Below are 72,089 nucleotides of genomic sequence, written 5' to 3'. Positions count from 1 at the left end.
AAGCCTCCAGTTTTACTTTTGGATAGTTTTAGTGGTTAGGAAGTTTTGTCTTAGAGAATGATCCAAAGTCCTTTCACTATCTTTGGCACTCTCCAGGTTATCAATGTCCTTCCTAAAGGATGCTGTTTAGAAATAAATTCAGTACTCCAAATATGATCAGAACAGGCTAGATTATAGAAGGACCTTCATTTCATTTTTCCTAGAAGATATGATTGCTAAGATATTGTCAGTCGTCATTGAAATGATGTTTTCCATCATGAAGATGAGAGAAGTGCTTCAGAGCTAGGGAAGGACAAATGCCTCGACTTCAAAAAACAAACAAACAAACAAGTAATTGTCAGAGTCTACAAACCATAGACCAGTGAGCTTGACATCTACTTCTAGCAAAATTCCAAGACACATTTTTAAGGGGATGGAAGGTAAGCACTTTGAGGAGAAAGCAGCAAGCACTAAAACTTCTTTAAGAATAGGCCATAATAGACTAACCTCCTTTCCTTTTTTCACAAGATAACTGGACAGATAGTTTAGAGGAATGATGTATACAAAGTACATTTAGATTTCAGGAAAGTTTTTGATCAAGTCTTTTACATGATCTTTGTGGACAAGATGGAAAGCTAAGGGCTAGATAATGGTGCGTTTTTGTGGATTAAGAATTGATCAAACTCAAACCCAAAATGTTTATTGGCTGCTGACAGCTTAGAGGAAGGTCTCTAGTGGAGACACCTGAAGTTCTGTGTTTGGCCCTGGGCTGTTCAAGTAAAGCTCAAGTCAATTAGTATTTATAAAGTGCTTACTTTGTGCCAGGCACTATGCTAAGTATTGGAAACACAAATACAAACATAAAGACAGCCCTGGCCCTGTGAGCTTACATTCTGAAGGAAGAAGATGAAACATAAAAAGAAGCTGAAAAACAGGAAGGTAAACACGAGGGAACGTGGTAGGAAAATAAGTCTGGAGAGTCAAGAGTAGAGACCAGGGAGAAATGAAAGGATGGAAATGGCTGGCTTGATTACTTTCTTTAAATTGGATGGTATGGCAAGAACTGACCAATCAGAGGAAAGAATCACTCAATATGAGTTTCAATGAAGGTAGCTGCTGGGGAAGGGATGAGTGGAACCATTCATGGCTTCTCAAACTATGGGTCATGACCCCTATGGGGTCATGAAAAATTTGGCAACAGTAAAAGGTTTCTGAAAGTGCAACGACCAAAAATTGATTATAAATCAAACGTAATCAATCTGGTGTTTCTTGGCAGTGCTTGCCCATGTTGCATCGCATAACTTCATTGCAGCCTTGGTTCTGAACATAACACACATGCACTTTGCTCTACACGAGCCTTCACAGCTCCAGGGAATGCTGCGAAAACTCAAAAAGGCTTTTGAGTGGAAAAAGTTTAAGAAGCCCTGAAATTGATATAAGACAGTCACAGAACATGAAATTCCCTCTGCTAATGCAGGTCATTTTGAAACTTTGAAACTTACAGTCTCAGAGAGTTGCCTTGGATGCTGAGAAATCAAATGATTTGCCCATGAATACACAGCCAGTATATTTCAGAGGCAACACCTGAACGCAGGTCTTTGTGGTTCCATGGCTCTCTATTCACAATGTATAGCTGTCTTCCTTTTTTTTCTAATTCCTGACTTGGATCAAATTATAAAGTCAGCTTGTAAAATTTGCAGATAACATGAAACTTAGAGGTGCAGTTAAAACATTGAATGACAGGATACAAAAGGTCTCAATAGGCTAGAATAACAGGCTAAATCTAAGATTAAATTTAAGAAGGAAAAATGTTCTACTTTGAATTTAAAAAAAAATCAACTTTACAAGTTCAAGATGGAGATTTGTGGCTAAGTAACAATTCCTATGAAAAATCTTTATTTTAGTAGTTTTAGTGGACTACATTCTCAACATGATTCAAGAATATGAGATGTCAGCCACGAATACATCTGCTATCTTAGACTGAATTAAGAGAGGCATAGGGTTTGAAATGAGAGAAGAGATAGTTCACGGTGCTCTCTCCTTAGGATCAATAGATGGAAGCTGCAAAGTGACAGATTTGGGCTTGCCAAAATGGAAAACTTCCCGAAATTGATGTTTCCATTGTTCAGTTGTGTCCACCTCTTCATGACCCCATTTGGAGTTTTCTTGGCAAAGATAATGGCATGGTTTGTCATTTACTTCTCCCATTCATTTTACAGATGAAGAAACTGAGGCAAACAGGGTTAAGTGATGTGCTCAGGGTCACATAGCTAGTAAATGTCTGAGGCTGGATTTGAATTCAGATTTTCCTGATTTCAGGGCTGTACTTTATCCAACGCGCCACCTAGGTGCCCTAAAAATTATAGCTTTATAAAAGTGGATTGGTATTCCTTAAGAGGTCTAAGTTCTCCCTAATTGAGGATCATTGAGTGCAGGCTGAATGACCTCTTGTTGTTAATGTTGTTAAAGGGGTTCTTTGTCAAGTGCATGTTGGGTTAGATAACTTTTGAGATCCTTTTCAGCCCATAGACTTGGAGTTCTGTATTTTTAAAGAAAAAAACCTATACTACCATATTAAAAAATGACATATCAATTTCATCTATTTATCAAGCAAATGCATAACTGTGTACATGGATACAAATGTATAATCGATGTGTTTGGTTATATAAAACTAAATAGACTTAGTACAATGAAAAATCAATGTGTCCAAAATAAAAAAAAAAGATAGGAACAGATTGAGGGAAAAATCCTTGCAGCAGATAGATTTTTTGTTTCTTTTTATTTTATTTTTCAATGAACAAGTATTTATTTTCTCTTCCTTCTACCTCTCAATTTAAAAGAAAAAAATGAAAAAGAAACTCTTGTAACAATATAAATAATCAAGAAAATCAAACTCCCACATTGCTCATGTCCAAGAAGTGTACGTCTCCTTTTATACCTTGGGTCCATCACTTTTCTATCAGAAGGTGCATAGTATGCTTCTTCATTGTTTGTCATTGCATTTATCAGAGTTCTTAATTTTTTAAGAGCTGTTTGTTTTTATAATGTTGTTGGTAAGGTATAAATTATTCTCCCAATTCTGCTGACTTCGTGCATAAGTTCATACAAGTCTTCCCAGGGTTCTCTGAACTCATGGCTTTCATCATTTCTTATGCTACAATAGTATTTCATTACCTTCACATACCATAATTTGTTCAGCCATTTCCCATTTACTTTCAGATTCTTTACCTGAAAGTATTCAGAAAGAATGCAGTAAATAGACCATAAAAAATGCTACCTTCTGAATCTGTAGGAGCTGATGTAAATCTACATTAATAATAGCCCATTCCCTGATAGATAGTCAAAGATTTTGAAAAAAATCTTTCACAGAAAGATAACTTTAAAATGTTTCAAAATTTCTGATGATCAATAACGTACTTTAAAACAACTTTGTTTTACCACTTTATATCTCTGAAATTGGCCAAAATAGTTAGAAATTATAGACAGATAAATAGGTAGAGGATAGAAAAGGCATTAATTAAGCACTTACTATGTGCCAAGTGCCGGGCTAAGCAGAGGATACCAAAAAAAAAAAAAAAAAAGAAAGTTAATCAGTTATCTCCTCAAGGAGTTTATATTCTAATGAGGGAAGATAATAATAAAGGGGTCCTGGAAACCTATTTGGGGGAGGAAGGCAAGAGGTTATTTCAAGGAAAAGGCATGTTGAAACTGTAAGAAATGGCAATATTGTGGGAGTCTCGGTAAGCTAAGGGAGAAGGTTCATCTATCAGAGCAGGGAGGGATCCAATGGAGTGAGGATGGTCAGCAGCAACTGGGGCTATGTCAAGGATATGTCAGGAAGTGATGAAATTCTATGTTGGCTTAATGGTGGTACAATAAGTACTTGATTATGCTGTTGGTAGACATTAATTGGGGTGCTCTTTTTGGAGAGAATCTGGCAATAGACAATAATAAATACAAGTTATTATACTTGTTGACCTAATTATCCCTGTACCAGGATTATATCCTAAGTTTGCTATTAAATGGAAGAAGAGACCTAGTTGTATAAAAATATTTATAGTTACTTTATTTTTAATAGCAAAAAACTAGAAGCAATCCATTTAATCAACAATGGGGGAGGTGCTGAATATACTGTGATTTTATTGTAATAGAAGATTGTGGCAGCATAAAAAAATGACAAATGTGAAGATATTAAAAAATATAAAAACTTGAAGTAAGTTATAAAGTGCAATGAAAGCCAAATTACAATAACAAAGGCATTTAATATGACTATAAAAACATTAGCAACAAAACCATACAGGTACAAAGATGGAAAAGAGATGAAAAACAGCATATATAATAGATATGGTTTTATTATTGTTCTTTTGTTAAAATGTATACCTTTTCTTTTACCAAAATGTAAATAATTCAAATTTCATCAGTTTGCAACATATTTGTTATTTTCTTGGCTTATTTGATTAATTAATTACAATATCAACAAAACAAACCATCAATAAATCAACCAATAAGTAGTGATTAAGTGTCTGCTATGTACAAGAAACTATTAGGTGCTGGGGAATAAAGACAAAACTCAAGCAGTCCCTTTCCTCAAGTAACTTATGATCTATTGAAGAAAATCACACACACCAACACACTTAGACCCACACCCATATCTACGTATATATACACAAATGTATGTGTGTACATATATTTTTATCTATATATGCAGAGAAAGAGAATGGGGGGGAGGGAGGCTTAGAGGAAGGCACTAGCAGCTGGGAATATTAGGAAAGGCTTCATGAGCAAAGTTTTAAAGGAAATAAGATATTCTAAGAGGCAAATGTGCAGTGCAAGTGCATTCTAGGCAATGGAGACAGCTATTATTACATTACATACATATGAGGAAATTGAAGATGGAACGTCATGTGTGGGGAATAACAGGGAGGTCAATTTGTCTGGACCGTAAAATGCAGGAAGGAGAGTAATGTGTAATAAGATTGAACAAGTAGGGTGGGGCCAAATAGTGAAAAAATTTAAAAGCTAAATAGTGAATCTTGTATATCATCATAAGAGCAACAGGGAATCACTGGAGTTTACTGAGTAGGGAATCACTTTATCAAATGTCTTTAGGAAAAGCATTTTGACAGCTTTGTAGAAGATCAACTGGGATGGTGAGAAATGTGAAGCAAGGGTACCATTTAGGAGGTGATAACTGTGTGAGTAGAGAGAAAGAAAAGATGCAAGAGATATTTCAAAAGTAGAAAAATTTGGTGATTAATGGGGTATGTGGGAAAAGGATGAGAGTCAGGTTAAGGCTAGTTTAAGAATCTAGGTAAATGGAAGGATAGTCCTGAACAGGAATAGGAAAGTTTGGAAGCAAGTTGGGACATGGTGGGTTTGAGATTGTCATCGTGTTAATTTGTCACCAGATTGACCATAAGGTGATACATTTTTTTGGAGAGAAGTATCATGTCACAGTATAGCATCCCTTGAAAACCATCCATCAAGTCTTAGGGGGTTACAATCTGCATCAGTGGAGGGAGTAACCTTTATAATGTAGTCATATCTCTTTGAAACCCTGAAGTGATTATGTTTATTTATAAATTAATTTTTAAAAACAATTCTCCTAAGTAGTATTATTTGTTTCACTTTGAAAAACTTACAAAGTTGACATAATGGAAACCTTGCTAACCATTAAGAGCTTTCAGAAAGTGGAATGGGCTGATTCATGAAGTTGTGACTTCTCTATTACTGGAACTTGCTGGAACAAAAGAAAGTCCATTTCTAAATCTGCACAGAGGTGAGAATGAAGAAAAAGTCAAAACTTCAAAATGCCCACTCCATATAAGGAATAGTGTAACAATGCTCAATATTTTCTCAGATATCAGTTCTAGGCTTTTAAAAAAAGAGATGTAACTTGTTGTAGCACCTTGTGCAAATTACTTAACTCCTCTGAGCCTCAGTATCCTCATCTGCAGAGGGGAGCAATGTAGTGTGGTGGAGAGTGCTATATTTGGATTCAAAGTTCCTGAATTAAAGTTCCTAATTAGTGAGTTACTACTTAGATAGCTAGACAGCATAATGGATAGGACATGGGGCTTGAAGTCAGGAAAATCTGAGTTAAAATTCAATCTCAGATACTTCTTAGCTGTGTGACCCTTGGCTAGTCACTTAACCTCTGTTTGCCAAAATTTCTTCATTTGTAAAATAGAGATTATAATGGCACCTACCTCCCAAGGTTTTTGTAAGGATCAAATGAAACAATAATTGCAAAGCACTTAGTATAGTGCCTGACACATAGTAAGTGCTATATAAATATTAGCTCTTTGCTATTATTGTCTGTACTTAACCTCTCTGAGCTCCAGTTTCCTCAATATAAAATGAGGGGATTAGAGTAGATAACCTCTAGAATCCCTTCCAGCTCTAAATTTTTGATTCTATGATGAGATGATCTGTAATATCACTTTTAGCTCTGATGTTCTACAATATATGATTTAAAATTCTAGATCTATATAACTCCAGATCAGAATTCAATGTAGCTCCTCAAAAAAGAGAAATTATTTTCTTTAAATAGGAAAATGACAGCTAGCAATACAACTTATAGCTATAAGTATACAGGAAAAAGCAACATATTCAAAATCAAGTAATAGAATAATGAAGGTTGTTACTTTATAAAGATAAATAAAAACTAGCAAATATTTCAAACATTTCATTTTATTAAGACACTTCTATGATGCTAGAAATTGAACCTCCTGGACACTCATACCGGAGCAATTTCCTTGGAAATTTCCTATTAGTTATTTTTTAGGCAATTGGGGTTAAGTGACTTGCCCAAGGTCATGCAGCTAGTAAGTGTCAAGTGTTTGCTCTGAGGCTGGATTTGAACTCAGGTCCTCCTGACTTCAGGGCCGGTGCTTTATCCACTGCTCTAAGAGCTGCCCTAACAGACTGATGACTGATGTACGAGTGATCATAGAACTTAACTTTTCTTTAAACTTTTTTTTGGGGGGGTGAGGCAATCGGGGTTAAGTGACTTGCCCAGGGTCACACAGCTAGTGTCAAGTGTCTGAGATCACATTTGAACTCGAGTCCTCCTGACTCCAGAGCCAGTGCTCTATCCATTGCGCCATCTAACTGCCCCTTCCTATTAGTTATTAACTGTTATAATCACAGTCTGTAAACACAATAAGCTTATTTCCATCATAAATCTCCTGGGTACAAGCCCTCAAGCCTTCTCCCCTAATGGAAATGTAGCTCATTTTTTTTTTCTATTGAATGTTTTAAAATTTTCATTCAGCCAAGAAATACTTCCTGCCATCATCACACATTGATATACTGTGGCATGATTTTAAATTAAATTGCTATTTCTTGTAGCCTATTGCTCAAAGTGACCAGCTTAAAAAGAATATATCATTGTCCCTGTCATCATCCACAGTTTGAATTTGACATCGCACTGTGAATTCATTTCCAAAGTGGTACTCTCAGAAAATTGTGTATTTCTTTAAACAGGCAAATAAAACTAATTTAGGTTTAAAGGATTTGAGTCTTAGGCAAAGATTCGTGGGAGAGGGTGTAGTGGGTGAAAGATGAAATGACTAAAGAAACAAAGGTTCAAGCTTCAGAGCATATCAATTTATTAAGTCATGCATGACAATTGCCCAACAAATTAGGGGCAGTAGCCTTCCTCAGCTTTGGCATTGTATCCTGCATACAAGGGGAGACAGATTTTTATACTTTAAAAATAATTAATCAAATAAGACCAATTAATTAAAAGGAAATAATACAACATTAGATAATTTGATTTCTAATTGGAGGAAAGATTAGGGACTTTCCAAGTTGGGAGGGGGAGAGCAAACAGGTGCAATTCCCTGAATTCAGAAAAAGGGGTACCCCACTCTTCCAAATGCCTGTAAACAATCAAAGGAACATGGAAACAATAACTCATTAATCAATACCGGGCCAATTTTCAGTTAAGACAAAAAGTCATACAGGTTGCTTGAGACGTATGTGAGTCTTATAATATATAATTGTGAGACATATAATTGCATCAGTCTTTGAATCTGACTGGGTTTCTGATCAGTATAACCTAGGTCCTTAGTTAAGGATTTCTAAACAGCAGGTAGAGGTGGTCCAGCTTGTCAGCCATGCAGAGTTAGGTTCAAACAATGGTATAAAGTTGAGTGAAGTTTTCTCACAAGACAGAAATTGGACTAGACCCATAACTGAATAGAAAGGAAACTGAATTAGCCCAGAATTGAGTCACAAGATAGAGTTAGTGTGGTTAGCTCAATTCCCATCAACACTTGCTGTTCTAACTCCATCAATTCCCTCAATTTCCTCCTTTTAATTCACGGGGGAGTGGGAAGCCCTGTCCTCTTATGGACCACTTATCTATAAAGCAAATCCATAAGGTTTTTCATATATTCATAACAAGAATTACATAAGTCAGGTTACATATCAAATCTATGTAGAGGGCTCAACACAAACTAATTTTGAGAAGAGAGATTTACATGTCTACACAGTAACCAAGAGAACTTAAACATAAACATAAATACCATGAAACACAAGACCAAAGCAATACAATAATGATTATTAATACTAACTAACATCAAGTCTCCTTGTATCCTAGAAACCCACTCTCAATGTCAATTTAATCATTTCATCTTGTCTTGAGTCTCAGATGTCTCGGGTAGTCATCTGGTCCCTAGAAATCTTCTCTTGGACATTCTGGAATAGGTTTCGTTCTCAGGGCAAATATGAAGGAGGCTCTGCTTCTCTGGTTCTAAATTACTTGTAGAGATTCCTAGGTAATTCTCCTAAAATCTGCCAGTCATAAGACAATACCATTTTGTATAATCTCTTAAATTTGGTTCTCCAATTCTAAAATTTCAGAAAATCTCACTTTTTATATGCCACTTAACTGTTTTTATCTTTACTTAAACCCTATATCTGATAAAAGAATCTTTTAAAAAAATTCATAAGGGTTTAACTGTAAAATGAATCTGTATGTCTTTTAAAATGGGAAAATAATTTCATTTTATAATTATGAATGCAATGTTATATGTAAATCCTTAATCCAATTTGAGAACTTATTACTAAAACATTATCAAAGCCTGAATTTCCATGCTAAATACATTTGGAAGCCAGTCATACATATATGTATGTAGTTCTTAAAGAAAACAGTCTACTCCCGTCACTTTCTCAAAATTGACTATTCCATTTACTTAGAAAAACTTTTATATTACATTTTCATCTTATTACTTAGTCTAATTCCCCTTTAGGAGGATATCATCCCTATATATAATAAATTATAATAAATTTGACCACAAATACAGATTAAAATTGTAGGATTTTTCATACTTGCATCCCATTATAGTAACTCAGAGATGTTTCAGTATCAATCTTTTAATAAATTTAGTATTGTACTTATAAAACTTCTATTGCTACCTGCCCTGTTTGTAGAAATTTGCTATAAAAGGAAAAAGAGGGACATAGTTATAACAATGTCAAGACTCATTCCCTTGAAGGCACAGACTGACCTGACACATACAATAACAGGGAGAAACAACCCCCTTACCTCTTTGATTCCAGGCATGAATCATATCTGACAGCTAATCATATAGTCACAGGGTATCAAAAGCAAGGCTTAGGATTAACCAGGTGGAGATATTTCCTGTTCAGAAAGGAAATAGCACTGGGAAACTGAGTTAAGAGGATACTACCTAAGCCATATCAAGGTCATCCCCTCAACTTCTCCCAGAGACAAGAGATCCAACTGTAGTTCTCAGAATGCAGAACATGCCATTTCCTACTATTGGCTTCATGACCATTCAGACAACCATCCCTGTAATCAAAACTCAAAGTAATAGCAAATTATAGTCCCAAGAGTTGTTACCTCAAGTAGCAAAATTTCACTAACTAGAACTTAGGGCTTGAATATTAATTTCTCATGTTTACCTAACAGTTACATTTCATTTATCCTTTACTTATAAATTAAAACTAACAACATTCTGGGATTTCAAACATACAACAAATACCTAATTGATGTACTGAAGTTACATTTTTAAACCACCCTATACATTGTCATAATTTTTATTAACTATAGTCAAACATTCTCAAATAAAAACTCACTCTTTATTATAGCAAACTTCTTCTTTCTTCTTCCTCCTCATCTCCTTCTTCATTTTCTTTTTCTTTGTTTTCAAACAAAAATAAACCCATTAAATATTGAGTGTGTGTATGTGAGGGGAATTTATGCTTATAGCCTGAAGTGTTAACTTTTCCAGCTGTATTAAGTCTTTGCTTCTACTCCTTTCTTTCCTTTTTAAGGAAATCTTCCAGGAAAGAGTACATTAATTATCTCTAGGTAATGCACTTAGGTCACTAATAACATGACAATGTATTATAAAATAATTGCTTTTCAGCCTAATTAACCAACTGTTCAGAGCAGAAATTATACAATTCTTGGATCACAGATTTAGAGATGGAAGGGATCTTAGAGGTCATCTAGTCCGGGAGTTCTTACCCTTTTTTCTGTCATGGAACTCTTTTGCAGTCTAGTGAAGCTTATGGACCCCTCAGAATAATGTTTTTAAATGCATAAACTAAAATATACAAGATAACCAAGGAAACCAATCATGTGGTTGAAGTACAGTTATATATTTTTTAAAAGTTTCTGGACTCCAGGTTAAGAATCTCTGATAATCCAACCACCTTATTTTACAGATGGGGAAAATGAGGCTCATAGAGAAAAAATGGCTTGCATAAGTTCATACACTATAATAGCAGAGCTGCAGTTCCACATCCACATGCATCTTCCTTTCTCCTGCACCAGCCTACCTCCCCACAAAACTTTCTGCTGTGCCATAATGCCTACCCCTAAAACACTGCCATCCCTTAAAAAACTGACTCATTCTTTCTTTTTCCTTATTCCTGAATGCAAACCAGTTCAAAATTGTATTAATTACCTAATGGTTTTTTTGAAGGATCCTCTTATCAAGTTATTAAAAGAAAATAATTCATAATCTCTGCCCCTCAACTTTAATTACAATGCCCCCCCCCAGAAGAAAATGAGTTATGTCTCATAAAATTCACATACTCCAAACTCCCTTCAAAGAAGCAGACAGTTTAGCGTCTGGCATGACATTAAATCACATCTTCCTCATTCTTACCTGTCTAATACATATGTGAAGATACTTAACTGAAGTGAACACAACTGACAAGATTTTCCTTACCTAAATTCACCATTTATAATTTCTAAATACCTGTAAGGATGTTCAAGGTGGCACATATGATGTGAAAGGAGAGTACTGTCAGACAATTCCTGTAAACCCATAGGGAACTAAGAATAAAATAAAAGACTAGCCTCACCCATGGGTTCTCTGAACAAGCCTTTTCTCTGTGGTGGAGAGCAAGAAGGATCTTAATGTCCTCCCTATGCCCTCTCTGCATCTATTTACTGTAGCTGTGATTCTTCATTTCATGAAATATGAATTTATCTGAGGAGATGACTATTAGTTAATTGACTTTCACATCAGTTCACACTAAACATCTTTGGTTCAGAAAAATTTACTGCAGTTGGACATCTATATGAAGAGTCTGATCTTCTTCTTCAATTAATATGTATTTAGGATTCCGAGTGGATTTGCAATGCTGGTGAGAGTCTAAAGGGAGGGGAGTGACTTGGTTCAAGGAGGGGGAGGGAGTTCCATTAGTCATCATTTGTGTCCATTGGAGATTAAACCAAACAAATATCAAATAAAAATATTTATTAAGCTCTGGTATACTGGGCACTTCACTGGTAAACATAGCGTAGTACCTCTCAGTTGTCATCCACAAATGAACACCAATATGTGGCAAAATTTTACTGGTATGCAAAGCTTTTACTGCCTTACTTCCTACTTCTTAAATCTTTCAAATTTAGGGAAAAAATCCATACCCTGGCATTTCCTTTTTCTGATTCCTGAATTTTACTCCTATATTTGATACTCTCTTTCCCCGTGGTTCTCTCCGTACGTCCCACCCCCATCTCTTGAGACAAGAGAGATACAGCACTGAGGTTGCAGAGGCATAAAGATAATTTAGATACCAGTCTCTAATGTAGTTTTTGTTTAGGAAAAGTTGCTGTAAAAGGTAAAAAGACACATATGATGCAGTTTCTATCCTCAAACAGGTCTCGTCCAGTTAAGAAATCAAAACACAAACCATGAAAAATTAAGTAACAACAAAAGAAATAAGTAATAACAGTTTGATTCCATAACAGAGGAAATATCAAAAAACAGTAATAATTGCTATAGGAGTTCAGAGGAAGGAGAGATCACTTCAAGCTGGGATAGTTAGGGAAGGCTTTATAGAAGAGATGGGATTTGAGCTGGATATTGAAGAATGGATATAATTTGAATGGGGTGTTGAGGCTCGTTTTTATTTTATTCAATTTAACACCTATTTATTTAGCACACACTATATACAACACACCTCTTTCTCATACGTTAGAGTGGTGTGGACAGAACTCCAGAGAAAGGATTAACAAATACTTCCAAGGAATTTAAGATTAAAGGATTATAAATTTTGAGTTGGAACTTACCTCAAAGATCATTTAACCCAGCTGAAGATAAGGGAACCGGGTTATAGAAAAGTAAGCAACTTGACAAGTGGTCTTATTGCACCCTGTCTTTTTCAGTAGACTGTCCCCTTTCTCATCCCTGTTAGTCACTTGTCTTCAATCCCTTCCATTCTACTGGCTGCTTCCCTACTACCTAATGTCAACCTCATCCTCAAAAATCTCTCACTTGATTGCTTTATTCCTGGTAGTTATTGCCCCATATCTTTCTTCCTTTGTGTGAGAAGGCTGTCTACACTAGGTACTTCCACTTCCTTTCTGCTCACTCTCTTAAGTCTCTATAGTTTGTCTTTTAACCTCAACATGCAAAAGAAACTGCTCTCTCTAAAGTTACTAATGATCTTTCAATTGCCAAATATAATGGCATTTTTTCAATCTTCATTCTTCTTGACCTCTCTGAAGCCTTTAACATTGTCAATTACTGTCTTCTCCTTGATGCCCTCTTTTCTTAGGTGTTTCTCCTACCTATCTGACCTTTCCTCAGTCCCTTTTGCTGGATTTTCATCCAGGTCGATGTCCAGAGTCCTCTTCTGCTCTCTCCCTATAACATTCTCTTGGTGATCTCATATGCCTCCGTTGATTCAAGGATCATCTCTATGCTGATGATTCTCAAATCTACTTATCCAACCCTAATCTCTCTGCTAACTTCTAATCTCACATCTCCAATTGCCTAGTGGACATCTTAAACTGGTTGTCCCACAGACATCTTAAAATCAACATGTCCAAAACAGAACTCATCATTTTTCTTTTCAAACCCTCCCCTCTTCTTAACTTCCCTTTTACTATCAAGACTACTATCATCTTCCCAGTCACCCAGGCCTACAATGTAGGTGTCATACTTCCTTGTCTTCTCACTTCCTCCCAGCTCCCTTCCAAGTTGTTGTTAAGGCCTATCAATTATACTTTTGTAACATTTTTGGAATAATCCCACTTTCTTTCCTCTGTCACTGCCACTGCTGTGGTGCAAACCCTCATCGCCCCACTCCTGTACTATCCTAATAACCTGCTGGTTTCTCCTGCCATTAACCTGTCCACACTTTAGTCCATTCTCTACTCAGTTGTCAAAGTGATTTTCCTAAAGCACAGGTTTGGCCATGTCACCTCTCCTCCCCCATTCAACAAACTTCAGTGGTTCCCTATCACTTTTAGGATCTAACATAAAATCCTCTCTTTGACTTTCAAAGACCTTCATAAGCTGGTTTCCTCCTGTCTTTCCAATCTTCTTATACTTTATACCTTCACACATACGCTTTGATCCAGTGGAACTAGCCTATTAGCTATTCCTTGAACATGACACTTCATTTTTCCAGTTCTGGGCATTTTTCCTGACTGTTGTCCATACCTACAATGCTCTTATTCATCATCTCTCCCTTCTGGCTTTCCTGGTTTCCTACATTCTGCATTCTACAGGAAGCCTTTCCCAAACCTCCTTCATTCTAGTATCTTCCCTCTTTTGATTATTTCTAATTTATAATACATAGTTGTTTGCACAGTGTCTCCCCCATTAGATTATGAGCTCCTTGAGAGCAGGGACTGTCTTTTTCCTTTCATTGTAGCCCCAGAACTTAGCACAAGGTTTGACACATGGTAAATGCTTAATAAGTATTTATTGACTGACAGTTTACATAAGCAATGAGTGCTAAATATGGCATTCAGACCTAGATCTATAAAACTATTCTCAGCTGGAACAGAAGATATGTTTAGTTGAACACTGGAAGATCAATCTATCAACTAGTAATTATTAAGGACCTGATATGTGTCAAACACTGTGCCAGGTGCTAGGGATCCAAGTACAAATAATGAAACAATCTCTACTTTCTTTTTTTTAATGTTTTATTGTACTTTTATTTATTTTATTAATTTTCCCAATTATATTTTTAAAAAATTATTTTATTTTTAATTTATGGAATAAAACAAGCATTTCCATAACATAGTATAATAAAACAGATGATTGCACATGAAATTGCAAATTTATTACATATAACTTCCTACTCTTTTTAAATATATAATAAAGTTATCATGTAAATTTCTTTTTTCTTCCCTCCCCTCCCCCACCCTAGAGATGGCTACTATTAAATACAAATAGACAAACAGGTGTGTATATACACACACACTTGTATCTGTGTATCTGTATGTATACATATTTATGTAAAATTATTCTATACATCTATTTATCAGTTCTTTCTCTGCATGCACATAGTGTCTTTTTTCATGTGCCTTTTATTTTTAATTTGTGTATTTATAATGGTCAAAGTGACTTATTTGTTCAAAGTTGTTCTTTAAACAGTATTGCTGTTACTATATACAGTGTTCTCTTGGTTCTGCTCATTTTGCTCTTCATTATTTCAAGCAAGTCTTTCCACGTTTTTTTTTAAGATAATCAAGCTCATCGTTTCTTATAGCCCAGTAGTATTCCATCACAATCATATACCACAACTTGTTTAGCCATTCCCCAGTTGACAGAGATCCCTGTAATTTCCAGTTCTTTGCCACCACAAAGAGAGCTGTTATAAACATCCCATTCACATTCAAAGTTATAATTATTATTTGTGAATTTCCCTCCATCTTATTTTTGCTCACTATTTTCCTTCTCAGTCTCTCTTTTTACCCTATCCCTGTTACCTTATCTTCTCCCCCTATCTTCCTACTCTTCTTTTCTTCTTTTTGTTTTTTTTCTTTCTTTTCTATTTTTTTAACTTTTGTTCTTAAAATTTTGGGTTTCAACCTCCTACTCTTCCAAGAGTCCCTCCTCATCCTCTCCTCCCACCCTCCCAATCTCAAAATTAGCTTATATTCTAAGGGGGGAAATAATGGGACCACACACATATACATATCTATAAGTATAAAGTTCATATATATATATATATGTGCAAAAACTATTTAAATGCAAAGTAGTTTGAGAGAGAAGGCCACTAGCAATTGGGGAGAGATAATGAAAGATTTCATTTAGAAGATAGTGCCTAAGCTGCTAAGGTAGAAAGGGCCGCTACAAGATAGAGGTAAAAAGGTAATGCATTCCAGATATGGGGAATGCCAGTGCAAAGGCATGTAGATGGGAGATGGTATGTCTTTGAGTGAGGAAAAATGAGAAGGCCAGTTTGGCAGGATGGCAGAATATGGAATAGAGAGTAATAATGATGCTGGAAAGATAGGTTGGGACTAAGTTGTGTAAAGCTTCAAAAGCTGAAGTAGTTTATTGGAGTTGGTTGAGTAAAGGAGTCACGTGATCAGGTCTGTGTTTAAGGAAAACTAGTTTGTATCAGTGCATAGGTTGGACTGGAGTAGGGAGATACTTGAGCTACGGAGACCAATCAGTATATTGTAGCAATTATCTAAGTGAGAGGTAATGAAGGCTTGGGTAGTAATATAAGAAGAAAGAAGGGATCAAGTTTGAAAAATGTTGTGAAGGTAGAAATGGCAAGGTTTGGCAACTGATTGGCAACTGATTGGATATATGAGATGAGGGAGAGTGAGGAATGAAGATAATGCTGAAATTCCAAATGTTAGACATTGGAAGAACGGTGAAGAATGCCTTCAACAGAAATAAGGAAGTATAGAAGGTGGGGGGGGAAGTTGGGGGGAAAATGAATTCAGTTTTGGCCATCTTGTATTTGAGATGTCTCTTGGGCATCCAGTTTGAAATGTTCAATAGGCATATGGTGATTTGGAAATGATGCTTGGGGAAAAATGGAGGCTAGATATGAAGATCTGAGCCATCTATATAGAGATGATGAACCCATGGGAGATAAAAATAAGGTGGGAAAGTTAACTTGGTGCCAGATTGTGGAAGGCCTTGAATGCCTTGCTAAAGGAGGATGATGGAAGTGATGTTTTAAAACAGATTAATCTGGCAGTACTATATAGGATACATGAGGGGCTAAGAGACTAGAGTTAGGATAGCCTTCGTATTATTCCAGACATATAGAGGGTGTTCCAAAAGTCTTAACAGCGTTAAACTTTAACAGCTTAAATGCCCCATTGAAAGAATACTCTGCATAAGGCCTTGAATTTGAATGACAATAAAATTTCAAGATTTAGAGCTGAAAAGGACCTTTAATACTATCTAGTTCAATTCCTTTTGTATGAATTAGGAAAAAAAATGAGAAATTATGTGATCTTCCCATGGTATTACCATTAGTAAGCAGAAAAGCTGGGATTTGAACCTAAAGCCAGTGATTTTTTTCCCCTTTATTACATTGCTTAAAATGTGAAGTAATGGTGGATTTTATTCTACTTAGGTCCTGATGATGAATGGTGGCAGAGGGAATGGAAAAGAACAGATGGATTGAAGAGATAGTACAAAAAAAGAAATCCTGCCCTCACTTCAATATCAAGGACATATACTTAGTTTCTTTTTCTCAATATCTAAAAATGCACTGCAGAAAAGTTCTCAAGATTACTTCTTTGGTGGGAGTGTTCCAAAATCCATAGTCATATGGTTGAACTTCTAATTTCTCACCTGGCTGCACTACCTTAGGTCTTCTTTAACTTTCTCACCATGCTACAGTAAGGTCATTAGTGGGAAAACCTCATCACTCTGCAAGATCTCATCAGCTTTGATATTCCATCTCATCAACACCCTCTGTCTCTCTGTTCTCTTCATTTTTTCCCTGGATGTATTACTTTAGGACTTCTGACTTTTCCACTCTGCCCCTGTGACAGGTACCCATTCCCCATACCTCTTTTCAGTTCTTTCTGTATATTGTCTTCCCCTATTAGATCATAAGTTCCTTGAGGGTAGGGACTGTCTTTTTTCATATTTGTATCCTTAGTGCTTAGAACAGTACCTGGCACATAGTAGGTACTTAATAAATATTGATTGACTGACTGACTGGTTAAAGGATCTGCATGTTTTAAATGGTTTCTAATGTAATTGTCCTCAGTTTGAGGTTTGTACAGCTGACAACAGAGACAGCCCCACAGCAGAGATTTTCTAGGGCTCCCAGGTGCAAGTAAAAGCAGGTTGTAAATATCCTTACATAGGACCATTTGAAATTGAAAACATAACTACTATCAATGACCTCAGCCACTGTAGTTGAGATATCCTATGGTAGCAAGGGAAGTATGGCCCAGCTGGACTCAAATCCAATGCAATATACATTTGATTAAGTTTCTGCTGTGTGCCAGGCACTGAACTAGGTGATGGGGATCCATATTAAAAATAAAAATCAGTCCTGACTCTCAAGGAGCTAACTCACTACTGAAAATAGAAAGGGTAGTACAACATATAAACAAAAGTGTATACAGGATTATTTGAGGAAGGAGTATCCTGAATGGCAGGGGTGGTAAACTTTCTCAATTTTTTTTATAAGAACAATTTATCAAGAGCTTACAGATATGATCTTGTTTGATTTTTTCCTCTATGTAAACTTAGTTGTTAACATGATTTCTTTCCCTGTTTGCTTCCAGAGTTAATCAGAATGTAATTATTATTCTCGGCATGATTCATTATCTCTGATGCAGTTGGTTAATTTTCTATTATTTGCTGAAATTTCTTTTGCTGTGACATGGTATTTCATGAAAAATGACTGGTCTAGATTAGAAAATAAAGTAATCAGCCCGTATTATGAGGAAATTTATTTTGTTAATCCTTAATTGTGTTTGATACTTTATGCCAAAGCAATGTCCTGCCTTTCTTGCTTAGCCCTTTAAAAATTATCTTATTTTGGGAGTTTCATCTCTCCTGGGACTTCAGTAGGCTGGAACTGTTTTCAGTAGCATAGATTACATGCTCTTGGGATTTCCAAGAAGCAGGGGTGTGCTATAAATTTTAATCCAGTGAAGTCGCAGAGAAAACCAAATCTCAATTGAGAAATGGTATTAACTCCAACAAACATTAGACATATACTCACAGTGTGACAACCACTATGTGAAGAAACAGGAAAGATACAATTTCTGCCTTCTAGGGGTTTATAATTAATAATAAGGGACAAAGACAAGGAAAGTATGAGATCTGACTCAAAACAAAACTAATAAGAAGACAGTTTGAACTATAATGTGACTGTTTTTTTTAAATTAATAAATCAGAACATATGTGTGTATTGTGAAATGTAAGTGCTAAAAACCATTATTATTGTTGCCAAAGAAGTCTCCTTGGAAGGTCATTCATTCACTTATTTCAAAGTCAAAATGTTTTTTGAACTTTTCTTTTAGAAGTGTCTATAGAGCCTGTGGCAATTTCCCCCCTTAAATGTCCATCAGAGTGATGAATTTTCATCCTTTGTGGGTAAACTTGAATTTTGGAAGCAGGAACAAATCATTTGGAGTCAATTCTGGGTAATAATAACAAATGGGGTGATAGCATTTTGGTAAAAGAGTTAGATGTGATAAAATAATGAAACTGCTTCCATCAAGTAATATTTTGAGTAATAGTAATGTCGAGGTCTAGGGGTGCTGGGACCCCAAAATTCAAGGCCAAGCATTGCAAGTCCTGCCTCGAATTAATTCAACCCAAACATTCTTTCTGCCAAAAGACAAGGTTTTTAGAACAGTGGTCAGGGTGGGCAAGATTCTAAGAATCTGCCTTGGTAGATGAGATTAACTCTTTTTATAGGAAAAAGATCTGTGGGAATATCTGGATGGGAGTGGACAGTAAGCTGAGGTGACTGGGAAGTATTCAGAAGGGCAGGATGCCCCAGGCTAATGCCTGGGACCAGGGCCAAGTGGAGGGGGTCTAGAAGGAATTGAGGGTGGGCAGTGACCTGGGGCCATGCAGACAATGAAGGGCTGATCTAGGTTAGAAGTGACAGAGAATTGGAGGTTTGGCCATAGGCCACAATGAAAGGCCAGTCGAGAGGAGACTCCAGAGACTTGGCCATGGAGGAAAGTTCAAGGAAACTTCAGTGGAGTAGTTTCCAGGGCTGGTACCCCATCAATAGCATCATTGGAATATGACCATGACTTTTCAGAATGGTTGAGACAGCATTCATTTGGATACAAAGATCTTGTACACTCATTTAAAAAAATCAGTGTCATTACCTTATCCCACCTGGTACATTTCCCACAGGCTAGCTTTCCTAGAAAGCTTTTGGAATAGGGAACACATGATTCCTGAAAGTGACTTCCCAAGAGTTTACATAGGACAACTGAAAAAATGTTACTGATCATGGACTTTGAAGGTGAAGGCTGAAGAAACAGAAAGATGGGATATTGATAAGGTTGTAGTCTTGGGAATGATTTTCCCCCCAGAGCAAAGTAGGGCAGCAAGTAATCATTCCTATCACTGAACAAGTACAGAGGTGAACTAGACCTTCATATTTGTAGCTCAGATTGAGAGTACCCATGTTGTTGAGTCAATGATGGAGAAGTGTAGAGAACTAGTAAGGGTAGTAGGTGAGGGAGTCAGGAGTTTTGCACTAAACACCTAAGCTTTTGTCTCTTTCTTGCAGGGAATAAGGCTCCTGGAGACAGAGTGGGGACTAGGGTGGAGGGAGATGTTTCTTGCATTTGTCCTATCTGTTTGTATTTAATTATCCTATTATCTAAACCATTTAAATTGTATATCAAAAATAATGATCATTTCCACTTCTTTTGGTTGATTCACAAGCTAGGAAGAGGAAGACAGTATTGCAAATAGGTAGGGGCAGAGTCAAAGATTGAATAATTCCTACTCATATATTATATTGGGCTGAATTGTTAGGCTGATTAGTAACCTACCAGAGGTCCTTGTCTGAAGAAAATTTTTCTTTATTTTTGGGAGTTTGGTGGCTTGTTTTGTGTGTATTAAGTATTGAGACAGCCAAGGTATATTTACTTCTCAGTGAAGAACATCACCCCCCCCCCATTAGCCTGCATGGACAACTCAAAATTTTGTTGCTCCTAATGAAACTACCTTCCTAAACAGCTGTTGCTTCAGTCTTTTTTGTAAATCACTGATCACTATTGCTTAGTTGTGTAATTAAGTATTCATATTTGTTCATAGGTTCACAGATTTAGACCCAGACAGGACTCTAGGGAACATCTTTCCAACTACTTCATTTTATAGGTGAGGGAACTGAGGCTTAGAGAGGTAAAGTAATTTGTCCTAAGTCATACAGGTTGTAAGTGACAGAGGATGGATTTGGACCCAGGTCCTCCTTCTCCATGTGAGTTACTGAGGAATTGGAAGATTTGTGTTAAGCATCTAAACTTTTTTTTCCATGATGTGAATGAGACCCAGAAGGAGTGAGGCTTCAAGAACAGGTGTGAGGGTGATTGAGAAGACTGAGTTTATGAGATGCACATGTCTATCTTGCATTTTATTGCTCTTTTATCCAATTAAACTACTTACTAAAGGTAATGATCCTATGTACAGAAGCTTTTGATCAACAAAACATTTTAAAAAGAAACAAAGGGGGAGGGTGCAGCAAGGTGGAAATCAAGCCTGAGAACAGAGAACGAATAAGTCATATACCTAAACTAAGTAGATAAGAGAAGACTTTGGGACAGTGAAATAGCAGCAAGGAGCAGAGATTCAGTAGATTCACTGTGTCCCTTGTCCTTGGTCCTGACTTCTCATAGAAAACCAGACAGAGCTACCACTCATTCCTAAAACTCTAACTAGAAAACATCTATAAGCACAGAAGTTCAGTGCTTCAACCACTGTTCCACAGACTCAACAGCCTATTTTTGCCTATTTTAGTTTATATCACACATAAACACACACACACACACACACACACACACACACACATACACATAATCCAAGAGGTACAATGGAAAGAGCTCACTCAAACACAGGGATTAGGGGTGTGATAGTATAGGGGAAAGATAACTATCTTGTTTATAACCTTCCTATTGCTCTAAGTCTCTTGGCCTCTTTGACTTGAATGCTTGAAGTCCATGCCTAGTGACACTTGTTGTCCTGTTTTACCCACCTGGGGAGTTCACATATTCCCTACCTTAAAGGCATGTGGGAATTACTTATGGAGAAAAGTCTGTAAGTACCAAAGTACCAAGTACACAGCTTCTCTAGTACAGTTTAAATAAGTACCAAATACTTACTTGCTAAGTAACAAGACACAACTTCCTTAGTACAGTTTCATAGTTTTGTATGCACTATGTAGTGGGCATTAGGTAAAAGGGATGTCTGGAAAAAAAACTGTGTAAAATAAGTCACAGAAAGTTATACGTAATAGGTTCCATTTTCAAAATTTCTAAGGAAAGGGACGTTTTTCTGCAACTGTGCCTCTGTTACACTATTCTTTATTTCCATAATGATGTACCCCTCCCTTCACTAAACTTGTTGTATTACTAACTTTCCTGTAAAGCCCAGCTCAAATGTCACTGTCTCTATGAAGCATTATTTGATTCTTCCTTGTCAGTAATGACACTCTCCCTCAAACCTCACATATTACTTCACTTTGTACCTTTCTAATATTCAGGGACGAGCACACCTTTAATAATGATGATGATGATGGCTAGCATTTATATAGCTCCTATTACGTATCAGTCACTGTGCTAAGCACTTTACAAATATTATCTCATTTTCTCCTCAAAACAATCCTGGGAGGTAAGTGGTATTACGCTCCCCATTTTACAGTTGAGGAAACTGTGACAGATAGAGGTAAAGGAACTTGCCTAAGGTCACACAGCTAGTAAGTTATCTGAAACTGGATCTGAACTCGGATCTTCCTAACTCCAAGTCCAAGTACTCTGTGCATTGTATTACTTTGTTGCACTTGGATCTCATTATTATCTATAATTCAACAAATATTTATTAGGGACCTATTAAATGCAAAGTGCTATGCTAAGTGCTGCAAATACAACATTTTAAAAAAGAAAAAATAGAAAAGCTGTCCTTGTAATCAAGGAAATTATTCTTTGATTATTATCTTCTATCTTTCCATCTCTGTCTTCTACAATCCCCTTAAGCATTCTTCATCTTCACCATAATCTCCATCTAGTCTTTCCACGTACCTGTTCTTCCAATTCATCACATTTGCTCTAGCCTTATATTCTTTCCTTTACAGTCTTGACCAAATGGCTGATGAGTTTTGACCACAAGGTTAATGAGTTCAATTTCATATGATTCTCCACCCATGGATCTTTTGTCTCCTTGTCATGTTGTTGATCACAAATTTCCTAATCCTGGATCATTCCCACTTTCTGCCTTCTCCACTCCTACTCACATCTGGATGAATACTGCTAAAGCAAGTCATGCACCCTTTTATTATGTATTTTCAACTGGATCCTTACCACCTCATATCAATTCTTTTGTTATTCCCTGATTGATACCTTATTACATTCCTTAGAGTTCCTATCCCAAATTTTCACTTTTCTCTTTAAGCTTCCTGTTCTGCTCCTCTCACTTAATGCCTCTCAATAGTGGATTCATCTTCTACTTTTTTTTTTTAGATATTACAAGCTCCTAATATTACATTTATTCTTTTCTTTTACTCTGTACCCTACCATTCTCCACCTTTGTTCCAGTTTCTGAAAAAGATGGTGCTTCTCCTTGCCAAGGTTCATCCCTCTCCTAGTGATTCAGATTCCATTTCCTCTTGCCTCCTCCAAGACCATGCTCCCTTAAACATTAACTCTTGGTCCCTCATATCCTATTTCCTCTCATCCAGTGGATCTTCCCCACTGTCTACAAATGCACCCAGATCTTCCATATATTTTTTGTTTGTTTTTTATATGAAGCAATTGGGGTTAAGTGACTTGCCCAGAGTCACACAGCTAGTGAGTGTTATGTGTCTGAGGCCGGGTTTGAACTCAGGTGCTCCTGACTCCAGGGCCGGTGCTCTATCCTTTGCACCACCTAGCTACCCCCATATCTTTAAAAGCAATACAAAATTCTCTTTTTTGGGGGGTGATTCTGCCATCACCACAAGTTCTGTATCCCTTCTCTTTCATAGCCCAACTCCTAGAAAATCATGGACACTCACTTTCCAGATTCTTACAGTCTAGATTCTGACCCTACCACTGTCTTGAAACTTCATTCTCCAAGGTTACCAATGACTTCTCTCTTGCTTTAGACACTCCCCATTTCCTCTCTTGGATTCTGTGACATTACTTTTTCTTGGTTTTCTTCTACCTGATGCAATGTTCTTTCTCAGTCTCCTTTAGTGAATTGTAATCCATTTCCTACCTACCAAGTGTGTATTCCCCCAAAGCCCTGTCCATGGCCCTCTTCTCCTTCTCTGTCTCTCTCATTTTCTCTCTCTTCTCTCTGTCTCTGTTTCTCTCATTTCATTGACTTATTGGTTCACTTTTTATCCCTAAGCAGGTAACTTCCAAATTCACATAACCAATTTTTGCCTTTAGATAAAGTAGTTACTGTGTTATTGCTTGATGCAACACCCTGGAGGGAATACAGATGTAAAATTATTGTATTTGCCAGAATGAGATTTCTGGCTGGGGGCTCACATTCAAAGGATGGAGAGAATTATTGATTGTGAGTGATTTTTTTTTAATGCTTCAAGTTTATTTTATTGATTTATTTTCATGACTTCCCAGAGTAGAAAGAATACATCTACCATCTCTGGGCAGCAAGTGAGTCAGTAACATTGCAGGAAACTAGCTGGTTGTCAGCAAGTCAAGCATCCAACATTTCTCTTTCTTGGCTGTGTGGCTGGTTTGAAAGGAAACCAATCTCGCAGGAAAGGGCTAGGAGGATAGAGGGAGTGGCTAGAGAGAAGGTCACTCCTCAAGCCCACAGAAGGTGTCAGGAAGTAAAATGACTAACAGCTCTGCCCTCCTGCTTCCCACAGTCTGCCAGTATGCATTGTTACATATGCAAAGAGTCTCAGATAAATGTTAGCTATGAGCAGCTAGGTGGCACATTGGATAGAACCCTGGACCTGGAGTCAGGAAAACTCATCTTCCTGAGTTCAAATCTGACCTCAGACACTTATTAGCTGTGTGACCCTGGGCAAGTCACTTAATCCTGCTTGCCTCAGTTTCCTCAACTGTGAAATGGGATGGAAAAGGAGATGGCAAACCACTCCAGTATCTTTTTTTTTTTTTGGCTAGGCAATGGGGTTAAATGACTTGCCCAGGGTCCCACAGCTAGTAAGTACCCAGTATCTCTCCTAAGAAAACCCAGATGGGGTCACAAAAAGTTGGACATGACCAAACAACAACTGAACATTCATCATTTATCAGATAAATAACAATAATATCTTACATTTAAATAGCACCTCAAGGTTTACAGAACACTGTGCATACATTATCTCCTTTGCTCCTGACTATAGCCTTGAGAGGTAAATAGTATAGGTATTTCCTCCCCCCTGTTTACAGATGAAGAAACAAAGGCTTTCTGAGGTACAATGGCTCTTCCAAGGTCACATAGCTAGTAAAATGGTTGAGGTATGATTTAAACTCAGATCTCTTCCAAGTACAATTCTAGCACTTGTTCTGCTGCCCCTATAATTCTAAGCTGGAATACTTTAAAAATAAGATTAATTTTCATCTGTCTAAAGGAATCTCACTGTTATCCTGCTTGAAGTTGGAGGTGGAGTCAAACAGACTAGATGACTTCATCAAATTTCTCAACTTGATTCATGAGGCAAACGGTAAAATATGGTGTTTGGAAGAGCAGGATTAAACTTCAAGGTTCTTGAGTCACTCAGCGCTTGGCAGCAATCCCTCTGCAAAAATAGCTGGATTGATTGGGGACTTCAGACTGGTGAGGTAACTGTTATAAAATGGAAATATGAATGTTAAGAATGTTAATGCTCCAAGAAAAAGATCATACTTGAACAATTTGTGTGAATTGAATTAAGCTTTTTAACATGCTAATGTGCCAGGCAGATGATAGAACTATACAACTATTGTAAGTTCCTGACACTGGGGGAGCATTTTAAAGAATACTGGGAATTTTTAAAGACACTGAGGGCTGGGGTACTCAAAGCAGAAGAATCCAGGGTGCGCTGATGAGGATTAGAAGCTTAGCTCACAAGCACTTAGCAACGTGCTAGTGCTTAGAACAGAGAAAAGACTTTTCAGGGAATTTATGCATACAGAAGCCAAAGGATACCGGTTAAATTCAATAAATACCCAAATTAAATACAAAGGACATATGAAGAAAGAGGCTAGCTACATCCAGAGAAAGAATTGATAAAAAGAAGTATGTATAGAATGACTTTGCATGTATATGTGTATATATATATATATACACATACATACATACATACATACATATTTGTGTCTAATGGTAGCTATCTTTAGGGCAGGAGGTGGGGGAAGGGAAGAAAAAAAGGGAAAAAAAGAAATTTACAGGATAACTTTATTACATATTTAAAAGGAATAGCAAGTTATACATAATAAATATGCAGTTTCATGTGCAATCATCTTTTTTGTTATACTATGTTATGGAAATGTTGGTTTTATTATTAAATTAATCAAATAATTAAAATAAATAAATAAAATTAAAAATAAAATAAATAATATAAAAACTTCAATCATGGTTGATGTGCCACATGTCTGTAAGAATCTTAAAATTAAGTGGGGAGACCAGGAATGATTCCATTGGCATAGGAAACTCCTGATGAAGAAACTCTCTTTTCTAATGCAGATCAATAACTGCTTTGCAATTTATATTCTCAGAGAACTTCATGGGACACTGGAAGGTTAAGGGACTTGTCCAGGGTCACACAGCTGGTACACATCAAAGGTGAGACTTGAACCCAACTCTTTGTGACCCTGAAGCAGCTTCTCTATCTCCTCCTCCTCACAATTCTGTGGTATTGCAGGTGTTCTTATCTCCAATTTATGGATGAGAATAATAATTCTATTTATACAACAGTTTAAGGTTTTCAAAAGTGCTTTACAAATATCATCTCATTTTATCTTCTCAACAGCCCTAAGAGTTAGGCATTATTATCCCCATTGGATGAGGCTCCAGAAGCAGACAGAGGTGATTTACCCAGGGTCACACTAGTATTTTAGATTAGATTTGAACTCAGGTCTTTTCTCACGTTAGGTCCAGGACTCTAACTTTGTGCCACCTCTAAAAAGACAGTGTTGGGAAGGATTAATGGATCATAAATCCAGATTGGGAAGTGACTTAAAGATCACCTCACCTAACCTCCAGCCTCATTAATTAAATGATCAAAAGTTCTCTGTTCACATAGCCAGAGAGTGCCTGAGGAGGGATTTAAACCCAAGTCTTTCAGGTTCAGGTCCAGCATTCTGTCTATTGCACCACAAGAAGACAAGCAACAGGAAAGAGTGTGAAATTAACCAGCAGGTCTCTCCTGAATGTCTACCATGTGCCAGGTGCAGTGAGTACTAGAGGGTAGGGATACAAGTACAAATGTGAAACAATCCGTACCTTCAAGTAGCTTACATTCTACTGGATTAGAGAAAGCCTAGAAGAGATATAGTAATTTAATGCCTGCACCAAGTAACCTGAGCAAAGTTAGACTAAGCTGTACAGAGTTTATACCCTGGGAAACATTCAAAATGAACTAAGAATAATAGCTTTATACTGGAAAACATGTGCTCAGTTTTGCTGAATGGTTTTCTCCCAACTCTTTTTTTATTCTACATGATATTCTCCATTCTCTAATGATAGCTAGCATTTATATAGCACTTTAAAGTTTGCAGAGCACTTTACACATGCTATCTCATTTTATTCTCATAACAACCCAGTTCGGGGGTGGGGAGGATATGGCCTCTTATCCTCAAGATAAGGAAATTGAGGCAAACAGAGGTTAAGTTACTTGCCCGGGGTGATACATCTAGTGAATGTCTGAGGCTGGATTCAAACTCAGATCTTTCTGATTCTGATAGACGGAAAGAGAAGATATATGTATTTGGAAATAAATGTAAGTGACATAATCACAAAAAATATCAATACAATTTATTTTTAAAAAAGAAAAAAATTCCTCCATGTATAGCTCTGCAACAGAGACTGCTTGAGTAGAGAAAGGAATAAAGGCCATGGATTCTATGTGCTTAGTGTGATAGAAGGTAACATTTATTTCTAAGTTGATGAGTATAGACTCCTTGTCTCAGTTGATGACATAAGTTGATCCCACTCATGAAGCTTCTGGGAGTGGGCATGTCCAACACTTCACAAGAAGCAGAAGAACAGCTGGAGGTAGAAATGAGAGATAAGGTAGCAAAGGGGGCCGGTGCTACTGAGATACAAAAGAACACAAAGGAAGGAAGAAGAGGGGAGGGTAAAAGATGGTAGTAGGGACTGAGTTCTTACGTGCCAGTGCCTATATCCTCTGTTTTGGGCATCTCTGTCCTAACATTGATCTATTTCCTCCTTTCCTCCATTCTAATCATGGTATCAGCTATAGGAACAGACCTTATGCAAGTGAAATGGTACAATACCTACTGGACTAGAGCATGTTATGGTTTTACTTTGAGAAAGTTGATCAGAGAGGGAGCGTGATACAAAAGAAGGAATACTGGATTTGGAGTCAGTTGAGTTGGTTTTGCATCCCAGTTCTGTTACTTGAGGACTAAATCATAAGCCCTGGGGGTATCAGTTTCCCTATGTAGGGGATGGGTTAAAATAGGTAAGGAGCTCTTAACCTGGAGTCCATGGACCCACAAGGGGTTTATGTATAGAATTCAGGGGATTTATGAACTTGGATGGGAAATATATATGTATATTTTTTTTCACTCACTTTTAATTAAAATTTAGCATTTCCTTCAATTATTTAAAAACTTTCAAGGAGTCTACAGAATTCCCCAGAATGCCAAAGGGATCCATGACACATAAAAAAAAGGTTAAGAGTGCTGGGACTACATGTTCTCTAAAATTACTTCCAGCTCTAAATCTATGAGCTTATAACAGCTGGGTTGCCCTGAATCATTAGTTTTCTTATCTGACTAGACTTTATTCCTCATGAAAGATGACTTGAATAGCACCTGGGGATGGCTGCTCACTCCTGGTGGGAGAGACAGATAGAAGGCCTGGGTTTAAAACACTGAACTGTATCTTTCTTAACTCCTGGGTTTGCAGAATATTCATAGGATGTCAGGGTAGTCAGGGCCTGGGAAAGTGGTTTTATTATCTATTTTGGTCTTATGTCTTTCACTGATTCTTTGGCAATGAATACAGACAAGATTATATTGCCTTACTGCAAGACAGTAGAAGGAGAATGGAATTTTCCCTATGCTTGGGGCCTTGATAGCAAAGATTCTGATTGGGTAAGTCCAATCTGTCCACACCCCTTTAGGCTAATGTTATGCACAGCTGCTACTCATAAAGAGATGGGGTCAGAGATAGAGGCAATAGCTGTCTGAGAATCATAGGGAGCTTGGTAACCTCACCTGAGTGTGTTTTAATATAGGATGAGTATTGGGAAGAATGCACAAATACGAGGATGAACATAGTTCTGCCCATTGATTAGGTTTTCTTGTGATTTGGATCAAGATAGTAGCTAACTACACCATTTAGTGATGAAATTAGACTTTAGAAGAAGTTTTCTCTATTGCCCTAGAAGTTTTATTGGAAAGTTACTCATGACAAATGGTCACAGGAAGCAATTCAGGAGAACCTTTGGTGATACCCAAAGGTGCTTGCCACATCATAAGCTATTGTCTAGCACTGGTCATTTCTTCCCAGGACAGAAAAATGACTTTCCAGTGATGTTGCATGCCATCAAGTCATGGAATACCATGAAGATTTACATTTAAATATTACCAAAAAGATTAATGGAGCAGCTGTAACTGTTCTCATTATAAATGAGAAATCATAGATTAATGCTGGCTTAATGGATGTTACCAGAAATATGGACCAAAACAAAAGATAAGAGGGTAACATGAGAGTAAAGGATAAACAAAGAGACAATGTGTGTATTCTCTTGGTATCCATGCAACATCAAGAGAAGTAGAAAAGTCCTTGCACATTGTTTGTACTCCCAGTGATGGATTTATATGAGGATATGGACAGGGTCCATAAGGGTCACACATGATGGGTAGTCATGGACAGGTTGGAATCTGCCCCCACTGGAGTCCTTGTGTGTATGACATCGTAGATTCCTCTAAGTAGTGAAGAAGTAAAGAAAGGTACCTGGAAGTCATTGCTCCTATAATTACCATAATTTTCACTGATCTGGATGTGTACACAGTTATTAATAGCATACAATAGTCCTATACACATCTTCTGTTTGTAGCACAAATCTCATTCTGGGCTGTTTCTATGAAGCATTCCTAATTGGATCCAGCTCTTACCTTGGCTGATTTGTCTCTCTCTCTCTCTCTCTCTCTCTCATGCCTAAACTTTTTTTTTTTTTGTGAGGCAATGGGGGTTAAGTGACTTGCCCAGAGTCACGCAGCTAGTGAGTGCTATGTGTCTGAGGCTGGATTTGAACTCAGGTCCTCCTGACTCCAGGGCCAGTGCTCTATCCACTGCGCCACCTAGCTGCCTCATGCCTAAACTCTTTAATCAAGACAAGGGAACTATGGAAGAGAAGAGAAGGGACCTGGCTACAGTTAAATGGTACCTTTGCTGTAGGATCCTTTCTGAGAGGAGTAAGGGGTGCTGAAAACTTTATGCAAAATTTATAAAGAAATTGAAAGTAAGTGAAATTTGCCTTTGATGCACTTACACCTCTCTCTCCACACCACTACCCTTCTTTCCTATTCCCTAGAAGATTTTCTATTTTCTGCCCTCAAAGTACTCATGCTGTCCTTTTAACTCACGGGATCATGGGATTTAAAGTTAGAAGGGACTTAGACTCTCTTTTCACAGGTCAAGAAACTGAAGAACAGAACTCATTTGTGGAGGATTACATATGTGGCTCTAGGCCAAATCTTTAGGCCATGTTATTACCAGGATCTCCTCTGTGTCTAGTATGTGTCCTGTACAAGGCTAACTCATGGACCTGTACTCAGAAACCTGGGGGGTGGGGTGGCATATACACAGGTGTGCTACGGGAAATCCTGGCTGCTTTTCCCAGAGGATCAACATCCAGGATTAAAGAGAAGGAAGACCGATGGAAGGAAGGAGGAACATCAGGCCCCAGCTGAGCTGCCAAAGCCCTCCAGAATCCTACCTAGTCCTTTTACTCCCACTCCTCCATACCCTGCATCATGGACCTCACAAAGATGAACTAGCTTGAGTTTTGAAAATTGTGTGCTAGCAACTGATCTCAGGCAGAACCTTGTTCAAATACCTTCTCTTCTATAATCCAGGTATGGGCAGAACCTTTAGAGTTTACCTGGTTGTGTGGCCCAGCTAGGTACTTCCGTAACCCACCCACTCAGCTGTTGCTAACAGGTTATATTCTGAAGTATGCATTATTAATTACCACACAGCTTGGACAAACAAATCTATGCTTGCCCTTCAGCTACTAGGTTTTATTGCTAGACAAATATTCCATTTTTAAACTGGCAAGTGCAGGAAAATATAACAGTAAATACAGTGAGGTTGGGTCACACAGTAGACAAAATGAGGAATGACTTGAGTACCTCCTTGCACTTCCCTCCCTCTGAGGCAGAAAAGACACATTGATTCTCTCGGCTGTCTGGGAGTGGAGGAAGGAGGGAACAGATGCAACGGGATTGTCATAGATGTATTTTGACTTTTGCTCCTTGCTTATTTTCCTCAAATAGGTCATCTACTAGGTCAAAATCATTTGTGATAGATAATCTGCTGAAATAATACAGGGGTACTATTTCATTTCTCTTGCCTTGGAGCATTTATATAGTGCCTACTGTGTCAGGCACCATGCTAAGTGCTTTTAGAAATATTATCTCATTTGATCCTCACAACAACCCTATAGGTACTATTATTAACCTCATTTTACAATTGAGCAAAACAGATTCCCAAATTGAAAATGTATGTCTTATTTTGTACCTTGAGTTTATCACCACTGTATTAGGAGATAGGTAGCACACTTCTTTATTGATCCTCTGGAATAGTGGTTGGTCATGGCATTGATAAAATTTCTTAAGCCTTTCAAAGTTGTTTTTCTCTACAATGTTGTTGTTATTGTTGAAATTATTCTCCTGGTTGAGTTCACTCTTTCAGAATTGTAATCTAAAACAGTTAATGTTATAGAATATAGAATAATAGTTATAGAATATGAAGACTGTGCACAAAGATATAGAGAATAAAAGAACAAATTATAATGTTTAGATAGCCTAAGAGAAAAACCATTGCCTTGACAATGTTGCTTTCCTGGAGATGATGGATTTCAGGGTTTCTGCATCCTAATCCATGAGGGAAGGGGGGAAGAATATTCACAAACCCCTAAGAGAGTCTTCAGACAAAAAGTTCTATTTAATAGTTGATACCATTTTGCTTGAGAAACTCACTTGTTCAATTTAAAGGGCATTTACAGAACATCTGGAGCATAGCAAAGTAACTGGACTATTCTGTGGCAAGTTACTCAAGCTGAATCTGACTATAGGCATTTATTTCTACTAATTTGAGTATTTATAAATTAATAAGAAAATGGCATTGGAAAACAAATAGTTTTTTCTTTTCCTAGACTTTATTACTGTGGCTTTGAATGATATGTTCTAATGAGCACAAATGAGGAAGCTTAGACAAAAATTTCAGCAAGTGTCTTTTCTTACACACACACACACACACACACACACACACACACACACACACAGGACAAGAACGGCATCAGCACCTAGCTTAATTTTGGAAAGCACTGGTATGCAATATTTCATTATTCCAGTAGGGGGCAGGCCTCTCAAAGTTATTTACACTGGAGAGGCCTACTGGTATAAAATACCTCACTTTTCAGTAGCACATTTCTTCCCCTTTAGGAAATACAGAAAGGTATGACAAAGTACATTAGGGTTTTCGCATGTGGTGTTGTAGTGGTTCTCTGTCACCTGCCAATAAGGTTGGTTTTCACTTAAAATTGTGGAATAGGCAACATTTGTCATCAATGGACCTGGTTTTTCTTTTTGTCCTTTTTCTGTCAATATGCTCCCTTTCCCTTAGCATTCCACCACTTTCTCTCCTATGAAAACCTTCTCTTACCAAATGGATCTCATATCAGATATTTTTACCCATATGTAAATGTGTTACATCTTTCCTGTGGTGGAAGGATCTGTGAATTTGTCAGCAAAGGTTATTTCCATTTCATTTTGGTCCTCTTTGAGAATAAAGGACAATAATCACCATTTCCATTGTAGAAATTTACTCCATCTATGACTTAGTAGATAAATCGCAGGGAGTTACCTAAGGTAGTATATGTGTTATAGGATAAGTGACTTGTCTAGGGTCATATAGCCAGTTTTAAAGGCAAGATCTGAACCAGGTATTCTTGAATCCAATTCCAGGACTTGTCACATTGCCTCTTCTCCCCAAATATATTGGCATTTTAATAATCATCTCTAACAGGGGAGTGAAAAAGGCTTTTGTCCCATGTTAAATGTATCTTAGGAAACAATGAACAATAGGAGGTGGGCTAAGTGTTTTGGTAGGGTGGGGTATCATTGTAAAGCTATGAAAAATGCATTGCAAACCTCAAAGCATGATATAATGTTCATTATCATCGTTATTACACAAATATATATAAATAAATGTCAATCAACTAGCCTTTATCAAATGTCTACTACATGCCAGGCACTGTGCTAGGTACTGAGTGTACAAAGATAAAAACGAAATAGTCCCTGCTTTCAAAGAAAATTCATTGGGGAAGATGGCACACTCACATATTAGTATATATAAAATTTATGCAAAGTATATGCAAGGCATTTGGGAAGGAGAAATTCAAGAAGCTGGGGGGATCAGGAAAGATCTCATAGTCTGCAAACAAGCCAAGGATTTAAAAGAGAGAAGAATATTTCAAATTTCTCCCCTCCCCCCCCCAAAAAATCTAGCTTAATTGTGGTATGCATCTTTTCAGTGAGTTTCTGTAGGTAGGTACATTGGGAAGACATAGGATCCTTGGCTTAGATTATTACTAATTAAGCTCCTTGAGAGCTTAATTTTGCCTTTATAATCCATCCCAGTGATTAGAAAAGTACCTGGTACAGATTTGGTGCATAATAAATTCTTGATGATTGAATGGTTATTTAGGTTGCTGTCAGACCTGCAGCTCATCTTACCACTGGAAGGGGGCAGCACGATGGTGCTCACAGAGCTCTGCCCCTGTACACCACAGCCTATCATGGTCAGGTTGTCACTCCTGTGGTGACTCAGGCAAGCAGGTCTACAAGACCTCCCATCTGCTTCGAGTTAAAATCTGTTTTTGTTTCAAATTTGTAAAGCTCCAGCAGAGATTAGTTTCCTGAGAGAGGAGAAAGCAGGTGTCCTTGACTTGTAGTTTGGGACACTAGACCAAGACACCTAAAGCCGCCTCTCGAATTGAAGGCCAAGTATCTGTGATGGGGGAAAAAAAAAGGCCACAGTATGTCCAGGCCTGAACTGCAAACTTGAATAAGTAAAGGAACAATAGTCAGCATCTCAGCATACCAAGAAGGTTTAAAAGTACAGTCAAAATGTATCATTAGTTGTGGGTTCTTAGAGTAGTTCTCAAGCAGACTAATTCACTTTCATCTCTCACTCCCCATTCCATTGTAATTTTTGAAACAATATTATAATAATGAATTAACTCATAAATATTCATGATACATATCAGAGAGTAGGTATGTCTGAATTAGACAAAAATCTGAATTGTAGAATATTTGTGGCATAAATGTAACTGTGGCAATTTCAAGTACATGCAGTATCTGGAACTAGGCTAGGACCAGAGGCGGTGGCCAGTCTTATCTCTGCCATTATTTAATTATAAGACCTTGAATGAGTAGTTAACCTCTCTGCATTTCAGCTTTCTCACTTGTAAATTGAGGAGGTAGGATCAAATTACCTCTAAGGTTCCCATCAGGTATAAAAATTTTTAATAACTCAATGAAGAAAAATAGTATTAAATACATTGAGAGGCTGGCCAATGAGGGTACAATCCTTAGAGCATGTACCAATTTACCCTTCCTGGTGGGTTGTACAGAGCTTTTACAATGATTAGAGGTTAGTCTCCCTTAGGACTAAACCTAGTCTGGGCCACATGTATTTAAAATAGAAGGGTCCCTTAAGGAGGGTATGAGTATTATACCCCAGCCCCCTGGCCCCAGTTATAGTTCTTATTCTTAGATTAAAAGACATGTACAGAAGATGGAAGCAAGAGCAGGTAACAGAAAAAGACTGTAAATTGTTGCATGGCCCTGTGAAAAAGAGTGTCAGAAATGTTAAAACTGAATATGCTAAGACTAGAGAGGAAAGCTAAAGATAACATTAGAATGTGAGCTCCTTAAAGGTTTTTCCTTTCTTTGAATTTCTAGCATTTAGCACAGTTCCTAGCACATAGTAGGCACTCAAATGCTTGTTTACTTAGCTTGATTTGTTGATATCAAAAAGGGTTGAAAGAGGTTTTTGTTTGTTTATTTGCAACCTTGGGAGGGAGGGGAAGAGAAAAGAATTTTAAAAAGGCATCCTTCCAGTCAACTTTTTCCTTTCTTAGCCTCTATACCCAACCATATGCCAACTCATTTATCATACCTCCACATCCATCCTTACCTCTCTACTTACACCATAATCATCATACTTCATGCTCCCATCGCATCTCACCTGAACTATAGAAATCTCTCAATTGGTCTTCCTGTTTCCAGTCTTACTCTTCATCCAATCAATAGAACCATTCTAGTTCTGTATGGCAGCCACTTGGCTGCCATATTTATATTCTTAAAGCATAGGCCAGATGTCAGGGAACTCCACTTGCCTCTAGGATATAACATTAATTGCTTTGTCTGGTATGTAAAATCCTTTCAAAATCAGGATCCCAGGGCAGGTAGGTGGTGCAGTGGATAGAGCACTGGCCCTGGATTCAGGAGGACCTGAGTTCAAATCCAGCCTCACACCTCCAGACACATAACACTTACTGCTGTGTGACTCCAGGCAAGACACTTAACCCCATTGCCTACCCCCCCCCAAAAAAAATCAGGATCCCTTCTACCTTTGCTGGCATGTTGCACATGTACTCTAAATTCCAGCCAAACTGGCCTACTCGTGGTTTCTATCTTCTTTCTCTATGCCTTGACCTGGCTTGTGTCCCATTCTTAGAATGCAAACCCTCTGCATCTCTGCCTTGAAGAAGCTCTGATTTCTTTCTTTCTTTTTTTTTTAAATAAATACATTATTTATTTTAAAAAATTTGAGTTCCAAATTCCCTCTCACATGCCCCTCCCTCACCCATTGAGAAGGCAAGAGATGTGATATCAATTATACATGTGAATCATGTAAAACATAAAAAGTTCTAATTTCCTTCAAGGCTTAGTTCAAATGCCTCTTCCCTCATAAGAACTACCATTATTCTCTACCACCCTCAACAGTTACTAGTGTCTTCCCTGTAATTTATTTTGTATTAAAAGTTAATGTTCTTTATACTTGTTTGTATTTATGTCTTCTCCCTTCTTCCCTCCCTCCAATAAAATGAAAAGTCCTTGAGGGCAGGGACTATTCAATTTGTTTTGTATCCCCCAACACTTAGTGCAATCCTCCACACACAGTAGGAGCTTAAAAATGCTTATTTAATGAATGGATTATATGTACTTCTTGATCAGCTGAAGAATATGTGAAGGAAAACAATCTGAATGAAAAAGGGCCTCAAGAACATGCAGCATGAGACTTGGTTGAAGGAACTTGGGGTACTTAAGAAGAAAAAAAAGGGAGATATGTTAGCTTTCTTCAAGTATTTGAGGTCTCCTTTGTTGTATCATCTTTCATCTCCTTTCCTGTTACAAGGATATCCCCAAGGACTATGTTAAGATCATGGGATCATAGGTGAAGAGGCAGAAGAGACCTTGATGATCATCTAGTTCAATCCCTGTCCTATGCCTTCTTCTCTCCCCGATACTCTCCCTCTCTATACTGTATTTTTCTTGGTAATCCCATTTGCTTCCAGGGCTTCAGATGACCTCAACTCTATATATCCAGCCCTAATTTCTCCCTGATTTCTAGTTCTGCATCATCATTTGCCAACTGAACACCTCCACCTGGATGTCCTATGGGCATATCAAGCTAAATGCATTTAAAACAGAATTGTCTCCCCCTTGAACATGCCCTTCTTCCAAAATTCCCTATTTCTGTTGAAGGTGCCACCATCTTCCCAATCACATAGTTCATAACCTTCCTGTTCACAAGTAATTCTTGACTTTTTCTCTCTTTCAACTCCCATTTTCAGTCAGTTGCCGGGTCATCAATTTTTCCTCCATATCATCCCATGTATCTGCCTCCTCTTCTCCATTTGTACAGACACCACTGTATTGCAGATCCTCATGACCTCGCACTTAGATTATTGTAATAGCCTCATAATTGGTCTTCCTCTACCACTATCTTCTTTCTCCAATTTCTCCTCCAAAGACTGACAAAATAATCTTCCTAAGGTACAGTTCTTCATTCTACTGCTTAAAAATCATGAGCTTTCCATTGCTTCTAGAATAAAATGCAAACTCCTTAGTCTGGCATTTAAAGTTCTTTACAAACTGGATCCCACTTATCTGTCTAGCTTTATTTCACATTATTCTCTTTCATGCATGTTACATTCTAGTCATTAACCACGTCCTGAAATGGACACTGACACTTCATTTCCTACCTCCCGTGTACTATCTTTTAACTTCTTCCTTTTAGAATCTCTGTCTTCTTTAAAGACTTGGCACACTTTTGCCACTTTTTTTTCCATGAAGCCTTCCCTGATTCCTTCTCTCTCTCACTCCCCCAGTTGTTAGTGCTTTCTCTCTCCTCAATTTTCTTGTCCTACAGTTATTTGTGTGCCAGAAATTCCTTGACGGTTTTGCAAATGATATGATAGTATAATTAGGGAACCCAAGAGAGGAAACTAAAAAATTACTTGAAAAAATAACTTCAGCAAAGAAGCAAGATATAAAAGAAACCCAAGCAAATAATCAGCCTCTCAGTATATTGCTGGGAAAAAAGCACCTCAGTAATAAGAGATTAAAAACCACAGAATATATAAAATATTTGGGAGTCTATCTACTAACACACACATAAGAAGCATATAAGTAAAGCTATAAAACACTACAGACCTGAATAATTAGAGTTATATTAAGTATTCTTGGTTGTATGATATTAATAAAAATTACAATATTAGCTGAATTAATTTCCTTATTAAGTACCAAAGAATTACATTATAGAACTAGAAAAAATATTAATGATTTATCTGGAGGAACAAAAGGTCAAGAATGGAAAAATGAAAAAAAAATAGTAGACTGGAAGGGAGTCTAGGAGTAACAGATTTCAAACTGTACTACTAAACAATAAGTATCAAAACTATTTGGTACCAATTAAAGAACAGAAAAGTCAATCAGTAGGAAGGATTATGTACAAAGGATTTAAAAATACAGTATTTGATAAATTCAAGGGTCCCAACTATTGGACCAAAGAGTCCAGATTCAGCAAAAGCTGTTGGGAAAACTGGAAAGCAGTCTGGCAGAAATTAGGTTTAGACTAACATCACACAATGTGATCTCCAAATGTGTACATGATTTAGATATAAAAGGTTACATCATAAACCAATTAGAGGAGGAAGGAAGGAATACTTTTCACAGTTATGGATAGGGGAAGAGTTTATGGCTAAATAAAAGAAGGAGGATGACAGAAGATAAAATGAACAATTTTGATTATATAATATTGAAAAGTATATACATCAACAAAATCAATCTGATTAAAATTAAGAAGAGAAAGAGTTGATTGAGGGAAAATCTTTGCATCAAGTTTCTCTATTAAAGGTCTCATATTCAAGATATAAAATGAATTGATTCAAATTTCTGAAAGCCATTCCCAATAGATAAATGGTCAGAGAATGGGCTATTTTTAAAGGAAGAAGATAAAGCTATTAATATCCAAATAAAAATGCTCCAAATCAGTAATAATAAGAGAATCACAAATTAAAATAATTCTGAAATTCTACTTCACATCTGACCCCCAAAAAATGACAGTTTCTTGAGGGCTTTCCAGAAAATAGGTGTACCAATAAGCTCTTGGTAAAGCTGTGAATTGGTCTGACCATCCTATAACCTATATAATACAACCAAAGCAATTTGGAATTCTCCCCCAAAAGTTATTAAATTATGCAGATCCTTTGACCTAGCAATACCACTAATTTACCTATACCACAAAGAAACCAAAGAGGAAAAGACCCATATGTTAAAATAATTGTACAGCAACTCTTTTTGTAGTGGCAAAGAACTGAAAACTACATGGTACCTGTCAATTGGAGAATGGCTGAACAAATTATGGCATATTAATGTAATGAAAAATTATAGCATTGTGAGAAATTACATGAGAGACATTTTCAGACAAACCTGAAAAGATCTGTATGAACAGATGCAGATTGAAGTGAGCAGAACCAGGATAGATAGACAGATAGATACACAGATACATGATAGAGATAGCATTTATTAAACATTTTCTATGTTCATGAGGACAGCTATGTGACGCAATGGATAGAGTGCTGCACCTGCAGCCAGGAAGACTCATCTTTTGAAGAGTTCAAATCTTGCCTCAGACACTTATTAGCTGTGTGAGCCTGGGCAAGTCACTTAACCCTGTTTACCTCAGTTTCATCATCTGTAAAATGAACTAGAGAAGGAAATGGCAAGTCACTTCAGTATCTTTGCCAAGAAAACCCCAAATGGGGTCACAAAGAATTGGACATGACTGAAAAATGACTGAACAACAAAAATGTTACATGCACTATGCTAAATATTAGGAATATAAATACAAGCAAAAACAATGGTCCCTACACTCAAAGAGCATGCTGTTTAATAGGAGAAGAAGGGAACTGGAATAAAAAAAAGGGAACTAGAAAGCATGGGGTCAGGCTCCTGGCAAGGAGGTGGAAAAGTCCAAAGATAGGAGTGGATCTGAGACTAATGAGCATGAGTTGCCAAGGAACTCTACGCAATGATGGTTCTAGTCATGTATTCACTAGTCAGAGGGGAGAGCTCGGGGGTGGAGGCATCTCCAGAGTGAGAAGACTGTTATTAGGGAGGTAGAAAAGCCCACAGAGTCAGGAGTTGAGCCAGAAGAGAAGTATGAATGGCCTGAGCAATTCATGAAATGGTGGTTCTGGTCACTCAGTAATCAGAGCAGGCTCAGAGGCAGGGGCATCTCCAAGGTGAAAGTAAATTCTCTGTCAATCTATTACTTTCAGGGATCATAGGCTTCTCTATTGGTTTTCTTAGGCTGCTGAACCTTAGGTCCTATCCTGGACTATTACCTTCTAAGACAGGAAAACTTCAGGTGTACAACAATTTATGCTACAACGTTGTAAAGAAAACAACTTTGAAAGATTAAATAACTTAATAATGCAGCGACCAATCATGGTTCCAGAGAACTGATGAAGCAGGCTACTCACCTCCTGACAGTGAGATGATGAACTTGACATATAGAATGAGATATATTTTCAGACATGGCTAATATGGAGATTTGTTTTGCATGAATATGCATATTTGGCATAAGGACTTTGGTTTTCTTTCTTTCATTTTGGAAAAGGGTACTTGGGTAAAGAAGGGGATTATCCATAAAGGTTACTGATTTTTTTTTAAAGAATAAAAGAAAGAAAAGTGTGTCATTGAAGCATTTTTAAATGTGTGGAAGAGAACAGAAAAGTCAACAAGAAGTAGAGAAGCAGAATATCTTTGAAAAGAACATTTTGTCTTAAAAAAAAGAAAAGAACATTTTGAATTTGTTGTATATTTGGAGGGAATAGCATGCTGTATATGCAATCCTCTTTTTCTTGTATTGTTTTGTAAATAGAAATGCTCATCCTACTTGGTGTTCAGAGTAAAAAAGTTTTTAAAAAAATTCCTTGAGGGCCAGGGCTTTCAGTTTTGTTTCTTATATCACTAGTATTCAGAACAGGACCTTGAATGTGGAAGGTCCCTTAAAATGTTTGTTTTTTATTAAATTCTGGTTAAGCATTAAAAGTCATTCTGCTCCTAGAAATATATGTCACGCTGGACTTGTGACAGTCCAGTGGGGGCAACACTATGAAACATTAGGCTGATTCAGACATAAGAGAGGGTGGGGATTTTTTAAAAGATTATTAATGAGCGTTCTGTCCTGAAGGGAAATTGGGATAGAGAGGGATATTGGGTCAAAATCAAAAGAGATGGAATACAAAGATCATGAATAAGGAACAGGCGCTGAGGAGCTCCAGAAACAGGGGAGGTAATCACAGGAAGAATTCGGAACTCAGGTCGCTCAAGAGAAAAACGCCAAGAGTAGAGAATGGAGAGGCAGCCAAGCTGAAATACCAAACGCGAGGGAGTCATTTACAGCAGGACCCAAGATGTGGGTTCTGGCATTGTCAGTGATGGCCAATTTGCATGCCAAGCATCTCACAGTGTACAGGCTGTTCTTCTGCTAAGGCACTGACCCCAGTACCTCTGCAATCTGTTGTACCTGGCGGTGGTGGAGCCTGGGCAGTATTCCTAGCAGCAATGCTTGATATCACAATACAAATGGAGGAAAACTCATAATTTAGGAAAATTTAGGTCAATGAGTAATTGGCATGATTGTTTTCTTAGACCCAGCTCTTGTAAAATTATCCTGTTTCTTAATAAAAAATTATTAAATGTTAGGAAATTTTGGGGTATAGGGGAGAAAGTGTGGAGGGGAAAGGGTGAAGTGTGTTCATTACAAATTTTAAATTTATTTTTTCAATGCAATGACGATATAGTGTAAGGAACATTGGCTTTGGAAGCAGGAGACTCAGATGCTTACTATGGACAAGTCACAACCTCCCTGCGCCTCAGTCTTCTAATCTGTAAAGTAAGGAGGTTGGATTCAATAGCTGCTAAGATCCACTCCAGATCTCTTGCTCATGGATAGCTTTGAGATCCTCTTCAAGATAATATTTTTTCCTCTTCCGTGGTGTCATTGAAAAAAGGAACCTCAGATGAGGGAATCATCCAGACCTAGGGCTGAAAGGGATGCCAGAGTCAACTTCTCCTACCCTCCCATTTTACACTGAGAAAACTGAGGCCCAGGAGGTTAAATGACTGTCTCAAAGTAAGTATTTTGTCAAAGGTAGGATTTGAACTCCAAACCTCTTTTCACTGTACCAAGCTGCCTCCCTTTGTCAATAAAGATCCACATCTGTTTTGCAACTTAAGTCTTAGAGAGTTAAGTCTAAGAGGTTAAGTGATTTGCCCAGGGCCACATGGACAGTAGGTTATCAAATCTGGGACTTGAACCTGATTTTCTGTTTCTGACGTGAATTCTACTCACTCCACGAGGCTGCCTCTCTTCAAGCTGGGACTTCAGCTGAGTTGGTATCTCTCCCTGAAGTACACTGGAAAAGAACCAGGGAACCTAGCATTAAGCCTGTGAGTTTTAAATTTTTAATTTTCTTCAAACAGTGCTTCTGTTTCCTTCTAATCAAGTGTGGTTAGAAAACACTTTCTGAAAAATCTAAACAATGATGTAAAAATTAGATTGAGATGAACTTTGTGTGACTGAGACTGTTCAACAAGAGTGAGGGGAAACCAACAAAAATCTGACAAGGCACCATCCCCTGTTGAAAGTTGGGAACTTTTACTGAGGTCTTTTGAACTGTTAACACCATTAAAGTTAGGAAAAGAGAATTGTTCATCAGCTTAAAAACCTCAGAATAAATAACATATTTCTAAGCACCAGGGCAACGACAACAGCAGTCTCATCTGTGTTTTGTAAACTTTTGCACAGGGGACCCAAGCACTCTCAGCCTTCTTAGAATTGTGTCCAATTAAATTGCCTTTCATAGTTAGGCTTGAAAAAATAATAAAACACACATGTCCATGGATGAACATTAGCTTTTTTTGTACTTTTCAGTTAGGAAGCTTTGTAACATGCAGATGCAGGCTGGCTCATTTTGTTCTGTGGGAGAGAAACGAGTAGATGATCCAAAATGGAATGAATAAACAACCTTTTAGCTTGTTTGTTTATGGAGTTACCCAGATGTTGCCAAATATGGCTTTAAAAAGAGATATTGAAATGGAAAAGCAGAAAGTCAATTCAAATAGGCCACCTGAGGCCATTTGTTAGAACCTTTTCACTCATTTTCATAACTTTTTCTCCTTAAACCCTGGGGGTGTTTTTAGCATTCTGTTTTTGGACAATTATAATTATTCTTTCTTAGAATGATCTGGCCTATCTCTCTGTAATTTCTACCAATTGCTTAAGAGTTCTGAAGGTCCTTTGGCGCTACATAAATTGAATACCTCTTCTACACCATAGACATAGTACCAAGACTTATAAATGGAAGGAAATTTAAACAATTAATTCTATGAAAGTAATGATAAGGATGACAACAAAAATTACTGTCAAAGTTCAACCCATCAATCAGGCCCTGAAAGGTGCAATATCAAAATAGAGTCATGCCAGCCAGGGTAGGTGATATACAATAGGATATTTATGTATCCTAAAGACAGCTATGATGGCTACAATATGAGAGGAATCTTGAAAAGCTGACCAAGGCTTTGAAGCACCACTGGTTGGGTTATCACTCCAGTTAGTGTGGTACAAGTGCTCCCAGGAATCGAAGAAATACAGGTAGTATAAACTGGACTCAAAACCATGGAGGATAGTTAAACAATTGGTGCCCCCAGAAACACCACTCTGATACTTTTATTTAACTATAAAAGCAGTAATTTTTATCCATTTATAGAATAGTCTAAAGAATAATGAATATAAAGAAATAATAGCCAGATGGTGACTTGTCCCAAAATCGATAATTACTATCTCAATCTCACTGAAGAAATAATAAAATAATAATAATAACAATGGTCATGATGATGATGATGATAACAATTCCTCAAAGTTCATGCCATGGGGGTATGGAAGTGGGAGGGCAATGGCAAAGTAGGAGAATCCCAGACAGCCTGATGGCTGTGAATTCATGTGCTGCTATGGAGGTTGTGAAGGCATACAATTAACTGTAACTAAAATTCAAGATTTCCAAAGTGCTTTATATCCATTATCTTGATTGATCTGCATGACAATTTTATGAGGTAGGCATTACAGGCAGTATTAACCCCAGTTTACAAATAAGAAAACTGAGGCTTAGAGAGGTTGTGATCAGCCTATAAATACATAGGTAGCATGCATCAGAGAGAGGATTCAAACACAAGTCTCTCCAAAAGTCTTTCCATTACACAATGCTGACTTTCATACACTCTACTATTGCATTCTACATCCCTTAGGTTAGTATTGGTAGAAATACTCGGTTGTTATTGCTATATATTTACACTATTTTAAATGTTATATAATTGTTATCATAGGACCCCTTAAAAAAGGATTTGTTCTGTAAAACTTGTACTCAGTCAAAAGGCCATACCCAAGAACCTAGAAGGCCATATGTGGCCTTGAGACCATAGGTTCCCCACCCCTGATCTAGGCAATAGGTAACATAATTGCTGAGTGTGTAGACGAAGAAAAGGGAATGGATGTGAAAGAAGTTGGGGACACAGAATAGACAATACTTGGCAACCAACTGTATATGGGGTCAAGGGAAAATAAAGAGGATGATTTGGAGATGGTCAACCAGGCAACTGGTGATATGTCAGGGTAGTAGAGATATGAGAGCTGGATATATAAATCTGGGAGTCATTGACACAGTGATAATAATGGAACCCATAGGAGGTGAGATAATTGAGAGAGGGTTTAGAGAGAGAAGAGAAGAGGACACAGAAAGGAACCTCTGAAACAGTTTTTTGTTTGTTTTTTTTTTGCTTCATGTGCCTGCTTGTCTTATCTCCCAACAACAGTGTCACGAACAAATTAGAAATTTCCCCAAATACACTAAAAAGGATAATCATGCTGAAAGAATTAAAGGGGGAAAATTATAGCAACAAAACTGTCATAAGATGAAATAAAGAAGGACCTGAATGCAACCAAGGAATTTTAGGATGATTAAACACAATGGTTTAGAAATGTCATTGAAAAATAAAAAACAAAACAAAACAAAACAACAATGAGTTAGATGAAAATCATAATTATTTTACAGAAGAAGGAACAGGAGAATCGGGAAAACAAGCCCAGAAAAAGATTTCAAAACAATACATATAAAAGTGATGGATCTGAAGAATGGAACAAAGATAGAAAATTTCAGAAGTATTGGGATTTCCAAAAATCCCAGGGGAAAAGGAGGAAGAAAAAGAGGAGGAGGAAGAGGAGGAGGAGGGGAGGGGGAGGGGTGAGAGAAAGAGAGAGAATATCTCATATATTAGAAAACTATAGCCAAGTTAAGTAAATATTTATTAATCACCTACTATGTGCTAGGCACCATGCTAAGAACTGGAAATACAAAGAAAGGCAAAAATAGTCCTTGCTTTCAAGAGGCTCGCAGTTTGATGAAAAAGACACCATACCAATAATTATGTACAAATGAGATACATATAGGATAAATTGGAGATGATCTCAGCAGGAAGGCACTAACATTAAAAACGATCAAGAAAGTTTGTTAGCAGAAGGTGGAATTTTAACTGGAACTTGAAGGAAGCTAGAGACACCGGGGGAGTGGAAATGAAGGGGGAGAGAATTCCAAGCATGGGCAACAGTGAGTAAAAATGCACTGGGCTGGGGTATCTGGGCTGGGGTGAGATGAACAGCAAGAAGGTCATTGTGACTGTATCTTAAAATACCTGTAGGGGAGTAAGGTGTAAGAATACTGGAAAGGTAGGAAGGGACCAAGACACAAAAAAGTATATAAAAGAAAAAAATCCTATATTAGGAAACCATATAAGAGAAATTCAGGGAAATATTGAAAACAAGGAACAGATTGTAAATAGATAAAATTCACAAGATACCAACAGGGATAAACTTCAAATTTAGAATTCCCTGATTCATCATTTCAAACTGTAATACTACAATAATAAGGGGATGATTATACAAGTAGTCAAGCTTTGTGACTCTAAGCAAGTCTTAATTTCTCTGGGTCTCAGTTTTCTCTTATTTAAAATGAAAGGGTTGGACTCCATGGATTCTCAGATCTCTTCTAACTCTAAATATAGATATTCATTTTTAAACTTTTTTTCAGTTTCAAATTCTCTCACTCTCTCTCCTCCACCCTTGAGAAGATAAACAATTTGATATAGAATACACATGTGCAGTCATGCAAAATATTTCTGTTAGCCATGTTGCAAAAGAAAATGCAGGCCAAAGGAAAAAAAAGAAAAAAATTAAAGAGTATCCTTTGATCTATATTCAGACTCCACCAGTTTTTTCTCTAGAGATGGATAGAATTTTTCATCATAAATCCTTGGATCACTGTATTCATCAGAATGGCTAAGTCATTCACAGTTGATCATTGGACAATATTGCTGTTACTACACACAATATTCTCCTGGTTCTGCTCACTTCACTTTGCATCACTATATATAAGGCTTTGCTGGTTTTTCTGAAAGCATCCTGCTTGTCATTTCTTATAGCAAAGTAGTATTCCATGACAATAATATATTACAACTTATTCAACCATTCCTCAATTGATGGGCATCCCCCCCAATTTCCAATTCCTTGCCACACAAAAAAAGCTGATATAAATACGTTTGTACATATAGGTCTTTTTCTTTTGATCTCTTTGGGATACAGAGAGACCTAATAGTGGTGGCATTGCTAGATCAAAAGGGATGCAGAGTTTTATATCCTTTTGGGCATAGTTCCAAATTGCTCTCCAGAATGGTTGGAACAGTTCATAACTCCAACAACAGGGCATCAATGTCCTTATTTTTCCACATTCCTTCCAACATATCTGTCATATTAGTCAATATGATAGATGTGAGATGGTAGCACTGAGTTCCTTTAATTTGTATTTCTCTAATCATAATGATGTAAAACATATTATTTTAAAATGACTATAGATCAGGGGTGGGGAACCTAAGGCCTTGAGGCCACAGGTGACCCTCTAGGTCCTCAAGTGTGGTTCTCTGATTTAATCCAAACTTCACAGAACAAATCCCCTTAATAAAAGGATTTGTTCTGCAAAACTTGGACTCAGTCAAAAGGCCACATCCAAGGACTTAGAAGGCCACAGCTTTCCTACCCCAGCTACAGATCTTTTGATTTGTTCTTTTGAAAGCTGTCTATTCAAACCCCTTGATTATTTATCAATTGGGAAATGACTGGTATTCTTATAAATTTGACTCAATTCTCTATATATTTGAGAAATGAGACCTTTATTAGAGAAACTTGCTGTAAATTCCCCTCCCCACGTTTCCTTCCAATCTTGGCTGCATTGATTTTGTTTGTGCTAAACTTTTTAATTTAATGTAATCAAAACTATGCATTTTGTTTTCTTAAAATTTTCTGTCTCTTGCTTGGTCATAAATTCTTCCCTTATTCATAGATCTGACAGGTAAAATTTTCCATGTTCAGCCATTTGCTATGATATCACCTCTTGTGTCTAAAATCCGGTTTGACCTTATCTTGGTCTATGGTGTGAGGTTTTGGTCTATACCTAGTTTCTGCCAAACTGCTTTCCAGTTTTCCCAGCATTTTTTTGTTAAATAGTGAGTTCTTGTCCCCAAAGCTTGGACTTTGGGTTTGTCAAACACTAGATTACTATGTCATTTATTACTGTGTATTGTGTTCCACTCACTCACCACTCTATTTCCTGGCCAGTACCAGACTTTTTTTTGATAATTGCCACTTTGCAATACAGTTTGAGATCTGGTACTGCCTGGCAACGTTACTTTACATTTTTTTCATTGATTCCCTTGATATTCTTGACATTTTGTTCTTCCATATGAATAGTTATTATTTTTTCTAGCTCTATAAAATACTTTTATAACAGTTTGACTGGTATGGCACTGAACAAGTAAGTTAACTTAAATAGAATTATCATTTTTATCACATTAGCTTGGCTTGTCCATGAGCATTTAATATTTTTCCAGTGGTTTAGATCTGACTTTATTTGTGTGAAAAGTGTTTTGTAGTTGTGTTCATATAGTTTCTGGGTTTGTCTTGGCAGTAGACTCCCAAGTATTTTATATTATCTGCAGTTATTTTAGATGGAATTTCTCTATCTCTTGCAGGACATTATTTGGTATTATATAAAAATGCTGATGAGTTATGTGGGTTTATTTTACAGCCTGCAACTTTACTGAAGTTGTTATTTCAACTAGTTTTTTTGGTTGATTCTCTAGTATTCTCCAAGTACACCATCATATCATTTGCAAAGATGGTAGCTTTGTTTCATCATTGCCTATTCTAATTTCTTCAATTTTTGTTCTTCTCTTATTGCTATAGCTAGCATTTCTAGTACAATATTGAATAATAGTGATGAGAATGGACATCTTTGCTTCACCCCTGATCTTACTGGGAAGGTTTCTAGCTTATTCCAATTACAGATAATACTTGCAAATGGTTTTAGATAGATACTACTTATCATTTTAAGGAAAGCTCCATTTATTCCTATGCTCTTTAGTGTTAATAGGAATGAGTGTTATAGTTTGTCAAAAGTTTTTTCTGCATCTATTGAGATAATCATATGATTTTGGTTGTTTTTGTTATTGATACATTTAGTTATGCTGATACTTTTCCTGATATTGAACCAGACTTGAATTTTTGGTATAAATTCCACCTGCTCATAAAGTATGATCTTTGTGATATACTGCTATAATCTCCTTGCTGGCATTTTATTTAAAGATTTTGCATCAATATTCATTAAGGAAATTAGTCTATAGTTTTCTTTCTCTGTTTTTGCTCTTCCTGATTTAGATATTAGCACCATGTTTGTCTCGTAAAAGGAATTTGGTAGGACTCCTTCTTTGCCTATTTTTTTTTCCAAATAGTTTATATAGTATTGGAACTAATTGTTTTTTAAATGTTTGGTAGATTTTACTTGTGAATCCATCTGATTCTGGAGATTTTTCCTTAGGGAGCTCATTTATGGCTTGTTCAACATCTTTTTCTAAGATGGGGTTATTTAAGTATTCTACTTCCTCTTCTGTTAATGTAGGCAATTTATATTTTTGTAATAATTCAACCATTTCACTTAAATTGTTAGATTTATTGGCATATAATTGTGCAAAATAAGTCCTAATAATTGCTATGATTTCTTCTTCATTGTAGCGAATTCACCCTTTTCATTTTTGATACCAATAATTTGATTTTCTTTTTTTAATCAAAGTTAATCAACGGTTTATCTATTTTTCCACAAAGCCAACTCATAATTTTATTTATTGTTTTCAATTTTATTAATCTCTCCTTTGATTTGCAAGATTTCCAATTCAGTATTTAATTGGAGATTTTTAATTTGTTCTTTTTCTTGTTTTTTTTTTTTAGTTGCATGCCCAATTCACTGACCTACTCCTTCTTTATTTATTGACATAAGCATTTAAAGATATAAATTCTCCTCTAAGTACTGCTTTGGCTGCAACTCATAAATTTTGGTATGTTGTCTCATTGTTGTCATTCTCTTTAATGGAATTGTTTCTATGATTTGTTCTTTGGCTCACTCATTCTTTAGGATTAGATTAGTTTCCAATTAATTTTTAACCTATGTTTCCATGGCTTCATAGTAAATATAATTTTTACTGCATTATGGTCTGAAAAGGATGCACTTAATATTTCTGCTTTTCTGCGTTTGCTTGTGAAGTTTTTGTACCCTAATATATGGTCAGTTTTTGTGAAGGTGCCATGTACAGTTGAGGAAAAGGTATACTTAATTTATTTTCCCATTCAATTTTTTTTTTTTTTTTGCAGAGGTCTATCACATATAACTTTTCTAAAATTCTTAACTTTTTTTCTCGTTTATTTTATGGTTAGATTTATCTAGTTCTGAGAGGGGGAAGTTGAGGTCCCCCACTATTCTATTTCTTCCTGTAACTCATTTAACTTTTCCTTTAAGAATTTAGATGCTATGACATTTGGTGCATATATATTTACTATTGATATTGCTTCCTTGTCTGTGGTACCTTTTTGCAAAATGTAGTTTCTCTGCCTATCTCTTTTAATTAGGTCTGTTTTTTTGTTGTTGTTGTTGTTCTTGCTTTACTTAAGATCACTGATACATATCCCAGCATTTTTTTTAACCTCAGCTGACACAATCTCAGCCCCTTAATTTTACTGTCTCTCTGTTTCGGCATTCTCTTGGTTCTGCTCACTTCTCTTTGCGTTAATTCATGGAAGTCTTTCCAGGTTTTTCTGAAATTATCCTGCTTGTCATTTCTTATAGCACAATAATATTCCATCACAACCACATACCACAACTTGTTCAGCCATTCCCTAATTGATGGCCATCCCCTCGATTTCCAATTCTTCAGCCACCACCAAAAAAGTTGCTATAAAATTAAGACAGGTTTCTATACCTAACTGAATGTGTATGTTATTCCCTCTTTGAGACAATTCTGATGAAAATAAGGTTCAAACATTGCTTGCCACCCCCCCCATTTCCCCTTCCATTATATAAACTCCTTTCTCTGAGTGTCTTTTGTGAGGTAATTTTCCCTTTTTCTCCTTTCTTCCTCCTTCTCCCAGTGCATCTCTCTCCCACCTTAATTTTATTTTTTGAAATCACCCTATCACAGTAAATTCACACCTATGCCCTCTGTAGACTCCTTCTAACTGCCCTAATAACGATGTTGTTTGGCCTTCATTTTTGAAGAGGACCAATGACATTACAGAGTGATATCTTAACTTGCACATGAATTGGATTTAAGTGAGGGAGAGTTACACAGTCATCAGCCTCACCCTCTCTTCTAGAGTCATTGAAGTCCAGTGGCAGGACAAAAGTCAAGGCGACTGGTGATGGCCCAGGATACATCAAATGACCTTGCTGTTTTTGATGTCTGATGAAGCTGTAAGAGCTCCATAGCATCCTGCTTCAGCCACCTTCATGGCTGTTGGAACAAACTGTTCTCATCTACACCCCCCCCAACTCACTGACGGGTTCGAGGTCTGCTGGTTACCCTTGGTCAACTAGGTGGTGCAGTGGATAGAGAGCCAGGTCTAGAGTCAGAAAGACCCAACCTCAAATCCAGCCTTAGACACTTACTAGCTGTGTTACCCTGGGCAAGTCACTTAACCTGTTTGCCCCAGTTTCCTCATCATAAAATTAACTACAGAAGGAAATGGCAAACCACTCCAGTATCTTTGCCCAGAAAACCCCAAATGGGGTCATGGAGAGTTGGACAAAACTGAACAACAATAACAAGTGTTGGCCTTGATAGTATGGAACCTAATAATGCTAAAATTCTTAGGAATTAAAATTATAATTTTTCCATATAGGAATGTAAATGGTTCAACCTTATTGATTCCCTTATTTCTCTTTCCTGTTAACCTTTTTGTGATTTTGAGTTTTATATCAAAGTTTCTATTCAGCTCTGGTCTTTTCATCAGGAATACTTCAAAGTCATTTGAAAGATATTTTATTAAATGTGCATTTTCCCTACTGAAGAATTAAACTCCGTTTTGCAAGGCAGGAAGAAACCACTTAATGTCTCTGGGCCTCAGTTTCCTCATCTTTAAAATTAATGTGTTAGCTTTTGTGGTACCTCAAGACCCTTTCAGCCTTACATCTATAAACTTAAGAAGAAAGGCACCACTATCTTTTTTTTAAAAGATGATTTGATTTTCATAAGACTTTTCTCCAAGATAAGAAAAACCAAATCAAACTGTAGTTTGGTTTAGTGAAAGGTATTAAGTAAGTTGATGTTCAACCTAAGCAGGAAGAAGCCACTTAACGTCTCTGGGCCTCAGTTTCCTCATCTTTAAAATGAAAGTGCTGCATCTATAAACTTAAGAAGAAAGGCACTTCTTTTTTTTAAACATGATTTGATTTTTCACAAGATTTTTCTCCAAAGAGAAGAAAAAACAGATGAAACTATAGTTGGGTTTAGTGAAAGGTACTAGATAGATAACATATGTCTGTATTATAAATAAAAGCACTGGCCAGGATGCCGACCCAGGTGGCCAATGGAGTCTCCACAATCATAGAGGGCTTGGAGGACTGAGCAGGCCGGAGTGGCCTAGCAGTGCGGTCCACTTGAGGCTGGCCCCGCCCCTGTAAAGCCGTTTCTATAGAGACCAGCCAAGGGTCCAGCCGCGTCCACCTCGTCCTTCGGGCCCCCCGGCCAGCGCCTCAGGATGAGTATCCAGTGGATTGCGGTGACCACCTTCTTCTACGTGGAGATCCTGGCGCTGCTGCTGCTCTGCAGCCCCTTGATCTCGCCGCAGAAATGGCACAAGATCTTCAGCTCCCGCCTGGTGCACTGGGTGGTGGGCCGCGGGCGCTTCTTCTTCGGGGTGCTGCTGCTGACCCTGGCGCTGCTCTTCCTGTACGCCATGTGGGAGACCAGAAAGTTTGAGAGCCTGGGGAAGGAGGACCTGCAGAGCTGCGCCCCGGGCCAGGAGCACCAGAGGAAGCAGCTCTTCCAAGCGCAGCGCAACATGCACGTCACGGGCTTCGCGCTGCTGCTGTCGCTGCTGCTGCGCCGCCTGGCCACCCTCCAGAAGCAGCAGGCCTTGCTGCAGGCCTCCCGGGAGGCCCTGCGGAGGCAGGCCGAAGGGGCCGACGAGGCGGCGCAGCGCTACCGGGACCAGGGCGAGCGGCTGCTGGAGGAGGCCGAGGCCCAGGCCAGCCTGCGCGTCGCCGCCGAAGTGAGCGAGAAGCAGGCCCTGCAGGCGGACCTCCGGAAGCTGACGGAGGAGCTGGAGGCCTGCCGCAGGAACCTGGGCAGCGCCCGGGACGAGGCCCAGGACCTGCGCAAGCGCTGCGAGGGGCTCGCCCAGGAGCAGGACCGCCAACGGGCAGGGCAAATGGAGGCGTGCCCCGATGACCCGCTGATGAAGTGAGGCCTCCGGCCGACCTCGCCCTTCCCCGCCCCAGCCCCCCTCCGGTGGCTTCAGGGCCTTCTCTGGGTCACGTGGTGTTGAGGGTGCCCTTCCCCACCCAGCCAGCTGCCTCTGGGTCACGTGGTGTGAGGGTGTGTGAGCCGGCTGGTTGCACCCTCGAATCCTCAGCTGGGATTTGGGGCCGTGCCTACCTCGGCTCCATGCTCTCCACTGGCCACACAACTTCCCCACACACCCCTCCCCCATATTTTGGCCTTTCTCTTTTGCTTTGTAAATAAATTTTGCCCAGCTTCGACCGCTGACTGAGCACCCACCCATCTCTGTCCATCTTGGTCCCTGAATGTACCCTGAATTCAGACGGCAATCCCAATAATTAAGCGGGGTGGGGGTTGTCTTTAGAGTGTTCAGTTTGACCGTTTGGGAGCTTTTCTCCCTTCTGTTTTATCTTATTCCCTTCCCCCTCCCCCAGTCTCTCTTTATCTGTTCCAAAGAACGGCGGGGTGGGGTGGGATATTGCTATCTGAAGAGGGCACCTCACGTTTTAGTTATTTGTTTGAGCTCTTTCTCCAGTTGGGTTTTGGTTTAGGGATTGGGGTGGTATTAGTTGCTCTCCCTTTCCTCTTGGGACAAGGAATCACCCCAAACTGCTGTGTATACCTACAGAGACTAGGTCTAGGGTGGGCTCCTCCTGTGTATGCAGAGCTTCTTCATTTGTAAAAGTCTATCATAAAGAGGGGTGGGAAGAAAAGAAATGTAATAGGTATGGGGTTATAACTCAAATCAGCTTGCCAGCTGTAGGAAAGAAAAGATGATTGATTTAAAAAAAACAAAAGAGATGTAAAGTGTGGAGCTTAAAATTACTTTTGATGTACAAAACCAGCTAAAGCACAAAACTTCCAACACAAACTGGAATCTTTAAACTAAGTACCTTAATAAAATTGAAACTTTATAGCTTTGTTTGATTAGTCACTATCCGTATGCAATCACAATAGGAGAAAACAGTATTGTTATGATTACTGAAGAATATAATGGGCTTGAGGGAACATAAGGGAAAAGGGAAGAAAAGAATAGGTTGTTTGGGGGCTTAAAGATATGTGAAGAAAGCAAAAAGGGAAAGACAAGGAGGATGAAAATTGGAATATGTGAGTGAAAAGAAGAGTCTAATTTGAGGAAAAAATTTACTACTATAAGAGGAAGGTAGGCAGGTGTCTGCTGTCAACTGGATGAGACAGGTCTGTAGCCTGTGGGTGGCCAGGGACAAACAGAGCAGGCTAGAGACAGGAGACTAGGGAATCAAAGTGAGGGAAAAGGCTTGCAAGCCTAGCGAGGGGACCTGCTTTAATGTGGCCAAATCTCAACACTCATTCCAGTGGCTGCAGTGAGTTGCAGCCCTGACAACGAGGGGTAATAGCAACAATGTGACAAGTGTGATTCATAGCAGGGCTTCATGATCAGAACGGGAATACAGCAGGTGCTTGTCTGGGCTCAGAGAAAATGTGCTGGTCAAAGCAATACAATAATTATAGGAAACAATTCTGGGATTTTGCTGTGGCTGAGATCATCCAGAGGGTGAGCACAAAGAATTGTTGTTATACCAAGCTCAGGGCACAGCTTACTTGCTGGGCCTTAGCTCTGGAAAACCAAGTGTCTCCTAATAGCTTGACATTTCTCCTTCTTGGTCCAAGGGAGGGGGTTCTGAAAGAACCCCTATCCTTCTGGCCAATAAAGGAGAGGCAGGTATAAGCCAAGATGCCATGAGAGGTCAGTTGGACCAGGATGAGCATTTTTATTCCAAGAGGTCAGTTCCCTTAGGGGACTTATTGGAGAAGTGTGTCCTGGGTATCATTACCAGGTATTGTTTGCTTGTAAGGAGATGGCGAGGGGTGCCAAGAAGGTAGTGGGAGAAAATGCCAACACGTGTTTTAATTAGGGTCCTGGTGATTGGGCACATAACAAAAGGGGAGAGGAAAAGAAAAAAAAAACAACTTGGACAGTATACTTAGCCCTTGTTAGGAATCTTGGGACAGCTGTCTCATCTGGGTGTTGGCTGCTTCTGGGTCCATACTAGACAAAACTTGAGGTCCCTGGAGGGTTTTCCCATCCACTTAAGAGCAGAGGCTTTCTTTAGATGATGCTGGAGTCCATTATGCAAAAAATACAGGCTTTGTATATTGAAATATTTGTTGATAATTGTTAAGTACACAATAAAAATTAAGTTTAAAAATTGATAAGGTAGATTTTAATTCACTAGTGAAATATAATAATTCAAACAAAACTATAAATAAGAAAGAAATTACAGACTTGACTATGTTATAACCAATGCCCTCTAGTCCATGTTATGTCTGATACCAGAATACACAGACCATGTATAAAAAAAATAAATATGTTAGGAGAAGTGGATTGTATGCTAGTTGAACTTTTATTGTTTGAACTGGAGACATAAACTGCAGATTGTGTTCAGGTGTCCCTATTTCAATTTCTTGTGATTAGTCTACATGGCAAGAAGACCAATTATAATATTAGATTTTATTGTTAATAGGATATTAACACTGGGGATCATTGGGCCTTCAAACTGATGTATTGCAGAGACCACCATAACAGACTTTGGGGTGGTGGGGGCTATGTATTAAAAAAGTGTCTCAAAATGTTAAAGTATTTGCTTGGTAGAGCCCCAATTATAACTTTACTTCTCTGGTCAAATTCATAAATCTCTCACGGTAAGGTAAACAAGGGTAGAAGGATTAAAAAGTGGAGTACTATCTGATATAAAACAGATAAATTGGGGTTTAATAACAAGGAATTACAGAATTTCAGAGTCAAAAGTAACCTCTGAAGCCACCTTGACCAACCTGTATTTAAAAAAGGATCCATCAACAACAAAAATGTCTAGTTTTGTATCTTTTCATAAAAGACTTTGAGAAGATGGGAGGATTGGACAGAGAAAGGCAGTTCATCCCTCTTTTATGTAGGTCTAATAGAATTTTTTTTTTCTTAAATGAGGTCTCCTTCAGCACAGGGACCACGTTTCTTTGTATTCCCATTGCTTAACACATAACCTGACTCTAGTTATGTGCTTAAATACTTGTGATGATGATGTTAGGTAAAGGAGAAGGCAATACATACTGAAGTCGAGTGTTTTATACCTCTGCACTCTCCCTGCTTGTGTCCTATTTTTGACTCTAATATTTGGTGACAATGTGTACTTATGTGAACAATTATAGACAGTCATTTAACAATCACACTTGCCAGTTCCTTCAGAGTTCGTCCTTTTCAGTCAAAAAATTATTACTCATTGGCAGATAAGAAGGGAGAATAATAATGGTTGATCAATTCTGTATATTGTCAATTATTTTATCTACTCTGAAGCAAAGTTATATTCTTTAGTCCTCCCTCACTCTTTTTTAAAAAAAATCCTAACTTTCCTCATCAAACTCATTTTAAAATGTGATCCTAAATCACATTCTTGTAGTTATCCTCACTACCTTTCTTTCCTTTTTCCTGTGTGTATCTTTTAAATTTTTTTTTTAGTTCCCTGTGTATCCACATCATACACATCTCTTTGCACTTTTCCTCCTTGTCAGTTTCTCTTTGTGACTTTAAAATTTTGTTTTTTATATCTTCCTATATCTACAAGGGATGGTAATTCATAGAATTATAGTGTATGGTTTTTTTAAAAAATTAAAAAATTGGTATCTTTAGATTACTTGCATTTCTCACTATATACGTTCCACTACTTCCTCCCATAAAATAACCCATTATAAAAAATGTAAAAAATTTGTACAAAAAATACTAGCATATTAAAAAAAAGTTAGATGTCATATGCAGTGGCCACATGTAGAGTCTCCCACTACTGCAAAGAAGTGAGGGAAGACCATGTAGAGGTTGCTTAGAGTCAGAAAGTCCTGGGTTCAAATTATGCTGCTTTTACCATTCTGTTTCAGTTGTTTTGTTTCTATTTATTTGGTGTAGTGTGCCATCACCTTTGATTCTGCTGCTAATCCTGAACATCCCAATTGCCATAAGTAGGTCAGGTGGAGGGCAGAAAGTCTGCCTTATTTAGCTTCAGTGACTCCAGTGAGAAAAATGCCTGTCCATAGACAGGGCCTCTTGAGGGATGGAAGCCCCTAATTCATGCAAAGGGACAGGATAGTTCTTCCCCCCAGAGAACCAAAATCCAGGTGCAGATGTCTTATCTTTTCCCCATGGTCGGAATTCACAGGTCCTATGTTTTCTGCTGAAACCATCTCTCATAGGAAGTGCTTCCTCCATTATTTCAAGTCCCGTGGGAAATGGAGGAACAACCCCCTATAAACCAGAGACCTGGAGCAAAACTCCAGTCATCCTCTGTTTGTTACAGTTCTTTCCCTGAACATTCTCCATCATTCTTTGCCCTTCAGTTTGTTCCTTAAAAGAGCATATCTTCTTAATTGACAATGTTATTAATCTCACCCTGCGCCTTTTCCCTAATCTATTTCTTTTGAATAAGATATTCCCTTCTATAGCCATATTCCAGTTCTGAAAGATTTTTGTACTCTTCTAGAACTGAATGACATTTACAACTTTAACCATAAGATTGTATCCACTCTAAAATAGCGTTTGCTCTTCAGGTGATGGTATGTATACTGACAGTATTAAAAAATGCAAGCAACTCGAGAGCACAAAGAGAGACTTTCTTCTTCCTGAATGTCCCTCCATAGACAAAGCAGTCTTCTGTAAGGCTAAATGGACTCTTCTTTGCAGGCAACTCCTTCCATTAAAATATAGATTACCTCAAGCTTAGAAGTAGAGTAGACCACAGGATAAGAGCCCACCATGGACCTGGTTTTGCTAATGGTTAAGCATCTCTTTGTTCCTTAGTCCAGTGCTCCTTATTTGTCAGGGTGGACTCTGGTACATGAAATCAGTCTAGAAATGAAACTATCTTTGATAGTTTGGTGAGATACAGAAAAATAGATGTCTGTTGAGCCCTGAACCTCATTTCCCCAAATTTCAGATACCAGGGAGATCAAATTTATGTTCTTATATTAGCATTTTTAGTTTATCTATTATTTATTTATAGTTTATCTTTATACATAAAAAAATTATTTATAGTTTGTCTACTTGTACATAAAAATTTGAGGCCAAGGGTTTATTACTGGTTTCTTTCTTGGATTTTGTCTTCTGTGAAATTGCTTCTGTCTTGACTGCTGTTCTTCCTCCATTAAACTGATTTCTGTGATATCTAGTTGGATGAATGAAAATATGAATAGTTAGATTTATTGATAGATTTTAACTCTGTTACTTAAACACTTATCGGCTACTTGCATTTTGTGTGTGTGTGTGTGTGTAGTACAATCAAATACAATCAAAACAAGCCTAATTGAAAGACTGATGTCAGTCTTTCAGTATCAACTTGTCAAGACTAACCAATGTTGTAGGTAATATTGGCCACATAATAGAAGTACTCTGGCCCTAGGGTTTTTCCGTCTAAGTCAGAAAAAAGGAACCAATAGCTAAGCTATTTTAAGGTCCAGCCACAAAGCATGTAGACTAGATATATGTCTTAATCTTACCTTTCTAGTCAGTCTTCTTACTCTTCTCTCATGCTGTGTAATTCAGTGTCATTGGCCTTCTTGCTGTTCCTCATGCACAAGACTCCATCTCCCTACTTTCTCATCCCTTGTCTCCTAGCTTCCCTGGCTTCCTTGAAGATTTCAGGTTGTATCCTACCTTCTGTAGGATGCCTTTCCCAGTCACTCTTCTCCTGCCTATTAGTACCTTCCCTGTGAGATCTCTTCCCACTGAGAGAGAGAGAGAGAGTGAGAGAGAGAGAGAGTGTGTGTGTGTGTGTGTGTGTGTGTGTGTGTGTTTTCACACCTGGGCAGCTAGGTAGTGCAGTGAATAGAGTGCTGGCCCTGGAGTCAGGAAGATCTGAGTTCAAATCCAGCCATAGACACTTACTAGTTAACGTGACCTGGGCAAGTTACTTAACTTTATTTGCCTCAGTTCCTCATCTGTGACAAATGGCAAATCATTCCAGTATCCTTTCCAAGAAAACCCCATATAGGTTCACAAATATGACTGAAAAACAGCTAAACAATAACAGCATGTATTCACACAGACTCACATACAATAATGTATGTAGTTAAATGCATATCGTCTCCCCCATTAGAATGTGAGCTCCTTGAGGTCAGGAATCATATTTTTGCCTTTCATTTTATCTCCAACACTTAGAGTAGTACCTGGCAGTACAGGTTTTAACAGTGTTTATTGATGAAGATAGATAAAGGAGAAGTCAATACTCATTGAAGTTGGGGAAGTGTTATATGACTCCTCCTTGTTTGTCTTTTTTTACACTAAAATTTGGTGGCCACATACACAGATATGGATATAATCAACCCCAGCCCTACCTTACCTAAAGCCAACACTTTTCTATTACAAATCCTTTTATAAATTCTGTGTACTAAGAGTTTAAAAATATATTCCTATTTATTTCCTGAAATGCAGAATTTCTTTGGGGTTACATAACCACATGTAACTTCTGCCTAGAAACCAAAGAGAAAAGAAATTCAAATGTCATTTTTGATACTGCAATTGAAACAGGAATTGGTGCAGACAGGTGTTTTTTTTTAAATAATACCACTCAATGCTGAACAATATTGTCTTTTTTTTTAGATTGACAAGTGAGTTTTATCAAATATTCAGAGAATTCTGATAATACATAAAATACAAGAAAGAATGATCCTACCAAATTCCTTCTAAGATGTAAATATGATCCTGATATCTAAATAAGAGAGAACTAACACACAGAAAGGAATCTGTAGACCAATATGCCTAATAAACATTGATATAAAATTTTTAAATAAAATATTGGTGAAGAGGCTATAACAAAATATCAATCAAAAGATTATGCAAAGGTTGATCTTCTAGTCCTAAGTCTCTCCCCACTCCAATCCATCCTCCATTCAGTTGACAAAGTGATTTCCCTAAAGTTCAGATAATGGCTATGTTACTGCCCTACTCAGTAAATTCCAATGGCTCCCTATTAACTCCAAGATCAAATATAAAATCCTCTGGTCTTTAAAGCCCTTCACAACCTGGTTCCTTCATGTGTGGCTAAACTCTCTGAGAGGACCTTAAAGCTTTAATTTCTTTTTCAGTCATACTTTTCTTAACTCTACAGTCTGACTTCTGATCTTTTCATACAACCAAAACTTCTATCTCCAAAAGTCCTAATCTCTTAATTGCCAAATGAGGCAAGATCCACCATCTAGCCTCCCCCTACCCTTCCCCATTGAGAACAAAAGAAAAACAAAAACTGTTACATATATGTATAGCCAATCAAGATAAGCTTCTACTCAAATTCTCATTCTTTGCCATCTCAAAAAGAGATGTATTTTTGTATATCCTTAGAGTATGTTTTACTTAAATTAATCTCTCCTTTAATCTATCCTTCCTCTAGTTTTCTCTCTTCCTTTTCCCTTTCTCTTCTGTTTTCCTGTTGAGTGAATGTATCTCTGTGCCCAAGCTGTGTTTTTCTCTGAGGGATTCCTTGTAGATATTTTGGAGTCATTCTCATCTTCTATGTTTGTGTCTTGAGTTTCTCTACCACCATAATAGCTCAATATAGTGGGATTCTTATTTTTGTTTGTCAATTCTTCCAGCCTACTTCCTGATTTTGGACTTGATGTTAAGGCTAGGCGTTGCCATACTTTTGATGCTGGGAAGGATAGAAGGCAAAAGAAAAAGAGGACAGCAGAGGATGAGATGGATAGATGTTATTATGGAAACAATGAACACAAAACTTGGACAGACTTCAACAGATAGTGAAAGATAGAAGGACCTGGTGTATTGTGGTCCATGGGGTCACAAAGAGTTGGACACAACTGAACAACTGCCTCACTTCTGTAGGGAAGGTATGGGCTAGTCCTGTTGCTACTTTCTTGGGTTATTGAGTGTTGTATTATTCCAGAATTTTAGGGACATGCTGGGAACTTGTAAGCTTTCAATGCTCCCAACATGGTCTAATCCTGAGTATCTGACTGATGCCCTCCTGGTCTGAGATCTGCAAGTTTCTGACTGTGGTTTGGGTCTGAGCAAGAGTAGATTATTGCTGGATTCTCCCTATCAGCCAGCTAGAAAATTCTGTTGTCTCAGCAACAGAATTTTGGCCTAGGATTCTCACCCTGGTACTCCTCTGCAGGCTGGAATAGACATTGGAAAGAAGACCCTGCTTTGCACCTGAGGTCTGCTGCTCCTACTGGCTTCTGAACTTCCTCCTTTCTCTGTATACTCCCCAGGATTACTCTATCCACGAATGCTATTTCAGTGTGCAGGTTCCCTTCTTGGTCCAACCTGAATCTATAACTTGGAACAGGGTAGTGGGCTACAAAACTGACAGTTCTCATCTGTCCCTGTCACAGTGCTTTGCTATGGCCTAGCTGGGACCCTGGTGTGGGTTTGAGAACTCCTCTTGCCCTGGCATACAGCCTCTCCTTGGATGCTGGAATGCTAGTGTGGAATGCTCCAGCCAGTCTTCATTGTTATGAGATCTCTCTGTTTCCCCATGCAGAGTGGGACTGGACAAATGACTCACAGTGTTTTTTTCTGGATTTCCACATCAGGATTTGGTCTGGTACATTTTCTGGATCTGTTTGGAGAAGTTTGTAAAGGGGAGTTCACTAAACAACATGTTAGCGCTCCTCTACCTTGACTCTGCCTCCCTAAATAATAATTTCCAACATAATTTTGGCTATCCTCGTCTTTGCATAGAAGTCCCCGAAGTATTCACTGACTTTGAATGATCTTGCCAAATTTGTTAGACAATTTCTCTCCCTCTTTGTCTTCAGCATCAGATGGTTGGTCTGTAAGTTGCAGTGATCATCATGGGGCTCTATTTGCTAATACATGTCATGGACTTTCAAGGTGAGCTGACCTAGAGTACTATACAGCTATGTTCCTTGGTGTCTTTGGTGCATGATAAAATCAGCTTCATTATTCTCCTCTTGGAGGACATGTGAGTTATCCTTTCATTTGGCTAGAGGTTTTTATCTTTTCATTTCTCTTACAGCAAGAATATATATATCCAGCCTTCCTTTTTATCTTGAATTCTCCTGAATTCTAGTGCCTCATCTCCAAATGCCTGCTGGGAATCTCCACCTAGATGTCCTATAGGCATGTCAAATTCACCGTGTTCTAAACACTCATCATTAGCCCTGCCCAGCCCACCTCTCCTATTTCTTTATTTTTGTTAAAGGTACCACTTATTGAGTTCTGCAACATATGAGTAACCCTCAACTCTCCTTTCCTACTCTCTATATCAGTTGGTATATCGTGTTGACTCTATCTCTACAACTCAGTCTCTCTAATTAGTCATTCTTGTTATAGCCTCTCTTCAGGCAAGTAGGTGGTACAGTGTATAGAGAGCTGGCCCTAGAGTCAGAAAAACCTAAGTTTAAATCCAGCCTTAGACACTTGTGACCTTTGCCACATCACTTAACCTCCACCTCAATTTCCTCATCTATAAAACGGGGATAATAATAGCACTTATCCCCCATGGTTGTTGGAAAGATAAAATGAATTAATATTTGTAAAGCACTTTGAAAACTTTAAAGTGCTATATAACTACTTTTCCTTCTGTTGCTACCACCACCACCACCACCACCACCACCACTACCACCACAGTTTGCAGTTTCTCTGGGCCTTCTGATTTTGACTCATCTTGGACAGCTAGATATTATTACCCTTTACATACCTTGGATTTTGGCCTTCTATTAGGCATTTCCATTCTGTCTTCTCTAGCCCAAAGACTGTGTTTTATCTTTTGAAAAGAAAGCTGAAGAAAAATGTAAGGTGAGTAGTTCTGTCTTCTCTCCTTCACCTACTGTCATCATCTCATCTATCCTGAGTAATGGTTTTAGTCCTTCTTTGATCTTCCTCTTTTCCCCACTATAAGTAACACACGAACTTTTTGACATAGAAACACTTCAAATAGGAAGAACATAAGAAAAATAAGAGAGTATAGTTAACAAAGAAAAATCTTAACAATGAAAATAGATTTCTCATGATTCTAGGTCTACACAAGGCTATTGGGTTTTTTTTTCAAGTTCTACATTGTTTAAGAGCAAAGATTGTTGAAGGATAGACAAAGCTAACAATTTAAGAAGGATCAAAGGATCAAGAGAAAGGAAAGAAAATGAATATAATTACTAATACATAGACTAAAATCCATGTTACTTCCTGAATTAAACTTTTTTATTCAAGGGTTCATACTAAGCTAGAAATAGCTAAGGAAGGGAGAAGGGAGCAAGTGATAGGAGGCAGTTGGTGATAATTCTCATCACATCTGACTTTGAGAGGGGAGTGGGAAGTGGTATTTCTAGTTCCTTGGCCTGCTTGGGGAAACGTGATACAGTAAGAGCAGTAAGAAAAGGGATAGTGGAAGAGGAAGTGGGGCTCATAATAATGGGGAGAACATTGAAATATACTCATATAAAGTCTCTTAAATTGTAAGTTCTTCAATTCTTTTCTTAGTGTCTGGTTGTGGTTTCTGAGACTTTTTTTCTTTTTTTTTGGCTAGGCAGTAGGGTTAAGTGACTTGCCCAGGGTCACGCAGCTAGTGAGTGTTATGTGTCTGAGGATTTGAACTCAATTTCTCCTGACTTCAGGGCCGTTGCTCCATCCACTGTGCCACCTAGCTGCCCCTGAGACTCTTTTTATAGAGTTAACTTAGTGCAGTCAAAAGAGCACTAACTCCGGAGACAGAAGATCTGGGTTCAAATCCTGCATTTGACACTACATACTTGGGCAAATCACTTAGCTTCGGTTTCCTCATCTATACAATGAGGGAGGTGAAATGAGGTCTCTTCAGTTCTGGATTTGTGATCTTATAACTATCATATGTACAAGGTTTTGTTGCTATTTAGAATTTTGCAATTGCAACTACCATCTTTCCTCTGGCAAATACAAATTAATTGATATTGTTTACTAGAGCATACGTGCATAAATACATCTTTACATAGTTATATTAGTCATTAAGACTTTTTCCTCCTTGTTAGGCTTTTTTTTTGTATTGAAAGTTTATTACCCTTCAACTTTAAAATTTGAGTTAGCATTCATACACAGAATCCCAAGGGGAAAACATATAATAAGCACTTGCCTCAGAGGATCTTTTCTAAGAAGACAAACCAAGGTCATCCTCTTGCCACTGGCCAGGTACCTTAGAAACAGAACTACTTGGGGGTGTTAATGTTGATATTATTTGTTTACGATACTGTATTTCTTTGTAGTTTTAATTGCTTCTTGTTTTCTTTTGCTTTTACCCCCTAAAATGAACTGAGAAGGTCTTCCCACTTATAATTTCACAGGTAATAGTCTAACCAGGACCAAATGACGTGAAAGGATTTGGTGCCATAGATAATATTCTCCGTATCTTCCTTGTTAGCCAAGTTCTAGTAAACTAAGAAATATTTCAGTCCTATAGTTTCATACTCTCATACCCCAAACAATTACTCCAAGATCCCAAAGTGTAGATCTGGAAACAGGTCACAGATATACCTTGTGGAGTACTAGTCACCATCCTGGAGCTGCCCCAAAGGAGGAAGTATTTTTCAACAATCATCAGAGATAGACTTTTCCTGTATGCTTCTCAGCTTCTGGCTCAACAATATACCATTTCCACTCTGGTAATTATCCTTACTTCCTTCCCACAGGAACTTTGAACTCTGCGCCTGGAACCACCCTGGACTCTAATAGGTGAATTTTTGCCTTAACTTGCTCAGAACAAGTCCTTCTGACTTCCCAGCCACCAACTCCAAGTTATGCATTTGTGTGTTTGACCTCCTGCTGTCCCAACTTTCCAGCTCATCTTTATATGTTATATATATGTAACATATGAATAGAATATAATGTCCCTGTTAGATAATGTCCTGTGGGGCAGGAACTATCTTGCTTTCTTGTATTGGTATAGTCAGTGTTTAACACAGTGCCTGGCACATAATAAGCACTCAACAAAAGCTCTCCATCTCTGTTTCGGTCTCTCTTTGTCTCTGTCTCTGTCTCCCTCCAAAAAAGAAAAGCTGAGAAGGAACCTCAATTTGGACACAGTTTTGGAGGATAGCGGCCATCCTCTCTTATATCCAGCTTGTAAAAGATATCATCCAATTCTTTAAATATGTGTGTCTTATGCAGAGTTTTCTTCATTTTCCCTAGTGCAGACACTCTTACCACATAATAACTAATCAAATGGATTAATTCAAATGAATTAAATGGAAGAAAACACAAGCCTAAAATTATAATCTTAATGACAAATGAATTATATTCCCCAATGAAAAGAAGATGAATAGTAGAATAAGAAAATAAAATCCAACAATGTGTTGCATATAAGGAAAACACTTTAAAAATAGACAGATATAAAATGAAAATGAGGAACTGGAAGATCATTTACTGTGCATCATGTGATTCCAAAAACAAACAAGCAGGAGTTGCAATCATGATTACAGATGAAGCAACAATAAAAATTCATAATGACCAGATAAACAAGGAAAGTACTTTATATTTAAAAGTATTACAGATGATAAAATATCATCAAATATATATGTACAAAATTGTATTATGTCTAAATTCATAATGAAAAAGACACAGATAGCAACATTATAATTATATGAGGCTTTCATTTTCCACTTTCAGAGGTTTATGTATCTAACAGAAATATAAAAATGAAACCATAAAGCTAAACAGAGTAAATTTAAATGACTTATGGCATCTTATGAATAGGAATATTAAAGAATAGACACTTTTCAACATCACATAATTCTTTTACAAACATTGATCACAATTTAGGAAATCAATCAATTAATCAACAAATATTTATTGTTGGGTCCTCTGCTAAGCACTGAGATTAAAAATACAAAAGTATGATAATCTCAAAGACCTGGGGACCATCTTGTTAAATGAACATCATGGAGGCCAATGTAACTGGATCACAGAGAACATGGTGGATGGGTGTCAGGTATAAGAAAACTGAAAAGTTAGAGGTGCAGGTTAGGAAGGGTTTTGAGTGTCAAATAAGATTTTATGTTTGCTCCTGAAGGTCATAGGGAGCCAAAGAAGATTATTGAGTGTGTGTGTGTGTGTGTGTGTGTGTGAAAGTAATACAGTTAGACTTACTTTTTAGGAAGATCACTTTGATAGCTTAGTGAAGGTTGGATTGGAGTAAGGAAAGGCTTGTAGCAGGGAAATCAACTAGCAGGGCATTGCAATAGTCAAAGTGTGGAGTGATGAGGGCTTATAGCAAGATGGTGGCAGTGTCAGAGGAAAGTAGGGGGCACATTCAAGAGACGTTATAAAGGTAAGATCAAAAGACATTGCAACAGACTGGATACAGGGGGTGAGAGAAAGAGAAAGGAAGATGACATCTAGATTTTGAATCTGGGTGACTGGGAGAATGATCATTAATAAGGAAGTTAGGCAGTGGAGAGGGTTTGAGGGAAAAGATAATGAGATAAGTTTTGGACATGTTACATTTAAAATGTCTATGGTACATACACTTTGAAATGTCTAATAAGCAGTTGGAGATGTGAGACTTGAAGTCAGTGGGGAGGTGGGCTGAATAAGTAGATTTGAGAATGATCAGTGTAGAGATCATAATTAAATCTATGAGAGCTTATGAGATCAACAAGTGAAATAGTATAGAAGGAAAAAAGAGGCCTGGACAGAGCCCTGGGGTCACCCATGGTTATTGGGTATGACTTGAATGAAGACCCAATAAAGCAGACTCAAAAAGAGTGGCCAGATAGGTAGAAGGAGAACTAGGAGAAAGTAATGTTCTAAAAATCTAGAGAGAAGAGATTATCAAGGAGAGGTGCATGATTGACAATGTCAGTGGCTGCAGAGAGGTCAGGATAAGGATTGAGAAACTACTATTACACCTGGCAATTAAAAGATCATCAGAAACTTTGGAGAGAGCCATTTCAGTTGAATGATAATGTTGGAAGCCAGACTAGAGACCTGAGAAGAGAGTGAAAGGAAAGAAAGTGAAAGCACCTGCTGTAGACAGTCTTTTTAAGGAGTTTAGCAACATAAGAGAGGAGAAATGTGTGACAATGATGAATGGGGATGGATGGATAAAGTAAGGGCTTTTTGAGGATGAGGGAGAAATGAGTACATTTATAGGCAGTAGTGAAGTAACCAGTAAATAGGGAGAGATTAAAGATAAGTGAGACAGTGGAGATGATAGAAGGGGCAATTTGCTGGGGAAGACAAGATGGAATGGGATCACTTGTGCAGAGGTTTGCTTTGACAAGCAAAAGGGCCGCCTCATTACGTGAGATAGGTATAAAGGAGAAGATAGTGGAAGAAGTATTTGGGTGATGTCAGATGAAGAGGAAGGAAGAGGGAGTTTTTGATGCACATTCTTTAACTTTTCCAGTCAGCTGAGAAGATGGAAGGAAAGAGAGCCGTGGGAGGTTTGAGGAGAGAGAAAGTTTGGAAGAGCTTCTATAGTGAATAAATTAGAGAGATACAGCACTGATGAACCAGTTGAGGTTCCTTAACATGAATTTGTCATGGACCTAATAAAAAAGGTTTCATGATTTTCTCCAGCTTTATTCAGCAGCATGTGTATAGGAGCAAAGGCAGTGGGTGGTGAGTGATCCAGGGCTGAGGCTTGGCAGCAGGATTGAAGATAGACCAAGAGGATAAGGGATTCAAGAGAAGAAGACAATGTAAAATTGAACTGGTTCACCAAAGGGTAAGGATGGGGAAGAGAGGAAGGTGTAGGTAGTGTAAGGGTTGATGGCCTGGGAAAGAACTGAGAGGTCGAGGAATTGTAGGTGTGGAGTAAGAACAGAATTTGGCTCACAAGGCAGAGGGAGGGTTGGAATGAGAATAAATCATTAGATATGGGAATTTTAGAGTTCATTAACATGAAAGTGGTGCATGTGTGGGTAATGACAAGATTAAGGGTATGACCATCTTTGTTGGGGTGGAGTGTGAAGGAGTATTCAGTGTGAAATGAATAAGTTGGGGGACTAGGAGGTTAGTATATTTGAGGGAATATCAATGTGTATGCTGAAGTCTCCTAGTATGAGGGTAGGAGTTGAGGAGGAAAGACTGTGCCAGTCACTGAACTCATAGAGGAAAGAATAAGAGGTTGGAGGACAGCAGCTACCAGAATTTTGATTGGGTGATAGATATGGATTGAGTGAATCTCAAAGGAAGAGAGGTTACTAAATGATTATGATTGAGAGAGAACTTGGAAGTGGCAGTGGGGAACAAAGAGTATTCCAACTTGCTTTCCATGACCAGTGAGTTAAGGAAAATGAGTGAAGTGCAGCCAGTGCTGGAAAGGGGGGCCGGGAATTCTATATCATCAGGATGGAGCCAAGTCTCAGTGAGAGCCAGAAAATGGAAGAAATAAGAAAGGATATAATCTGAAATGAAAGCAAATTTGCTATAGCATGTATTAATTAGTATGGGGAATACAAGCAAAAGAAAGTGACCTAAATGGAAGCCATCACTAATCAAAGCAATTGCAACCAATGATATTCTGAGCAATAAATGGGTTGCGGAACAAATCACAGAAAAAAAGGAATAAATATTTGAAATAGAATACATCAATAAAACAACATACAAAAAATCTGGGTGATGTGGCTATTACAGTCCTCAAAAGAAAACTTGCATGTCTGAAAACATTTACAAACTAGAAAAAGCAGTGATTCATGAATTGATCATGCAATTAAAAATTGGATAATCAACAAAATAACAACATAGCTCAAAAACACAAATGAAGTAATCATGAAAAGAAGAGGATAAATAGACAGAATTGAAAAGATTAAAAAAAAACCATAAAAACAAGTACAGTAAAGTCATTTAAAGAAAGATTAACAGAATTTACAAAGCATTAGACAAATTGATGGAAAAAGAGACAAAAATCAAATTATGAAAACTTAAAATTAAATGAATTCACAATAGAGAGGACATCAAAAGAATGAGAAGAAATTATCATACATAATTATAGACCAGAGAAACTTAGAGCTTAAGGGAAATGGATAGTTATATACAAAAATGTAAAATAAACTGGAAAAATAAGAAATAGAGATCTCAAACATCCCAATCTCATCAAGAGAAGTAGAACAAATATAAAGTCACATGGATTTATAAATGCATCCTACAAAAAATTTAAAGAGCAACTAATAGTTATACTGATTCTCAATAATTAAAAACACTTTTTACTATCACATAGTTGACTAAAAGATGTAGACACTGCAAGATGTTGCCCTGCCTAATTTTATTGACTATATTTTTAAAAAAGCATTTGCTTTGGTAAAGCAAAATGCAACCTTAAAGGTTCTCCTTCAAAAAGGTGTCATCCATACATATCTCAAAATTTTGAAAGATGCCTTGAAACATAATAACATGGATAATTTTGTTGGATGAAACTTTAATAATGTTAATTGAACTTTAAAATAGGGAAAGTTATGTTGGTCAAAGGCATTTGCCACTTTCACAGAGGAGATCCAATGCAGACTTCAAACTGAAGAATGATTCCCCACAGATAGATAGTAGGAGATCCTGTAGGTGCTCCTGTTTATGGATGACGTTGTGCTGATTGATTCAAGCCCAAGAACGTTGCAGGGCCTCCTGGATGAGATCTTAAATCCTGAAAAACAATTTGGCTTTAATTGTCCACAAATAAAAAACAAGTGGATGAAAAATGTCGTTAGTGCTTGTCCATCATTATGTATGTCTTTAGTAAAACTTCAGATGTACAATAAATTGGATGTAGGATTGAATAGAAGGAGAGTGGGTTGGAATTCCTTTTGAAAATAGCAAAATTTTTTTTAATGATCCCAAGCTTTACCTGAAACAAATATCCATCTTTTTAGTACCATTATTTTTTGGGCATTGATATATGGCTTCAAGTTATGGAACACTACAGGCTCCAAAGAATTGAAACTAAAAATTACCCAAAGAGCCAAAAGAAGTATAGGTTGGAAGGTTTTTAACACATTACAAAGAATTTCAAAGAAATGGAGTGAAGGATGCCATTAAAGAAATTTATGAATGAAAAAGATCAACTTGTCATGTGCTATAACCTATAAAATGAAGGAGTTGGACTAGATGACCTCTTAGAACCCTTTCAGTATTAATTCTATGATCCTGTGCTCCTCCATTACGATATCAAAAGTAATCAAAAAAGATCCCAAACATACTGAGTGGATCCTATGTGTTAAATTTATAGGAGGAAATGAACAAAAGTGGCATAGCATGAGCAGGCGTGTATGGAATCCTTATCATCGGAGAGAAAGCGCACCTCGATGAGATTCACAGATCTATTTGCATATTTGGATATTGAGTAACTGAGAATGAAAACATTGTATCAGAATGGTTTTATGAGACAAATATGGTCATGATATCTAAACTGCTGAGGGGGTAAAGCAGAGAAAGGCAACTATAATCCAATTTTAGTAATAATATTAATGAAGAAATTTTAATAAAATCTTTGTAAAGAGACAGCAACCATATATGCATGAAATTGTTTATGACTTAGTTGGATTAATGCCAGGATGCAAGGGTTGGTCAAAATTATAAAAATAATTAATAGTTAATCATCTAAATACCAAAACACCATGATTAAGTGAATAGATGCAGAAAAGGTCTTTGACCAAATACAACATTAAATCATGTTAAAAACCTTAAAAGGCATTGGCACAGAAAAGAGCTTATATAAAATGACAAAAAAAACTTTGTCTAAAATCAAGAACTAATATTTTCTGCAGAGGCAAAATACTGGAAACTTTCTAAGTAAGTATTGGGCTAAAGCACAGATATAGCCTCTACCCAATATTATTTGACATAGTTCAAGCAATACCAGTAGACATCCCCCTTACTCACCGATGGATTAGAAGTCTGTCCATGGCCACTGCACATGCTACAGCTTTTTGGAGCCAAGGGTGAAAGTTGGGTGAAAGGTGTATGAGCAGCCCCAAAAAGGGCTCGGCAAGCCATCACACCAGAGTGCTAGTCCTCCCTGAACATATAAATATAAAACAATTTAAATTAACTACAAAATGCATGAAATGTCTAGGAGTTAACATACTCCCTGGCACACTCAAGACTTATGTAAGTGCAATTAAAAACACTCTGCAGAAATAAATGAAGACGAGTAATGGGAGAGAGGTATTAGTTGATTGATAAGGCTGCCCCAATATAGTTTAAATAAATAGCCTGACTAAATTAATTTACAGATTTAATGCTATACCTAAGTACCAATGGTTTATTTTATAAAATTAATCAATATAACAAAATTCATTTGAAGGAAAAAAAGTTCTGAAATCTGAACAGAAATAAGTGGGGGGGGGAGCACGAATGATGAAGGCACAACATTTTCAGATTTCAAAGTATATTATAACATAATCCTCAAAACTATTTGGTACTGGCTAAAAAAATAGAAAAGAAAATCTGTAGAACCATCTAGAATAGCAGGACCAAGAAGCAATTAAACAAAGCAACCCAATGTTTGATAAATTCCCAGAGACAAACTATTGGGGGAAAGATTCCCTATTTGAGAAAGTCTGAGAAAACGAGAAAACCATTTTTCAGAAATTAGGTTTAGGCCATCATTTTATACCACATGGCACAATAAGTTCCAAGGAGATATGTAACCTAAATAGAAAAGTTACTTCATTTAAAAAAATAGAGAATGGAGAGTTACTTTTAGATCTATGCTTGAGGAAGAATTCTTTTTATTTTAAAAAATAGTTTTCCATTTCCATTATTCTGAATCTTGATTTTGTTTTTATTTGCTCCATGGGTAGTAGGAGGGACAGATTTTCAAAAATGCTTGTTACTTGAAAAAGAATCTAAACTTGACAAATACCAATAAACATGAACATTTTCATATTCAAAGAATAGAAAAAAACTACTTTTTCTATGAAATCATGAAGCTCTATTACATATAGCTTGTCTTTTTTTTAAAGTATCTAATGAATTTAACACATTAATTTCAAAGAAGTCTTGCTTGTTTATGTCTTGCTCTGAATTTTCTTCTGTACTCTTCTGAACACTTTATGTGAGAAAAGTGACTAAACGTATTCTTGAACCAAGGTTCCCCTTTCTGCTATGGGGAAGTAGGAGTGAAGGAAATGACTTCAAATGGCTGAGTATTTATCCTCTAAGGATCATGACCTGTCATCCAACTGATACTGCTAACCTTAGAGACATTTCCCTACATCGATCTCTCTGTCATCCCAAGCTTTAGGTTTCCTTGTCTCTTGCTCAGACACGCCCTTCTCTTTCACAGTCTACAGGGAAATTAAATGTTTGCTATTCAGGTATAGGATCTTACTGAATTTTCTTATCACGTTCTCCAAGTAGAGGCATCTCTTTTTGGGGGTAGAGAGTAAGAAGATACAGAAGACAGAACAAAGTTCAAGACCCTGCCATACACACTCTCACTTTACACCCCATACACCTCTCCTCACACCCTATAGGCTTTGGTTCCCAATTTTCACTTCCTTTGAATCCCCTCCCAGCATTTTGTGGGTCCAGGATTCTAGAAGCTCTCTTTCTCTCTCTCATGCATAGATTCATGTCTCTTTCTACACAAACTATTGGACTGCCTAGCCCTGGACCCTGACACTCCTCATGATGCTGATGCCTCTCATTCTTATGACTGTTTCTCTACGTCTCAGTCACCCTCTGTTCTCTTTCCAACCTCTATACCAAATCACAATTTTGGAATCATTCTTTCCTCTCCCAAATACACACTATGTCTTAAAACTCCCTCCCAGACAAGATCTAGCATCCTTAATCTTTTGAACA

The sequence above is a fragment of the Vombatus ursinus genome, unplaced genomic scaffold, assembly GCF_900497805.2.
Source record: "Vombatus ursinus unplaced genomic scaffold, bare-nosed wombat genome assembly UNPS02014779.1, whole genome shotgun sequence".
Taxonomy (NCBI): Eukaryota; Metazoa; Chordata; class Mammalia; order Diprotodontia; family Vombatidae; genus Vombatus; species Vombatus ursinus.
The sequence above is the reverse complement of the archived record's forward strand: the minus strand, read 5'-3'. Positions refer to the sequence as shown.